Genomic DNA, 70,875 nt, shown 5'->3' on the forward strand with positions numbered 1-70,875 from the left:
AATAAATCTGTCCCCCAGTAGATCGTTTTATGCTTCCATTTCTCCACATTTCAAAAAGGGAATATTGCCGAGAGCTGTAATATAATGGTGATAAAATAATGATAGAACATAAAATAATTATATGACAATACTCCACTCTTAAAAGGGATGTTCTGCATAATGGAGTTAGAGTATATTCTAATTTTAATAGCTAGTTTTGACCCAGTTAGCTTTGTGAAATTTCAAATGCAAGAGTTTTACTTGTAACAGAACATTTTACTGTTACTTGAGTAAAGGATCTGTCTTCTCCCACTTGCTTTCATCCATGTATATGCTATTTAAACGCTGTTTTGAGTTTATTGTGAGAGCCAGTCATTGTAATTATTGTGTCTTTGTAAATAGTTAACTTATATGTCCTGTCTCTGATATGGCTCTATAAACACATATAACATTATTTAAAAGTATATGATTGCTGTCTTTAAAAAAATGGAAATGTTACTGCTTGTTGTAATTTGACAGAATTGTAGGTTATGTACATAGAAATAAAGTCTTTTTTTTTTGGAAGTTTTTCAAAAGCTCACAATAAAGTAAATTTAACTTCTACGCTTCCATGGCTGGAAAACTCCACTAGCTGAGGAAAACTATGCGCGATGGTCGAAAGCTCCGTTGGTCATTCTGGTGAGAGTTTCAGTTTCACACAGTCATGAATGAACTTTCAACTTCCAGTGTAGTTTTGTTTTCAGATGGTGTCAAAAGTTTGTTAATGAGTATCTGACAGTTGCACATTAATGTGAAATTCTTATTAACATCTAAAACATGACTTCATTCCCTTCTGACACATCCCAGTCCCAATTTTCACAGCCTGGAGTCCAATTCTTTGTGTGTGTGTGTGTTTTTTTTTTTACACCTTTGAAAGGAAGTACATGCTCTGAAACTGCAGTGGTCAAAACGTGGTTGACAGGAGTTTCCTGGCCTTTGTCTGCCTTCACCACATGCTCATCAGAGAATGGAACTTACCATCACTCTTTAAGTGCAGCATACACTCAGACATATGGCTAAAAAATGTGATCATTACCAAACATTTACAGTCATTTCAAATCATCTCTGTACAATTTTATAGCTTCACCATCTACCACAAGCGGCCAATTTGTCTTAAATTTAAAGATCATGAGTCAGTTTTTCATGTCAAAGAAAAATTCCTTAAAGGGGTTGTCCAAAATGAATATTGAGTCCCTTTAAGAGCAGCAAACCAATGTCACTGGGAGAGTGTGAGACAAACAAAAGTGTCGTGGTGAGGCAAGACCGAAACAGAGGCCGTTGAGTCATACTACGTGTAATGTGGTGATGTTTTATATTCTCACCTGACCAGTCATTGCACCTCCTGCGTTCAGTAGAAAGAGGAAGCTCACAGTGCATCCAGCCGCCATGCAGCAGCAGGCGCATTTGTCCAAATCCAAAATACTGCACAACAAAACCAACGTATATGAAACAAAGTTTATTCTTTATTTTACATATCTGTACATAAACATTTCTTCCCTCAAATAAAGTATCTGAATACAATAGGATGAAAACGATATTAACACACTTATTCATTTAAAATGACTCGTGTCAGAAAATCAACATTCACAAAATGTTGAAGAGCAATTAGAGTGAACTTATTACCAAAATCTACAACTCCACTACAAGGCAGGCATGTTTCCTTTACACTCTTTTAGCACCTTCAAATGAACATTTCTCAGTTGAAAACTACCATTTGTGCAGAATAAAAACGGGTCGACTTTGAAATACTTTAAAATTACTGTCCAACTTAAAATGGTCTGAAGAAGTTAGTTTTCCATCGTTTTTTTCTCTCTCGCTCTCTCTCTTTTTTTGTTTTTTTTTACACAATGTTGTTTCTTTTTTTTTCTCATGACTGACTTTCTACTAAATTTTTCACTATTATTTTACTTTTTTTTCCCACAATTGTTGCATTTGAACAGTTATAATTTAGTGGCGAATGTAGAAAGTTAAAAAGAAACAATAGCAAGGCAAGGCCGATCACTGCACAGGAAGCTGGGGACAGAATCCATGACAACACACAATCAGTTTCCTCCTCTCCCAGCGCTACTCCATCCTTAGCACTGAGAGAAAACCACAGAAGCGAATGAAAGAGGGGTGGCCTTCTTCTGTGCTGCTGCTGCTGCTGTTGCTGCTACCGCTGGAGTCAGTGAGTTGGACAGGAAGGTAGACAGGAGGGGAGACGGGGACGCGGCGAGGAGCAAAATACTTAGGACAAGCGGGGAAGGGTTTGGATCGACACGGGGGGGAGGCAGAGGTGGAATGGCCGGAAAGGGAGAAGTTTGTTCTGGAGCAAGGGGCTAAGCTTGGCAGAGGGAAGCAGAGAGTGGAGCGGGGACAGGCATCTTATTTGGATAGGGTCTTCTCAGCCAAATGTTTCTGCTGGCTCTCGGCATGCCTGGAAAAGAGGAAAGGGAAAATGTAGTCATTTAATGAAGTTAGCATGTTAACTGGAGCAGGGCTGCACCTCAAACACTCCTCTAATCACCTGGCGAGCCCACGTGTACCTGATTAACCCCCATCCTCACCCTGCCTATTCTTCTTCACACCATTTATTCCCTCCTTTTCTTCGCTCCTCTTTTAGGCCCCATCGGGGGTCAGTAGTCGGCTCGAGCAAGCAAGACTGAGCCTTGATTTCACTCCCTTGTGGATGCACAAACATATAGCTGTTGACACATAGTTGTTGTTAAGATAAGATAAGATAGAACTTCATTAATCCCAAGGGGGATAGTTAATTTGGAGTCCACTTAAAGGACCCTTTTGCATACCGTAGAGTAACATCTACATATTCAGTACATGAACACTATAGCCAAGCATGTGCACCACTGCTTTTGTAGCATAGCTGCTACGGGGACACAAAAGTATCCTTTTAAGGGTCTGCACAGATTCTAAATACCCTAAATTTACGTCACAAGCACCCTAGCAGAACCTTGTGTGCTCATGGGTACAAAAAGTATAGCAATGATCTTATATTTCCCTGTGGATACACATATAAACTTTCTAAGGCCAGTGTAATACTTTTTGAATCTGCGGATACAAGTTTGTCCACCAGGGCCATCGGGACATGAAGATTAAGATTAAGATTAAACCCTTATTGATCCCACAGCGGGGAAATTTTAATTGAGCAGATGACAAAATTTACGAAGGCTTTTGTTGCTTGCTCTGGGCTTTTAAGAAGACATTTAACTTGCAGCAAAAGTATATTTGCAGCTTGAATAATATTGAGCATCTAAACCAAATGTTATGGCTAGAAGGGAGCTGTCGTGAGCCAGACTGTTTTCATTTTCAAGTATCCTTGGAGTCTTTACGGAAAGGGTTCCAGTGAATAGAAAGACGGGAAGACTTTGGGAAGAAGACAGTTAGTCGCTGGATGAATCTCCATCACATCAGCCTTCATTTTATGATTCTAATCTTTCTGTGGTAATAAAGTCTGGGGAGCTCATTTTTCCCCTTTAATGTGGGGGCTGAACAGGGCTCCAGTAGTGGAGTAACTGGGTAACATTTTTTTTTTTCTGTCTCTAAGTGTAGCCCTGTGACAGACTGGTGAACTGTCCAGGGTGTGTCCTGCCCTCACCCTGAGTCAGCTGGGATAGACTCCAGCCCCCCTAGTGAGGATTAAGCGGTGTATAGATAATGGATGTATATTAACCCTTCTATTACCTTCACATTTGCTGACATCTTTTATCCTTGGGTTCAATTTGACCCCAACAATTTAAACCTACAGAAAATTACCATAGTTTAAATTGTTACCCAAGTTTATGTGTAAATAGTCCTTTAAATAAAACAGGAAAAAATTATCTCAATCACTTATTTAATGACGTTGAACATTAAATGGGGTCAAACTGGCCCCAAATATAATAGGAGGGTTAATACAAACATACAATAAAGGCCTAACACTGGCCTGAGTCTCCTCCCCAAAGCTTCTAAAAGTCAAGATATCTCAGATCAGCATAACCAGACACATCTGGTTCTTCTGCATCTCTACCTTCACTTTTATTGTTCCACTCCAACGCTTTATTCTTCCCCACTTCCCACTTCCCCATTTACGGTAAGTCTGATGGTCACTTTGTTGCGGTGTGGTCTTTTTTTGGTTAAAATGTTGATATTCTTTGTTTTCCTTACTGCCAACAAATCCCGAGAAAAGACCAACAAGAAACCACCCCAACAAAGACGCCGTGTTGAATGTGGCTCAACCCTCTCGGCCACAGACTCTCACCGTAGTCCAAACCCATCAGTGAGACACACAGATGTACTGGGTGATGTTCATATGTAGCACCATAAATATGAACACTGTAGTTTTGACTTCATCCTGAATATACCCTCTTGCTGCCTGAAGTGTCCAGTTGCACACTAAATCCACAGCAGAAAATAGTCCCTAACGAATACATTATTTTGTCCTGTTTGAGTAATGTTCGTGGATGGGAAACTCCGCTGATTGTATATGTCAAAGTGTTTACAAGTCTTCAGGAGAACTACTTCAGATGTAAAAAAAGAACACAAAAATACAAAACAGACAGAGGGAGCTTGGGTATTGTATGAACTGACAAAGATGAATAATGTGTGGGCATTACGCATTTAGAAACTGACGATACTTTCGTCAAAAAGGTGAGAGGTCGCTTACATGCGTAGGTCTTTAGTGGGAACTGAGCGAAAAAGCAGTGAGAGAGAGCGATTAATGTATTGGTCTTTTTCAATGAGAATTCCTGAAAATACCCAAAATATAGATTCAATCTATTAAACATGATTCTTGTTTTAGAGATATTTTTTCCTCTCTAGCACACCCCATGAATAAAAAAAAATGATGGTAAATGCAGCAAATAAGTTCTTCATTAAATGCTACGTCACCTGGTGAGGTCCTCTATGTCAACCAGCATGGCATCTTGCTCCATGTGTAGTTCATCTCGAATCAGTAGCAACTGTACAAGCTCCTCATTCAGACCTGGAGAGACAGATAACAAAAAGAAAATCATAAAAAAAAACAACAACAAATGTATCACTATGACGAAGAAGTTCAAAAACACATGAAACACCACAATTGCCACAGTAGACCGTAAAGCATATTTTATTGTGCACCTCAAAATAGACATTAAATACACATCGATACACATGGATGTGACCGCTGAAATTCTCCCGCTGTGGGTTCTAAAAATGACCTCACTGAAAACTTGATGAGCACCGACTATCAGACCACACATCAGCGGTTGTGGTTGTTTTCACATCACATGTTTCGCCTATTGTTCTCTCAGCTTTGCCAGAAAATATGAGGCAAGCACTAAAGAGATTTTTTTGAGGGGAAAGTCTTCTTTGTAATTAAAAACTAGCTCTTGTTTTTGGACTTGTGGGGAATTTTTTTTGTGTGTGTGTGTGGAGCTGTTTTGTGTAAGATGAGAGATTATTCATCTACCAGTACAAGGACCAGTTATGTGTACAGTGCAGTGACAGTAAATGCTCGGGGGGGAAGCTTTAACTGGTAAAGCTCTTTGAAGTGACTAACATATATAGAAGTACTTTCACATCCACTGAGAAGGGTCGGGGTCAGTATGCATGTGCATGTTTTTCCCCGTTTCTTGCTCTTGCTCATTTCTGCAATTGAAAGTAGAGGTCAGTGACTCTGTGTTTGCTTTCTGTGAGTGAGTGTGTGTGTGTGTGTGTGTGTGTGTGTGCGGTCAACTCACTTTCAATCTGGGAGTGCAGGTCATTGACTATAACCTGGAGCTGCCCCAGTGTCATGTCTCTCAAGTCGGTGGGCTTCAGGCTTCTTTTCATTAGACACTCGCTGATGTGAGGCATGTGTGGAAGCTGCCATTAAAAACACATAAAGAGATGTGAGTATTTGAAAAAAAAAGAAGAAAAAAAAGACACATTAGACATTGTGCTTTCTCTATTTGGAGACTGATACCTTATGATATGGATAAAAGCATAATTTGCATCATAAACGCCAAACTGTTGTAACCTGAAAGACTCTAGAATCACATGAAATTCACCGACATTAAATGATAAAGACCTGAAGTCAGAATGACCTCAGATTCAGTTTTTTACCACTTACAGAAAAGTTTATTCACTGGAAAAACATGACTATAACTCTGGTTAAACGCAACAATGGCACAAACGATCAGCAGGATGAGAGGAGTCAAATTGAATCGGATTGTTAGTTAAAAGAATCAGCTGTGAAAAACAACTTGTTTTTCCGTTTCTTGTTTCCCTGGCGAACCAAAAGGGAATATTAAGTCTTTCTTTTGGTTGTTCACCACATGCCGTAGGGAGACTGTAAAGTCAGGGGATTCCAAGCAGGCGTTGCTGTTTGGTCACAAACAGGTTTATGGTGTGGCAAGTAAACAGCAAATTAAATCAGTGGCTGTGTGGAGTTTAGTCTCTCCAGTAGAGGCCAACAGTGAGCCCACAGAGTCATTTTAACCTGGTTCGTTTTACACCGCAAACTTTTAAATTCTCTTGTTTTTTTTTTTTTAAGTTATTTTTTTGGCCTTTCTGCCTTTATTGGTTGGTTCCGTCAGAGAGAGACAGGAAAGTAGGGGAGAAGAATGGGGGAGGACGTGTGGAAAAGGGAATCGAACTCATGACCTCCACATTGGGACTACAGCCGTGCATATGGGACGCCAGCTCAATCAGGTGATCTATAGCGGCGCAACTTGTTTTTTGTTTTTTAATCATTTAGAACACAATTCTATTTGTGCAAAAACCTTCAAACAGCGTCTTTTCTTATTCAGCATGAACTTTAATATGAAGGCTTTCTGTTGTATTTTCCTTTTGTTGTGCATGAATGTGCTTTTCTTAAACTTTCCCCACTGTTTCTGCAGGCTTTGTGTATGTCTTAATGAGCTTTTGTCCCACTTCCACCAGCTGTTGTCTCATGTTTTCAGTTGACCTCAGAGCAAAGCCACGAAATCTAATAAAAACACAAGCATCACGCAGCATCGCATGTGCTTTTCCCAGGCACAGATGAGCGGATCATTTGGGTTTTTTTCACTCTCCCTCTGCAAAACTGTCTCACCCAACCAGTCTGACTTCTTTCTGTTTCCATCTTAGACCTATTGTCTCTCTATCATTCTTACTTTCACCTCCAAACTTGATAAACAGTAGTTGACAGATGGTGCACTCTCTCTCTCTCTCTCTCTCTCTCTCTCTCTTGGTCTGCGCCACACTGTTAGCAGGCGTGAGCGTCCGGCCGGCTCCTCACGCTAGTTTCTCACCACTCTTTCACTTTCACATTGGCACTGATGCAACTGTATTGGAGGCTACCACGTGTCAGTTTCAGTTTTGGGTAACTGGACTTGCACAAATAGGCAACTTAGAAGTGACATAGAGAGAAATGTGATGTCAAAGACAACGTGAGCTGGTGATGGGAAGGGTTGCAGATTTGTCTTAGTTTTGACTCAGCTGCTGACTGCAGTGTGAGTTTCTGTGGTTGATTGATCATCTTACTAATTACAAATTACCATGTGAGCATTCAATACCACCAAGCCGATCTCCAGCAATGACTCAATATCAGATTTGAGGAACTGCGCCGAATGAAGCTGAGAGAGAGAACTGAGGTTTTACAGTGGAAATAAATCTGTCTCCTCTCGCTGACTTGTTTGTCTTTCTCTCAGTGATTCTATTTGTAGATTTAGGAAAACCCAGCGCGCAGCCAGACAGTTGGTTGCAAGCTTACTGTGCTGGCTGAATTCCCATGCTTTGTCCTTGACAAGCGGGTAGGACAATCCAGTTTAGTTGGAACTGAATTAAAGTGAGTGGTAGCAGTGGAGCAGCAGGGTGAGTGAAGGCAGTGGCTCCTGATCTGTTTTACATGATGTAAACCCTCCAACCTATTTACCAGATGAGCTCAAGTAACCCTTCACTGACGCCACCAATGCACCACTGGCTACTTCCTTTTAAGTTAACTGTGTCAACAATGAATCATTTTTTAAACTTATTTTTCAACCTGTTTTAACTCATCACATTATATTAGATGTTTATCCTCTTTTAGTAGACTGTTTTAACCATTTTCCATGACTTTTAACTATTTCTGACTTCATCTTGTTGCCAACAGACAGGTTTTCTTTCCTATTTAAATATAGCTTTAAGGTTTTACAACTGACTAATGGAATTTGTGTAGCCATGCCATAACAATATAACCAAGAAAAGTATTACACCAATTTGCACTGCATTTTTTCAATCAAAATATAATTTCAATTTCAAATTAGTCAAGTCCCACAACTGTAGAAGTGCCTCTTGTGATACAAGCACTCCTGTTCTAGGGAAGCAATTTAGCATTCGTAATGACTGCAGTTTAATAGATCTCTGGTGTTGTGGACTTTGCAGGAGGCTGCAGCCGTAATACATCTTAGCATTCACTGTGTGTTCAGTCCGGATGTGACAGTGATGTCTTCTGACTGCTGAGCACTGCTACATCCCTAAACACCGAAGTCAATGCTTTCCGGCGTATGAATTATAGATGGAGCCGGTCGAGCTGCCCTTCTCTTCTCTGAATAAGTAAAACGGTTTCTGCCGGAGAGTCCGGGTGGAAATATAACGTGTGCAAGTCTGACACTGTGGATGTGTGAGTGTGTGCTCCTGAGGAGGCAGTGGGGCAGATAAAAATGGATGAAATAATGATGAGCGGGGTCGTCATCACCTTCCTCGTTCTAAATGGGACCAGTGGAGGAGAGGGAACAGGGGAGGGGAGGGTGGACTTTGACTATGATTGGTTTCCATAAGATGCTAATGCAAACTAAGTCTGAAAAATGAGAATTTAATGCATTGCTTTGTTGACGACAGTGTTGGCTAATTTAGTTGCATTCCATGGGGATACTTTCAAAACCTTTTCTCGAAATTATTAGTATGATCAATATTCCATTCCATCACTAATACAACACTAACAATATCACAGGCCTACACTTTGTGATAATTAAAATAATTAATGACAGGTATACACAACATTAAAAGAACACATCACACTAAAGAAGCTTTTGTTATAAGCAGATATAATGTGAACCGTCTCTCAGTCATCTCAAAGCTTTTCAGGAACTGAATTTGTTTACATGGCATTGAGAGTGTTGGGTGTTGATTTATTTATACTGACAGATCTTTTTACAAACAGTGTAGGCCTCACATACCATTGGTAAAACTGATGGAACTATATAAACAGCTGGCACAACTGATATATTGTTGAAAATGCTGTTTTAAAAACTGCAGTAGCTGTTTTTTGGCCACTTGGGGGAAACAAGGTGCAAACACAAGACTAACATCATCTTCTTTAGAAATAGAATTGATTTGGAGCTGTAGCTTGTTCTTTAACTAAACATATTTATATAAGGTCCAGGTAGTTCCATTTAAAATGTCAAATAATACGAGAGGGAATTTCACACTTTTGTCAAAGCATCAGCATCGCATTTGTGGTACTGACCAGGTCGGCCACTGGTGACTTTTTGCGATTCTGTTTCTCCACCTCCACCTGCATCTTGGCCATGGGCTTGGCCATAGCCAGGGCCAGCTTGGCCTCCGCCTGCAGCTTCTTCTGTCGACTTAAGAAGTCCATGTCCTCCAGAGACTCTGAGTCGTCCTCTGTGGTGTCCCTGTCCGAGTAGGAGGAACTCTGCTTGGACTGCAGGGAGAAGGACGAGGGAGAACAGACAAGAATGGTGAAAATACAAAGGAGAAATTAAAAGGAATAAGAAATCAGGGAGAAAAGAATGTGCGATTAAGATAAGAGAAAGTGGGTTGCAATGTGGTGAGGAAAGAGGAAAAGATAAGAGAGAAAAAGGGATTCATGTTCATGTATCCTTGGCATTTTGGTATGTACATTTTAAATACTGACAGGAACATCAGTGCACATCAGCTGGGACATGATGAGAACGAGGATGAACATGTAAAGAAATGATGATTTTTCTCTTTCTCCCTCTTGTTCTGTTAAACGTGTCTCAGGCTGACAGGAGGTTAATGCAGCCAGTCATCCATGGCCATGGCGAGCATATACCAATTCACCTCTCATTTGATGCCCATGAACTGGCTAACAGGCCAGAAAACGTGTACAGAGACATTCATAAAGCAAATGCCAGCTATCGTTGTGATTCATAATGAATGTGTCTCCAATTTTACTGTTTTCATTCTTGTTCTGTCTCAATTTTGCTTTCACACAGTCCTATCTTCCTACTTTCACACCATCAATAATACAGATTTTGTAGTGAATATATTAGAATATGTGTCATATAATTGTGGAGAAGGCCTCTATGTGGACACGTGGGCGTCGTACCATGGGGGACAGAGGTGTGTCCAGGCTGGTCTCTGTCTTGCTGTCATCTGCATCGCTGTCCTTGTCGCTGCCACTATCATTGACAAAACAGATCTGTAAGTTCATGCCGCTCTGCAGCCTGCAGGGAGACACAGAAAGAGACAGAGAGGTTTTGAAACACACTGAAAAGTAATATTAGCATAAATGCAGATAACATGTCAAGTCAGTTCAATTGTCAGCTGCTTCTACGGTGATTGACTCGGACCAGAGCCAAAACAGACGGCAATGTCAACAGCACTGCTGCTAACACAAACGACCTTTGATGAGTTCAACAAAGTGCTTCAATAGAGCATTTAGAGTGCTGCGAATACGCACTCGGCACTTTAATGTGTTGAAAGACAGGAATAAGGACAGAAAAAGAGAATAGAAGAAAAGAAAGTCCGAACAGACGCTCGCTGCTTTCATCACCACAGCAAAGTGCAGGTTGAAGATAAAATTAAGGAGGGCTTGTGTTTTTAATCATCCCCCCTCTCGTCTCCAATGTGAATCGATCCAGGAGGCTTCCGGTAGGTCTGATGCAATCTGTCTAGGACCAGAGGGGGAGTGTTTGTGCCATGAAAGCGCAGAATATCACTAGGTGTAGATCCATCCCACTGCGGATCAATAATCTGCTTATTCAATGCAGTAATTACAAACAGGGCTGATTGATTACACAGCATAGATCCAATCAGTCCCAATTAAAACAGGACCTGAGTGGTCGATTGTTTGTTTCTAGAGGGGGAGCATCAAAACTCTCCCTGTAACTCGAATTTAATAGATCGCAGGAGCCGCTAAAGTGTCCACTGACTTTTTGACAACCAGAAGATGATAAACTGTTGTTCAATAAGGAACAGTGCGGAGCCTCGCTGACAATAACTTGGCTCAGATATATTAGTGCGGGTGAACAGGTCAGCAGACAAATGGCGAGAAATTGCAAGAAGGATTAGCAACAAAATGTCTGGTAGCAAAACACATAGTCTATCAACTGTAAAATCTCTTGTTCAGAACATATCTTGGCCACATTTCTTTAAATAATAAATTGAATGTATCTTCATTTAAAAATGTATTTGTAATTATAACATTGTGTATTGTGATTTATTTTAAGAAAGTATTACCATTGTGTGTTGTGTAATGTGCTTAAAAAGACACCGTGAAAGGGTCAATATTTAAGTTATTATTGACATTAGAGGTTTAAAGTGTTCAACTTCTTCCAAAACCCTTTTCGAACTTTGAAACTTTGACTTTGTGTATCAAATGTTGACATTTGTTTTAAATTTTTGGTTAGAAATAAATACATAAATAAATAATAAATAAAAAAAAAAAATCAGATTCTACTATTTTACCCAATAAAATCTGAACAGATCAGCCTTATATTTCAAGCTGATTCTGGCTCTAAGACGGCATGTTCATAATTCAGTACCCCAGACGAGTGCCTTTTTGCATAGTGCTGCCATCTGACTATTTCACTGTATTCTGTCACTATTAATCAGCGGTATTGAGAAATCTCTGTGATTTGAATCACAAGAACACAATGAGCATTGGAGCGTTTACAGAACATCTAGTTCCAGTAAGGTATCGTGTAGGAGGCAGCAGCACTGTGTGTAACCACAAGTAGGTGTCTTTTAGGAAGTGAGAGCCTAAAAACGCTGATTTCATGTGATTCCCTAACACTGCTCTGCTGCTCTTCTTCCTGTCATTCTCATTCCCCCTTTTGTTATTTATATACAATACAGGTACCTTTGACGGTAAATCAGAACTTTTACATGTATGGACTTGTGTTTTTACTTTTTGACTTTTATTTCCATGAAAGTTTTTGGTGTTGGATCCCTTTTCAGAGCATACTCATTTTTAGAATCACAAGACCACACACACACACACAAAAAAATAGAAAACCAAAATCTTGTGCTTTCCAAGTATCAATCACATGGTTTATTGGTTCAGAAAGACGTAATATGTCAGAGATCAGAGGTCTCACCGTGAGGACAGGCTGGGCTTGCCGCTCTTGCTGCAGCTGGTGTAGATGCCCGGCCCATCATCGAAGAAACTGCCCAGGGCCAACTTCTGCCTGATAGACTCCCTCTCATTCTTCTGGGCCTGCAACAGGAGATTAAACAAGATTAGGTCATTTTTTTATGGATCTTTTTGATAATCGATGTTGTCATTTCAAAACGAGGCCAGGTCGTTGCCATACACGTTACATTGCCATCACCCTAACTCTCTTCTCCCACAGGACGAGCCGGAAATAGAAAGCGCTGTTACCCGGGAGCACTTTCTGACAGTACAAATCACTGGGGCAAGCATATTAATAGCAGCAGCCTCTTCTTAATTTGCAATAAGAGGTTCAGTGTCATCTTAGCAAGCTCTGATACAAAGTGTGGAGTCAGCTGATGTACTGAAAAAAAAAGAGAAGTGTGTGAAGTATCTCAGTGATCATTACAAGTTGACATTACTAGTATTCACCAGCAGGCGGTGCTGTTGTCTCAGAGAACAACCAGTAAACAGTCACAGACAGACTGTGGTACACCTTCTCATGCAAGACTTGGTTTACATTTGACAGACTCCAGATGCAAAACTGCAATATTCAGTTCGTACGCGCTTAAAACTGAAGGAATCCCAGCATTACAAAATTGTAGAGTTGCTTTCCATTGGCTTCGTCCCAAACCCAAATTTCTAACTCTGGACAGCTTCAGGTTTGGCAGCACTTCACTCACACTCGTGCACACCAGTCTCCTTCCTTATCTGTGCTGATAACAGGTTTAAACATCCAACTGGGATGGAAGCAAGCAATGACAGATGAGATTTTCCACGGCCAAGACGTAAGACCATAGACTGTAGAAGAAAGACAGCAAGTCTATAGGATACAATAACTGCTTCCTGAAATATTCGGCGTGTGAATCTTCAATTAGCAAAGCAATGTATAATGAGGTCATTTTAATGTGATTATGGGGTCGACTGTTGAGAAAAAGTGTCATTAAGGCTCCCACATTTCTCGTTTGTGCCTTCAAAATAAAAGAAAAACGAAAGTAGAATCAAGGCGAAAACGTGTTGAGCAGAGGAGAGACGGTGTTAGCCGCTATCCCTCCCTTTATGGGTTTTCCTTTTTCTTTTCTTTGCCCCTTTCCACTTATTCCTCCATAAATCTTTCACCTTCTTCATCTCACATCCCCATCCTTTCTTCATTCACTGGATTCAGTCATTTGTCTTCCCTTCTCTTTCCTCATTATTCCAAATTCCACTCATCTCCACTTTCTCTCCTTTGAGCCTCGGGCTTCTCCTATTCCTTCCATCACGCTATCTCTCTGCGGTTCACTCTGTTCTTCCCTCACCAAATCACTCATCATACCTTCACCTCTCTCCCACTCATTTTCTCAACTCCTTCGCTCTCGCACTGTCTATCTCTCTCTTGACAATTGTGTGCAGGCGGTGGTGAGAGTGCCTTCACCAAGGACAAATTAACATAATCCCACTCCACACAAGAGCCCGCAAGACGCTCTTGGCACTGCCAGCGCACACACTGGCATGTAGAGGAGTGGACCTGGCACTGCTCCTTCTGTGTGTCTGTTTGAAAGATTGCCTGGGGAATCAAGATGAACATACTTGAAAGTTTCAATTCGTTGCTTCAAAGGCGCAGCAGCAGCATGTGTGGTACAGCGCAGGTCAAACACATTTTTGTACACATACATCACACCTACTGACTACAACAAAGCTGTCAGTCAAGTTACTCGGCTGAACAGTTGCTCCGAGCAAAGATGAAACCAGAAGCAGCAGGTTCACTGAGCATTGTTAACTGAACGTTCCCCTCATGTGGCGAGGGCTGAGAAAAGATAAAAAATGAGGGCTGGCCGGGATGGAGGTTTAACACATTGAGGAGGGCTCAGGGGAGCTATTGCACGAAGCATCAGCATCACCTTAAACTTCATAGCAGTTTGCAAATGCAAGACCTCACTCTGTCTCTGCTAGCTTGGCTGCGTGTTGGCATAAAGGCGTACAGCAGTTTAACTCCCTACAAATAAAAAAGTCAGTTCTTCCACTGTGAGATAATCATAACTTCTGAATGAACTATCACAATAGGTGGTTAGTTTCATTAGGTCAAGCTGAAAGGAAGGAAATCTTACCATTGTTTAAGTAGTTAAAACTAGAACATATGAGCATGAGACAGTTGTTTTAATTGCTTGTTGCTTTTTTGGGGGGATTTTGCATTTTATGTCATGTTAAACTCTCATAGACAAAATCAGACCATTATTTAGTGCTGGATGGTCTGACTGCACCTCATGATCATTCCGCTATAGTAGGAAAGAAAAAACAGTCACAATCGTATTGATTGGTGTCCCCCCATATAGGGACAGGTGGAACATTTGAATGTAGGGAGGCAGAAATCTGATGATTTTACGTGGAATGATCCCACAGTGTGTTGTTTCACTTGAAAACATATGAAACATAGACGTAAGGCTACAGTGTTTCATGTTATCTTTACACCCGGAAAAAGACAAAGTGGAGCGTGACAGTGCTGGTGGAACGAATACTGAAGAAATGGACATTATACTCATATGTCAGTATTCAAATATGGAGGAAGTTTTGCAGGAACTTTGGAACAAGAGAAATCAGAAACAAAGACCTGGTTCTCTCTGAGGTAAATGAAGGCCCTGGACACAGAATTAACAGCATGAATTCTAAGAAGAGAGAGCTTTATGGTCACGCGTTTGTTTTTTGTTTGATTTGATTGCTTTAGGAACTCCCTACCTGTCATTAAAATGGCTAAATTACAGAAAAAAGAAGGTTGTTGTTGCTGTTTCCTATAATGAAGGGGATTTTGAAAATAGTAACATGAAGATATTGGAAGAAAACCACATGAAATACCAATGACAGGCCTATACTCGCAGTCTACTTCTCGTGAGTCAGACTAGTCCCACGACAAAAAAACATTTAATACAAAGCAGTGCAATGGTCAGCACTGTAGCCTAACAACAAGAAGATTCAAACCTCCTGGTCGCCTGGAGCTTTTCTGTGTGGAGCTTGCATGTGCTCCTTTGCCTGCGTAGGTTTTCTTCAGGTTCGGGTAATTGGTGGTTTTAAAATAGCTGTAGGTGTGAGCGTGATGGTGCCTGGTTGCCTGTTTTTTCATGTTAGCCCTGTGATGAATTGGCGACCTGTACTGGGTATAACCGCCTATCGCCCAGTGTCAGCTGGGACAGGCTCCAGCTTCTCACAGATTCCTACAGGAGAAGTAGGTATAGCTAGTGAAAGGATGGATGGACCTTTAGCACACATGCCGCATGAACAAGAAAGCACAGCAGTTAATATGATGTTCATACTTCTTCCACATCTTTACATACAGGTGAGCAATGAGAATATCAGGGTTGAATGCAATGTGTTGCACTGGTAATTGTCAATTAATCATCTGATTAATTAGTTACATCTTTATCTTATTTTCCGTGTGGCCAACAGTCCAAAACACAAAGATAATTCAACTGACAACTATACAAAACAGAGAAAAACAGCATAAGCTATAATAAAGTGAAACCAACACTGCAACACAACATTACATTCCCATAATAACTATGTTTTTTCCGAAAACCTCTGAAAATAAAACATCCGCAGTTGGTTTAACAAGTGGCGGCTACGTCAGCACCTGACACCTGCCTGACATCACGACCCTCTTACAGCTTGTTTGTGTTGTGTGCTTGTTTGTGTGTCACGGTGGGCTGTGTGTGGTAAAACGGCAATCATGGCAGCCCCGTAAACCATTTACAAAGGTGTGGAATATGGCACTGAGACGTGGAGGTGTGAAATGGGCAGCAAATACGCTCCCATTGCTCCCTTGTCTTTTAACACATTACTTGTATCATTTACATCACAAGAGCTCACTTTTTGTTATTGACTTTTTAAACTTCACACTCAACTTCAACCTGATTCTTTAATACATTTTCAGAGTCTCCTATCATCTACTAAGCAATCAAATCCTGTCAGTTTCTACGCTGACTTCATACTGGTGTGACTTTTGGATGAAATGCAAACTTTGCCGCTGGAAACACACAAACTTTCTCTACTTTTGATTAGCTGAGTCACTCCAATCGTCATGAATAAAACATTATCATAACCTTTTGTGTGCTTTGCTGGGTAATTTTCCCACTCAAGCCACTTACAAAATGTAATAAAATCCCACGATGGGAAATGATCCGAATGGGTGTTTCCACACGCTGATGACATGGAAAATTGCTGGATCCATTACATTAACATTTTAAGATGCATGTGGGAAGTGAGCGGGAGAGACAGAATGAGTGACAACCCTAACCACCTCCTTCAGCTGCTGGCCCTGAGCACCACAGCCGTCACCGTCCAAATTAGATTGGGAGGAACACAATTGGGCTAATTTGTGTTTTTCCTCAAATTCACTGAGCAATTTCCTCTGCTGAAAAACCCTCATTGACAAAGACATTTTCTCCTCCACTCTGCACTACAACCATTCATCCGCAGGCCTAGAGGGTGATTTAGCCCTGGCAATGACCGACGGGGTGCTTGTTTAGAGCCTTCAAATCTTCCCTCAAAATCTATATTAGAGAAGGGAGATGAATTTAATTATCTGTGCAAACAAAGAGCATCCTCCCTCTGCCTCCCACAAAATTGCAGGCTCTTGTGGCCAGAAACTGTTTAATGGTTATGATGTGTGTAAATGTGGATGTGCGTGCGTATGTATGTAGAACTGCAGATTTCTGTCCATTGCTTTTCTCTTTTTAGCCTTCTTATGGTAACTTAACTGTAACAATATGCTAAAGGCAGAGGTCACACCTTTATTTATTCATATTACATTCCCCTTTCTTCTTTGTCACACCATTCCTCACTAAGAAGTCTACATTTTTCTGCACAATGGGGTCTTTTCACTGACCCAGACCTCACTCCCTGGTTGGAGACAAGAACCCACTGTTAACACATAAGCACACACACGCAAGCCTCCACACAAATACCAGTCCTGGCGAGCCCAGACTACCTGCCTTTTTAGGTAAATCAAGAGTAAAAGCATGACATTACAGCGCACCTGGATATGTCTGTGAGAGCTTTTTGTAAAGCCGTGGTGCCACAAAGCTTGCATGTGTGTGTTGCTGTGTGGTGTGGCGTAGAGAATCCAAACGGGGACGGCTTCACTCACATATTTTTTCCAGCGCTGACAGTGAGCTGCTGCTGAGCTCTCAGCTTTACAAACAGATACAAGGTCACTGTGTCTTCTGTGAGTGTGTTATGACTGTGCTGCATAGCTTCGCAGTTCACACAGATGTTCTTGCAGGCTTAGATTCGACTAAAACTAGATCTGCTTGTACACATTTCTGAACACATAGTGTAATTCAATGCATATTCCATTCAAGGGAGTATTTTGATGCTTGGAAAATGCTTATATTCTCTGTCTTGCTGAGAGTAAAACAAGAACGCTGATACTACTATAACACTTGTGTGCTAAAATATGAAGCAACAACCAAGAGCAGGTCAGTTTAGCTTAGCTTAAGAACTGAAAACAAGATAAACAGCTAATTTGGCCCTGTGCAACAGTAACAAATCCACTTATTAGAGTCAGATATATTGGCTGGCCAATATTATTGGCAGATATTTGCCTAACACAGATATATCGGCAAGTATCCTGTCCGATATGCCCCAAACTGAAAACACTGTTTTTACAGAACATAATGCCAAAAATCCAAGGATGCTTGGGATAATTTTGAAACGGTGTCATCACATAGTTTGTCCTGCAGTGTGACATCAGCTCCATTGATCCTTTAAACACTGTCTGCAGCACATGTAGCAGGGTTTGTACGTACAGCTGAGAAGAGGCATGGAGTCAAGTTGTGTCATCACTATAAGCTGCTAACTAGTTTATGAACTATATTGCTGGAAAGTAAATAAACAATGACCCCATCATTTTCCCTTCAATACTCTAGCATAATGTGTGTGTGTCTGTGTGTGTGTGTGTGTGTGTGTGTGTATCTCCAGCACTGGTTGGCCTCTAGCATTCACCAACATCTGCAGAACTCTTTCTCGGTTGGGTGCAATGATGATTTGTGGACTATTTCAGCAGCTGCCTCTAAATGATGACAAGAAGGATCCAGGAAGGTGCTTGTAGTCAGAATTTTGTTACCTTTAGACATTGACAAGCTAGTTGTTACCCCTGTTTCCACTCTGTAAGCTAAGCTAAGTCACTGCTGGTAGTTGCTTCTCATCTACATGGCTATGTGGGAGTGGTATCAGTCTTCTCGTCTAGCGTAACTCTGGACAAGAGAGCAAATTTCTCCAAATGTCCAACAAAGTATGCCTACTTAAAATGTCCACGCTCTCTTTGGACACCGAACATGCATGTGTGCGCGACTGTCTCGTCTCCTCGTGCTATCTGAGACCCGTCTGTCCAGGCAGTGCAACATTCCATCCCAGATAAGAGACCCGACCTCTGACCTCTCCAACAGTTCAGCTTCAGGTCAGTGCAAGACTGTTCCTGTCACTCAGACTGGGAGAGAACAACTCAGCGAGTGGTACGAGGCCATACATGAATGTGTATGTGGGGGGTGAGAGAAGTGGGGGAGGGTTACGGTGGGAATGCGGAGGGAAAAATAAGAGAAAAGGGGAGGGAGTGGGGTCGGGTGAGTGGGGGATTACAAAGGGAAGGAGGGGAGATGAGGAGCATGAAGTGGGTTTGGACAGGACAATGGCCCCTCCAAGTGACGTTTGAGCTTCTCTCTGCGGGAAGGCCAGACTGTTTGTGGGAACAGATTTAGTGGAGGAATCTGCTTTTTCTCCCAAAAGAATGAAACGGATTTAAGATTAAAAGCGCGGTTACTCACAGCATTATGTCATAGCACTGCTCCAAATATCTCAGCGCTGTAATGCCTTCAGACTTCAACCATCGCTGACATCAGCCTCAGTTTTTGGCTGCATCTTACAGCTTCACTCAACACACAGAGCTCTATTGCAGGGATAGTTCAGCATTTTGAGAAACATAATTATCAACCCGTCTTGCAGGGCGGTGGTTGGTTAAAATTTATCTGTTCAAGATGAAGCAGGAACAAACAGTCCGTTAGTTAGCTTAGCATAAAGCTGGAAAATGGGCCACACAACTCATCTACACACTGTCCAAGAAAGACAAAAACTACATCTGTCCACCAGTCCTCCTAAAACTGGACTTCTAGTGCTTTTATACTACAATTTTTGAATACATACATTAAATAATCAAACTACATCTGCTTCATGTGGCTGTTTTATGAAAGTCTACAATCAAATTAGCAGCATTCAAAGACTTTAGGAGTCCTACAGCTGGCATAGTTCATCCTAATAACATGTTATATTTGGTTTGGTACATCTATAAAACAGATTTACAGTAATTATACATTGTGGTATCAAGGTGGCCAGAAGATTCTGGGCTATTTCTTGGCTGAAACCAGCCACTTCCTAAAGGCCTGTGGTCCCTGTGAGGTTACTAGTTATGGCTTCGAACCAAAAAGTAGGAAAGAAGACAGAACATGTCAGTTTTTACAATAGCATGAATTAAACAAACAAGAAATAGTGTAAAATGGTAGATTATTATAATTTAGACATGTTGGGAGATGAATTTTGTCTCCTTTGGATGGTGCCATGAGAAGAAACTGTATTTCCTACAATGCTGAACTACTCCTTTAGCAAAAACACAGCACATACTTGGCAGACACACACAAGCAACCACATGCATTACGTTAAATATTCCACGTCTGTTGACCACGCAGATTTTTCCAGCGAGCATTCATTCCAGCTAGTTATTGAATGAAATTTGATTCATATTCCTGGAATGAGACACTGCAAACATTACACGGTCTTTTACCTCTTTGTAGTCGTCACTGAGGTAGAGGCCGGACGCTTGCCTGATGACATCATCTACTCCACCACACCCATCCATATTATCCAGCGCCTCCCTCATCCCTCTCTCTGATGTCCTGTCTTTTCCTTTCTACTCCCCAGTCAGTAGGTTAGTCCAGACCGACTCCTGAGGTCGAGCCCAGTCGGTTTGCATTATGGCTATGCTGACACAGAAATAAAAATAAAAAAAACCTACTCCTCTACTGGTGGCTTCTCCTCGTCCTTCTCTAACATGTTGTGACACTGTTTCTCTTTCTCTGCTCTTTCTGACGTCTCCGCTCAGATCCCTCTATAGGTTTTCCTCTGCCTCTCCCACAGGACTGGAAAAAGCACAATGGTCAGAGGTAAGGCCCCTTTAGGACCTCCCTACCTTCCACCCTCTTGGTCAGGGCAGCCTCTCACAGCACAGGGAGAGCAGGAGAGAGGAGGGAGAAACTCACGCTGGTGTTTTTTCCATTTTCACGCCCTGACGCGAGGACAGCAGCTGCTCCACAACAGTTTAAAAAGAGACACCTCCGCGACAGGATGGGGATTGCCACAGTGTGTGTGCGCATTTGCGACCGTGCATGTGTGTTTAAACAGCTCCTCCTGGATGATTCTCAACCCTGGTATCTAGATTGAATTACAATTCTGTGTATGTTAGTGAATAAGAGAACTTATTTTTTTTAAAAAGTCTACATATTTGAGGTGAAATGAATCTGAAAGTGTGTGTGTATATACGTAACAGAAGAGGCCGTGTTCACCCTTCCTGCTAAGGTAAAAATAGTGCCTCGTCTGGACTCCAAAGCCAACAGGCCCACAGCCCCGGCCAGCTAAATAAACCCTGACAGAGCACAATGGACCATTAGTCTGGCACACACACACACACACACACACACACACACACACACACACACACACAGTCACTCATTCACTCACATACACAGAGATTGCTTGTGCCTTGTATCAGTGACTTACATTTTCAATCTGAGCTCTCCACGGTGTGTAATGATCTCATCTTTGTGAGACGTTATCGACCCGTGACTCATATATTTGTCATAGCCGCCCAGACAGAAAATTATATCCACATATGGCTGCGGCTTCACACTGCAGGGGAGCATGACTTCACACACACAAACACACGCCATCAACTGGTTACACAGAAAATGATATGACAATGTATTGGAAAACCATTACCATGTTCAAGTGAAAATAAACTCATAATTCAAATCTACCAGAACAGGAGATCAAATACTTTTTTTTTACTGTGTAATGATGAAATGGATTTCACATTTGGAATGGATTGTAACTAACGCTTTTTCCAACACTTTCCTGATTGAAATCCGAGCTAATTTTTGGTGATACTTTATCTAGGAAGTTCTCTATGTTGACCCCCTGAACCCCAAGCAGTTTCCAGGCATTTTGTTTTTGCTCCTGTCACATTTTTACTTACTGTGGGATAATTTTTCACTGCAATACAAAGTCTTGTAAGTGTATTAAAGCAGCACAACTATCGTTAGAAGTAGAGAGAACCAGGGCTGAGCTCAGAGTTATAATGACAGAAATCAGATAAAAAGAAAAGAATGAAATAAATTTAATTAACACTGAAAATTTGACAAAGGAAAAAGAAAAAAAGGGAATGGGAAAGTGCACAGCAACCATCAATACTGGAAAATGGTGGCTCTGTGTACAATGGATATTTTACTGCTTAGATTTGTTTGCATGCTTGCCTCCTGTCTGCTCTGTGTAAACACAGCCTGCAGTTCAACCCAACAGTGCCAATTTTTGTCACTTGACTGTTGGTCACAGCTGAGTCACTAACTGCCTCACAGTTATACCAAAAAGCACAATGTTTTTTAGATTTTCTTTTACAACATTTGGTTAAAGCAAACATTTTATATGCAGCAAGTGAGAGCAGCACATCACAGATGAGTAGTTCGAGCAACATTTGAAGTTGAAAATCTGAAGATTTTTCCTGTTTTTACACTTTCTAACTTTGATAAATCATGTAATTTACTAGATTTTCCCTAAGATAGGACACATTTAAAACCCAGCTGGCAGCTTTTGGGTTCAGACAGTTAAGACAAAAATTCAACAATGATGCATTTGAGAAGCTTGGTTTATTTTGTTAAATGGAAAATGTTTTAGATTTCTTAAAATAAGGTATTTGGAAATGGCATTGCTTGTGTATTTTTGGGATTACTCAGAAAAAAATACATTGGCAGAAAATGTCTAATCCACTCACTGGATACACAACTATACTAAACTGAAAACTAGCACCCTAATAAGACTTGAAAAATGGCACAAGCTAACCCTGACCTTAAGGGGAGCAAAGCTTGTTTAAAGTCACACATCATATTTTTCTTTCTTTGAAGCATCAACTCACCACCTGCAGACAGATTCACATGATGAATCACACTAAATAGTCTGGGATCTAACAGGAAGACAGGGATATCAGATAAGAAATAAAATAGCCAGTCAAGGACAAAGGGGTACAAGATGGATGAGAGGAGAAAGACGAAAGGCAAGACAACGGCAAGTGATACTGATGAACATGAGTCACATTCATCTGCGGCTCTGCTCGGAGAAAGAGAGACGGCGTAGACGAGAGTAACTCGAGAAAAAGGAATCAGAGATGAAGACAGTTGGGGAATAATGCATTTACATGATAACATCAAAGAGCATTTGAACACACGCCCATGCACACGCGCACACACACACACACCTACACACACACGCACACACACACACGCACACACACAAGGGTTAAGTGAAAAAATAGGAAGTGGATTTGATTCAGCGTTGATCCCTAAGGATTATGGGTAGAGTACAGCGAATTGTCTGGCTGTCTCCTGAATGCACCCACACTGGACTGCTGCTGGGGACAATACAGATACACACACATGCGCGCACACAAACACACATAGCCAATAAAACCAGCGTTAGCAGTGAGCGAGAGCGGCCTGTTTGGGGATGGAGGGTGGGGCAGAGTCTGCCCCGCTGGATCCCTGCTTCATTACCGAGGCTGATTTCATGGTGAAGGTGAAGTCACCCCTGATTCAAATGGAACAGGAGGCTGGGATAAAAGGGTTACCTGGATTACCTATGCACCAGAAGCACACAGCATACAAAGCAAACCTACAAAGACACGCATGCGTTTCCGAAATGTCACACTAAAAGTCGCCTGAATCACAGTTCAAGGGCAAAGACTGCCACGGACTCGCAGGTTAATTCTTCTGGTGTTGATGATGGCTTGACTGTCGGGTCAGCTGATGGAGCGAGTATGAAAGAGAGAGAGAGACATGCACACACAGAACGGCTTATTGTTCCAAGTGAACAGAGGGTGACTGTGGGAGAGGGTTCCTGGCACCTCCTGTAAGCCTGCGATCCAAGGCCAATGGCGCTATGTGTGTGTGTGTCTGCGTTTACTTCTATCTTTGTGAGGACAATTTTCAGCTTCATACCTTGGGAGCAAAGTGTGACATTTTAGCAAGTGCTCATTTTCTCACACCACTTTAAAAGACTTTTAGGGTTGAGATTAAAATTAGGTTTAGATGTCTTTACAAAAATATCCCAATCAGCGTTCATATCTGGTATGACTGCACCAACATTGTTTACCAGCCCTGCTACATTTCTGCGTGTCTGTAAATATCAGCAAACAGGCTCCTTTTTATCTACGCGCATGCTGGTGTGACATTATAATATCACAGATCACATTTACTGACACATATGAAAGGCACGCTGGAGACTCGTCTGATCTTATTTTGGAAAGAGGAGGAAAAGAACGGGGGCTGCTACCATGGCAACGTGGCGAGAATTTCTCCATGGCGATGCTCTGTGTTCCAAACAAATTGGGCAGCGATGGGAGCGCGGGGCAGCCCGTCGGGAAGTCCGCTCACTCACAGAGAGGCCAGCATTTCGGGAGAGATGAAGTTATGCTACATTGTGTAATGCTCGTATGAAAAAGGTGTTTTTGCACAGCAAAGGTGTGAGATCACTATGCAGCAAAAATTTCTTAGCTGCTCTTATCGTATATACTGCATGTTAGGGAAAGAGTTGCATCGATGTATCTACATCAGTTAGATTCGACAACGTGACTTGTAATGTATGTAAAAAAAAGTCACATTCACCCTGGTAAAATGTTTTAGTTTTTACATACATTAGTAGAATCCGATACTGGAGTTTTGGGAGCGACACTGATTTTAGGGGGTAAGAACTTCTGATATTGATATATTGACCGATATCAGAAAGGCAAAAATAATAACTTTCAAGGAAGGTTTTTCACAAACTAGCCAGCAGTTTATCATGAAGACAAAGTTTGATCTTCAGCCATCCGCTTGGCTTTGATTTGACTCTGCTACATGCGCTGCAGACAGTATATGGAGTCAAGAGAATAATGTATTGCCAACGTTTTTCATTCATCCAAAGCGTTTCTTTTTGTAACATGTTCTTTAAAAGTAAGTTTTCATATCAACGTACATTGGATGCAAATACTGATACATCTGTGACAGGCAAATATTGGATGATGCTGTCGACCGACTTATATATTGGTCGTTCTGCTCAGATTCCTTTGTCCTGTTGTATTTACTACTGTGTAACCAGTTTAGGGAACAGCTTTTGAACATTTTTCAGAACTGTGTACACTTGCTAAAGACAAACACGAGATAAATAGTTTGATATCAATCTGTGTGTTCAGTTTGGGGCTGGAGATGCTGCAGCTTAGCTTTGATTAATGAGACACAGAAACAGCTAGAATGGCTCTGCACAAAGTCAAAAAATATGTCTAAGGTGTTTTGAACATCTTAACAATCTGTACATTTTACAGGAATGTTAAAAAAATGTAAGAATCTATTGTTTTAGGGGGATGTTTCAGGCTATAACTACTTCCTGGTAAACTCATTTGTTATGTCAGCACTTCCATGAATTTGTCTGTTGTCCAGGCGTATTGATCGATCCTATCATCCGAGCATGACCCATCAGTGCAATCTACTGTACAGCCATTCCTAATTTATAATTCATCAGGCCACACCTCGTATACAGTTACACTGCAGCTCTGTTTCACCCGTCTCCAGTCAAGCCGCACGAGTGTGTGGACACATAACACAAACACACAGAAACGCTCACGCACACAAATACTACGTGTGACAGGATTCAGGACTCAGTCAGAGCTCCCGAGGCCTTGGCAAGCTGACAGTATTCCTCCGGCCCGGGATGACACACTGCGGCCAAGCTGATAAATCTCACCATCACCCTTCACCCTGCTGGTATTGCTGCTGCTGCTGACAGCAATATGGCACTGCGAGATTTATAGATGTACATGAGAATTTGAAAACAGGATGACATATTGAGACCTCAGAGTCGGGTAAACACCCTGCTGAACAGCGTGCTTTTAGCTCGCTTAAGCACTTAACGAAATGAAGTGCAGCATCGAGATGAAGGAGTCCGAGCAGAAGATTGGTTATTATCTAATGATGAATATTTATTTGCTTTTTTTTGGGGGGGGACTCATAGTTTCTGAGCAAAATGGACAGGCTTTAAATCAATAGATGGTTTTGGTTGACTTTAGGTCAAATGGTGGTTTTACTGCTTCTCCCATTGACCGCTCGCCATTTCATTTAATGGTTTCTGACATTAACTTGCCTCAAATGTCAAGGGATGAACAAACAGGGAACAAAAGAGGGTTTCTATGTTTCCAGAAAAACAGGGACCACACCTTAAATAAAGGGGAAAACAAAACAACGATGCTCACAACCGAAACAGAGACTTCCTAGGCTGCCCCAGGAGACGTGCAGACACAAACAACAAAAAGCTCTCGACCTCCCTCTTTTTTCACTTTATCTATTTACTCTTTGACTGTTTTATTTCTTCATTAAACCCCTCCACTCATCCCCCCCTCTCTATTCTGTCCCCCTGTTGCCCTTTGCTTCTTGCCGTCCCTCGTGGGTGCGTGTTATACGAGCGTGAGGGGCGCTGTCTGCCGGCCGGTTGCCAGGTTACCGGCTCTAATTGAGGGGCCTCTAGAGAGTAGCTGTTATCAGAGGCTGAACCCTCCGCTCCGCTCGCTGCTTTCGTTCTTTCTCTTATTTGCTCAATCTCTCTTTAATACATCCGTGGCATTAAAGTCATCTCAGCCTTCAATGCAGCAACTTCATAAATATCCCATTCCCCCCCTCCTCCTCCCAGAGGTTGATTATTTTTCCATTCTTCTTATCATCTGTCATCGCCTCAGAAAGCTGTACGTCGTTCTCATTTTGCTACTTCGTTCTTCGCTTCGCGCCGCCTGTGTTGTCAATGCGTCTCCTGTTACTGTTTCATCTCTTGCCTTTCATCTGCCGTGTCCACTGGCCCGCTTTGGTGTCACTCCTCTCCGGTTATCTGGCTGCTCTTTCCTTCGATCCTGCCATTTTTCCGTCGCCCCATCTAGACTTTATCTACCGCAAAACATGGCAGGAAATCCTTATCCCATTACACAACTGCTCCCTAACCCACACAAGCACAAATCCACCCTCCTGACACGCATGTTCAAATATGCGGAGGACACAACATGTTTCGCTGGATGTTTTGAGCCGTTTTTAGGGCAGTTTATTAATTCCAGTCTGAAGCTTTGAGAGGATGTGCATGCCACGGACTGGAGATCAGTCTTTAGTAAAGGTTGACAATGAAGGAGAGGTGAGCACTTCGAATTGGTGCAATTGTCACACCCATGTAAAAAAAAAGAAGTCACAGACAACAGCTCAACGTACAGATGAATCACATGTTTCCATTTCATACACTAAAAAAATTCCACTTGATTTACACCCAATGGAACATTTAATAGTTAGATAACAGAATCTGGACCTCTCATGTTGAAGCTTCACGTTGCATGTTGATGAAACACTTTAAGTACACCCACAAGGCCCATCCAGTTCTCTGGGACTCTCCACACTTGTTCCTCCCCATCAAAGAAGCTCCATCTTTCTTTCTCCCCCGGCATATTCGGCTTATCTCTTCTGCCTTTCATCTACCTCTCTGCTTGTTCGCTCTCCATCTCCACTGCATTGCAGATTTTTTTTTTTCTTTCCCCCTAGCAGAGCTGGTAACAGAAAAAGCAGGATGCACAGCTGTGATGCACTGCTTTCCTTTAATCACGGCTGCTTCATTCCTCCCAATTCATCGTTAGATAAAATGGGACACTGCTGTCACATGTCCCACCACAATCACACACACACATAAACATGAACGAGCACACCCCTCCCAGCTACCATTCACATTTAAGCTCTATTTATCACTATGCTGTTTGCAACATACACTACATTACAATATATGCATCCTCTACATTAAACTCTCTCTCTCACACACACACAGTTTAATTTGAACACCATAAACTTGCAGTTACACGCACACCTCATGCCTCCTTGACAGGGATTGATGAGGCTGGATGAGGAGGAGGTGGACGGGAGGTAGGACATTATTCCCTTGAGTCAAGTGCTCTCTTAGCAACCAGCCAGCCATTAGATTCACAACACAATCACGTAATCACACAGGACAGAGCAACACTCCTACACAAGTCTGAGTCTCCGCTATGACACACACACATGAGTCCTACACATGTGCAACAGTGTCCTAGTTTCTAACGTGGCATTTCAAGGTTTATGATACACAAAGCTGAAAAGATAAAACTTGATATTTATACAAGCAGCAACAACAAAACCAGCAGAAGAAACAATTAAACTGCAGTGTGTGTTGTGTCATTTTTGCTCTGAGAACTACCTGGTAAGAACAGTTTTCCTGGTGGACCATCCTTCACAGCATCCTAGAGCGGAGCTGGCTGAGCTGGGGGAACAAGCGCAGGACTGGGATAAGATTCCCAGCCCTGCAGTGGTATTCCAGCGGAGGGGAGAGCACCCAATCCTGGATCCAAACTAACACAAAAAATCAGCCACTACCACTGCCTGCCTCTCCTTGTCAGTTAGTTCACTCTGCCTCGTCTCTCACTGCCTCTACCTCTCTTTTTTTACTGCTTGTTTTCTGGTCTGGTCTGTTTGTTAACAGAAAAGGGCAGGGTCTGATCGCTGCTTCCCCAAAGCTGAAAGAGGGAGGGGAGTGAGAGACTGGAGGAGGGGTGTGAGAATGGGAGAGAGAGAGAGAGAAGCAGAGAGGGAGGGGAGAGCAGTGGAAAGCAGAGTACACTCCCGGTCGCCTTTCTCTGTCTGGTTTGGACTGAAAAGGGGGAGGAGCTGCTGGGATAAGTTGGCCAGTGGGGAGAGGGGACGGAGGCGGGTGACGGCGTGGGTCAGGGATGTCATTCTGCTTTTTCACATGGAGTCGTGCCAAGGGGAAGAGGGAGAAGGGCAGAGGAGTGACTTTCATTCCTTAACATTTATCTTAATCCCTGTGTGCACTGCACAAATTGCTATCAAAAGTGAACGATAGCAGGGCTGGATGTTTAACCTCAAATGTGCTTTTATCAGCAAGATTCTAAAAAAATGTCACGTACCCAGAGTTACCCGCTGGACAGATTCACAAACTTTCATTTATCATTGCATCGAATGGTTGCTGATTTAAATATAAAAGAACAGTAAGTTTAAGCAGTTTGTGAGGTCCACAAAAGCCATCTTTAAAAAAAAAAAAAAATCACCAAAATTACACTGTTTATCAGAGCCAGAAGCTGTAAAAACAGAAAGAATTACTAGATTTTCAACTTTCTCATGTGTGATGTATGATACCGTCACGAAAACAAACCAGATCTAAGCTTACAATCCTAATACTTGCATCAAAATCCCTTTATTTTCTGTGTGTCTCAGTTAAAAATTTGCCAAAACAAACTGTTTGCAGTAACCAGATTCTGTTAAAAACAAAGAATTCTGCACTCCCTGGTGCAACTGTGAAACTATGACTGACTCAGCTGAGACCAACCGTCATGTTTCAGAAATTCATAGACAATTTGGTTGAACAGCAGGCACCGACAAAAAAAAAAGAGACAAGTATGGAAACAAAAGGCAAGTAGGAAAGAATCTATAGTATGTAGAGCCCCGATTCTTTTCCAGTTTTAGGCACATGGAAAAACGCTGATCGCAGGTTGTTTTTTTTTTTTACATTTTTGTAAAATAAATAAGGAAATTCAGCTTTCGTTTTTCTTTCTTTCTTTCTTTTTCATGATTTAAAGCATTATAACGTTGCTAAACTGCATAAAAGACATCTCTACTGCTAGCCATAGTTGTGCTGTTTCCATAGAGGTGCAGGAGTTTATATTGCAGTGAAAATGAGGCTTCGGTGAGTAAAAATGTTGGCGAGAGCAAATAAACATACCTAGAAACTGCTTGGGATTCAGAGAGTTAACTCACTGATTGTACGTGTGCATTTGTGTCATCTTCGCCTCACTGTGTGAAGGTGTACATAGAACGTGGGCTGTGCGTGGTGTGTTCAGGTCCTCCTCATTGTCTGCCTCTCTCTCTTTGTAGGATTATAATCCCACAGTGGCAGATGGCCGCTCTATAATCCACGCACAGGCCAACCTACTCAGATAATCTCCTCCTTCACCAACTCTCCACCCATCGCTCCATCCTGACATCGACCCATTACGGTTATAAATCCATCCTTTTGGTTTTTTTTTTTGTCCATTAACCCCAACTATTTAGTATTTATAGGCACCACATAAACCTTTATTAAATGCTTTCACTCTATAATGTAGTTGTATCAAGAAATAAGCGTTTATTATGATAAAGTACTTATCAATAATTCTGAGTTCTCCAGCAAGGACATTTATTTTATTATAATGAAACAGTTTTACTATATTGCTGTTCACTATTGCTTACAAATCACCATGAAGGACTTCTGGGCATTTTATAGGATGATAAAAGTGTTAAATAAATTAACAAAGATGTTTCTGCTTGAAATTACATTAGCGTGTATTACTGTATTTATAAAACTTGTCTTAAGGTTTCTATCGTTGAACAAAATCGACCAATCATTTAACAACAAGCACTCTGCACAGAGCTGTAAGCAATGTGTTCAGACACCTCTCTTTATTGTTCCAATATTAACGCTCCCATTTGCACAACAATGCGGAGAATGTGACATCCTGATGAATTTTAATCATACATCTGCTTCAGCTTTCATTTTTTTTCTTTTTTCTGTGGCAAGGTAGCTACAACTACACACCCTCCCTGTTATCTCATCCTTCCTCTCAGGCAAAATCTCTCTATCCGATATTGATCTCAGCCGGGTGACGCTGCTTTTCCCGATAAGACCACTCTTGGGTTTAATGACCTGGAAGTGGATCGATGAGCTCCCTGCTCTGATCTCTCCGCTGCAGCCTGCACATCACTGGCTCGGTTTTAACCTTCTGCATGGTGTCCAGCTGGGGCAGGTTGGAGCAGTGCCCATGCTGTGACTCTAACCCTGTAGCTTTCTGTGTTTGTGATAAACCTGTTTTTCTTACAGTGAAAGATACCAAACGGGGCATACGGAAGCACTCTTAAGCTTTTTTAAGGTTAAATGTAAGCTTCTTTAGGCTTACAAGCTCTTAACAAATGGAGAAAAGTGGCCGGTGGCATATGTTGCTGCTGTTGTTATGCTTGTTAATACATAAGCCATTACACATTTTGTTAAACTGAGTTAGTAAAATATGGGCTTTTATTGTGAATTTTCTTTGGTTTGAATGTTTTGCCTTCTAGTGATGACAAAGATTTCAGGACAAAATCGTGGCTACACAGCGTAATCACACGTGAATCACGAGAACAGCAACCTAATATGGAGACGCTTCGGTCGGCTGCCAAGCGTATTCCAAAGTCGTGTTTCTCTTAAGGTGTTTTGTTTGTTTCTAAGTGGTTGCGGCGTTGTCCAACAGAATCTGAAACTTCGTCCACCCACGTCTTTCTTGTAACTTTCTCAAACTAACAATCTGGCATGATTTGGCAGGTGTGCAGGACTGAGAAAGTCATCTAGGTTTGAATTTTTCGTTTAAGCCACCACTTTGTACAAAGCAGAACCATGGTGTTTAAGATCCTCCAGTAAAAATTACGTTTTTCGTATCTTGTTAACACGTCAATATGGCGTTTTTTAATATGCTAGAAGCCACATCAAGAGCAAAATACGCAGTCAGTGCAACAACTATGCATTTCTGTCTTGGAACTGCTGTGTGCTGATGACCGTATGAAAAACATAGATGCAGACAACCGAGGTTTAACGTGTAACAAACCTAAGGAACCGATCCTGCAAGTCGTAGGATGTGGCTTTCCTTATTGTTATTCTCCTTAAGAATCAGCTTCCAGCTCAAACAAGTATGTCTGAATGACTCCAATATTACATTTTGTCATTGTATAGTGTCGTTTTGCAGCGCTTGAGCTGCAGAATGCAGTGAAACAGTGGGTGGAGAAGGAGACAGGGGCTTCACAGATCTGACAGTTCCACAGGAAGCAATGGCGTAGAGACATCTAAGCCATTTTAATGCAGGAAGGGATTTTTTTTTTTATCATGGAAAAACTTTTAAATATATCATTTTGATACATGGAGATGAATTTTTTAGGGGTTTAATCAACGGCCAACAAGGGATTTTAAGTCAATCTTCTGGCTTCATGAATAAAAACCTAAAATTTAAGCTTTATACCCAGCAGACACTTTCTCCAATATTTACATCTTTAGAGTTTCAGACTCACTAAAGCCTGATGATTTTCCTTTGAATACACATGCACCATGCTGATTTCACTTTCTGACACGCACACACACACACACACACAGGAGTGCAACAACTTTGATGTCCAACATCAAGAGCGACGCTTTTGATAAGGGAATCCGCAGCAACCCCCTTTCTCTCCTGCTTCACCATGGCAGCAGTCAATCCAAAGGCAACCCCCCCCCCCGCTGACCTTCACACGGTTGTCAAGGTTACAATCCGAGTCACGGCACAGGTGGAGACCGAGACAGCACGTCTTTATTCACACCAGAATAGAAAACAGTGTCTGACTCTGCCCAGACTGTACAGTGTGTAGCCACTGATTCTCAAATTATACAGTCACCTGAACCAGCATAAAATAGGTTTTAAAAAACAAACTCCAAAAAAACAGTGATTATATAAGCAGCCTAAATGAGCAGAGAGAAAAGATACAGAACAAAGATTATTAACTGGAGACAGACAAACAGGCAGACTGCAGTTTAGCCTCCCACTCACTGGCCACATAATGAGATGTCCGTCTGGCTGGTGAAAACCGAAAAACTAAAGTACAAGTGGATTGCTGCAAACAGTCTCCTTCTGCTACAATCCCAAAGCTGCTGATTCTAACGCTGAAATCCAACAGTAATTTATGCCACCACAGAGCAGGATGAATTACTGTTATGTGTGCTGCTTTCTTTTTTTTTTTTTTTTGCTGTGAGGGTGTGTTGTAGTGTACACTGAGCACTCTTCTCATCCTCGTTTTCCTCATCTCATCCCGCACATCAAAACAACACTCATGTGGGGCTGCGCGTATTTAGCCCTGCTATGTGGGCATATTTATAGATGCAAGCAGAAATAATGAATACTTAATCACAAGTCACTGATCACTGAGTGAAAAACACAGTGCTTCATTCCACTCTAACTAGTGGGATGCAGAGAGAGCTGGAACGATGCTGTAGGTGGTAAATAATGCCCCGTAACACTCTGTACAGCTCATGGAAAATACATGAATCTCTGTCATGCTGTGACAACCTCCTCCCTTTCTCTGACAAACAGCTTGCCCTCTCTCTTTTTTAGCCTCCGTGCCATCCACCCGTCCTTCCTCGTTTTCTGGCCTTTTCAGCGCAAACCGCATTTTTCTTTTCACCGCTCCTTTTCTCCGTCTTCCCTCTTTCTCTGTCCTCGCTTTTCTGTCTCAGCAGGCAAGACAGGAGCACAGATGCTTTTAGCGAGCTGACATTTTGTGCCAGTGTAAAAACACTGCATAGCAAAGCAGGTTGGCTCAGTGTGAGGGCCAGATTCTTGGCGGTAATGAGCTCGCTCTGACAGGGAGGAACTGATGTGGAGGGCCAGGGAGTGCATGAGTGTGTATGTGTGCTCGCTCTTCTGATCAGCCACCGGAGGTTGTTCTAATGAGGCCTGTGTGTCTACAGTCGGTGGTGGAGTGACTGCGCACGCTGTGATCACCAGTATTAATATTTGTTTCGCATTTCTGAAGGTATCACAGCACATTAACATTTGTACACCAGCCGGGTAAATGACTAACTGACCACCAGTTACACTTGCGCGACGACAAAGTCCATTAGGCTATGGAGCAGGAGTTGTGAGTCACAGTGAATAATAAGCAGCTGAGACAGAACGATGGCATGAAAAGAGTTCTTTATGCGCTTCTTGTTGTCTTGACAACAGATTTAAAAAAAAAAAAAAAAAAAAGGTGAAAAGCAAAAAAAAAAGAAGAAGAAGGCACTAAAACGTGGAGAAAAACTGACTTTAGAGCTGAAATGACTTGTCAATTATTCCACAGCTTAAGTGACTGCTTGATTAATCAGTTTGCTGAACAAAACATTTATCTTTTTTTTTTTTAACAATCTTTGGTTCCAAGCTCTCAAATGTGAGAATTAAATACAGTTTTGTGTTTTGTATAATTGCATAATTGTGGGTTTTGGACGAAACTGCTTGTTTAATTAATATGAAAATAAGTGACAGATTAACTGATAATAAAAAAAAACAAAACACATAGCTGCAACCCTACATTAGCAATTTAGTTGATTATCAGAACATTAGTTAGATAAAAGAACATAATCATTTTTTTGTGTGCAAAAATGCCAAACATGTCTTTGGTGACAGCGTTGGACTGTTAGGACATTTTTCGCAATTTTCTGACACTCCCCACCTTACACTCATTGATTCATCGGTGAAATCAGCAGCAGGTGAATCAATAATGAAAAAAAATTATCAGCTGCATCTCTACTTGTGATGAAATGATTATTCTTGTGTGGTGGGTATGTGAGGAGATGAAAGTGTTCTGTGCTGACTTCTCTCCAGCAACAGATGAAGCTCTCTGCATGACCTGGCACAGTGTCTCCTCCATCTCACACACACACACACACACACACACACACACACACACACACACACACACACACACTCGGTCACATGAACGGGCTAACAGCTTAGGTAACACACAATCAGTAACACGGAGACCAAAATACCCATTTTTACCCTTTAAAGTCTCTGTCTCGCGCTCTCTCTGCGTAGACGTGATTAAACATGCTTTGTATTTTTAGCCTGATATAAACAGACTTAGCTTTCAACCCACTTCTCTACCTCTCTCTCTCTCACACACACCCAAACACACACTCTATAATTAGGAGCAGAGACGACCAGTGTTTCATGTTTCAGCTCCACCCAAATGAGTACCCATGTAAACCCAAGCACACAAACACAGGCCACTGGATCTCAAGCCTTTATAGCTCTGACAGAGACAGCAGAGGTGATGGATAGGAGTTTAAAGTCCTTCGCTGGTGAAAAAACACAAATCATCTCCCTCACTTTCTCAATTTCCAGTTCTCACTGTCCTTTCTCTTGAAATAAACCTTTTTTTTCTATCTCCCTCTGCCCTGATTTACTTATACAGCCAACCTGTGTGCAATTCTGCTTGGCTCTGCTCTGCGGTGACTGTGTCGAAGCTATAACATCGGAGGCCGTCTCCTCGCTGCAACATAAATCCCTATTTCCTCCACAGCACGCTCTGCCACTCACAGCCTGCGCCCCTCTTTGATAGTTTTCATAGGGTGGAAAAGGGGAGCCAGGCGGAGTGGGGAAAATGGTCTCCTGCTGTATTTTGGCTGTGTGAGAACACAAGGCTATAATGCCTCCTGACAGCTAGAGGAAGAAAACAATTAGCTGAGAGCAGGAGTGGGAACGGCAGCGAAGGACAGGGGGGTGTCTGGAAGGAGAGGGAATAAACAGAGAAGAAAAGAAGGAGACCGAGGTGAAGATTTACAGCAGTGTAGTAAAATGAGTTTGAGCCCAAGCTGACTTCCACGCCAGGTAGGATGTAACACAAGCTGAAGAAGGGCTTCGACTTTTGTGCGTTTCTATCCACCTCTCTCACCGTGCTGACTCATGACTGAATGAATCAGAGGAAGGGTGTGTGAGCTTTTGTGTATCTATCCAGATGATCAACCAGACAAAAAGTTGTGGCATGTGTAGCTGCAGGCTATGGCTTCTCCACCTAAAACTGTTATTTATCTCCAAACACAGCACTGCCTCAGCCTGCTTTTTTGCTGGCTTGGCATTACTTCTACCTTACATGCCCCAGTGGGAAGCTTCTTAGTGCCGGTTCATCTACACCTATAGGCTCACTATGGCTCATCAATACAAATAGGTTGTATTTTCGTGTTTGTTTACTGATTCAGAAGAAGAGGTTATGAGGTAGCTGTTTAAACTGTACTTTGACACCAGATAAGAACAGTTTAGACAGAAACACTCCCTTTGAGGCTGTCTGAGACTCGAACTTAATAACCTTTCTTGGACACGTGTGTTTCAACTAGTTTGTATGCAGAGTTGCAGCACTAACTTGCAGGTACACGTGGAGGTGCATAACATCTCCGGACAAAACGTGGTACAGTTGACCCCTTTATCTGACAAACTGACCTCAATTTTTCAATCAAAGCTAGAATTTGGGGTCAACACTTGACTCCTCGACTACAAGCATGACCATCTTTGGGTCCTGACACAGGAAGCAGAGGTTGGCTGTCAGGCACATTTGGCTGATTGTACATGTTATATTGTCAACAGTGAGAAGGCTTACAGTCAATGGCTGCTCACTCTTGTGAATCGCTGATTTTACCCATTTAAGGCAGCTCGTTCTAATGCTTTGTTTCTGCTTTTTCCTTCCTTTCTCCACAAGTAAAAAAAAAAACACAGGATGACAATGCAGGTGCAGTGCAAAGCTTTACAGTGCACCTTATCTGACTTGCTGTGTGCAGGAGCAGATTTTAACGGAAGACGTGATTATCCAGAGGCAACATAAAGCTGATGATCAGGCTGGTTCTCTGAGCTCGGCTTAGTGTTTCATACAAACTCTCTCCGTTCCTCAAGGTGAAGAGAACATTCAAAACAGCTGTACAGCACAAAGATTTGCTTATTTAAAGCAGGATTCAAATACATGTGTGCAGCATATTTGATAGACTTCTTCTTTTACCAGAAATGGGGAAAAAAAAACAAAAAACAGAGGGCAACTAAGCAGCAACCCACATATGACCAGAGTTCTGCCAGCATGAACCTGCTCTTTGTTAAAGGGTCACACAGAACACAGTTCAGAGGAAACTGGGATGCACACAGATGTACACCTGGTTCTACTTTTTGCTCCATTCACAGCATATTCAGCATTTGCGTTACATACAAAGTCCAAAGACAGCATGTCACATCAGAAGAATGTAGTGCCCCGAGCTATAATTACATTTTGAGCCTCTTGGCAAACAACTTTGAGCATGAACTTTCTGAAATTTGCCTAAGAGGCTGCACTCAAAGCGCTTAAAAAAAAAAAAACAAAGAACAAATTGGTCATATTCTGCTTTACCTGAGTTAAATGCCCGACTTGCTGTGAGGAATCCAAGGTTAAGCTGAGATGAAAAATACTCCACAGACAAAAAGAGAGAAAAGGAAAAAAAAAACATCTACCAACACTGGCAGACAGTCAGGATACCACGAGGAGAAAAAAGATACCCTTTGATTTGATTTAGTGAAGTGAGTTTGTGCATGTGTGTGTGTGTCTGTGTGTGTCTGTGTGTGTGTGTGTGGACTAACAGGAGACAGAAGACTGCTTGACTGTGAAGCTGAGACAGTGCAGTGAGTTTGTGTTAGGAGAGTGTGTGTGTTTGAGCTTTGTGCGCGGAGGGCCGGGCGTGTTGCAGCTGGTATCAGCACATACATGGACACACACACAGAGTTTTTAAGCCTCGAGGGGCTGAACCAGACACCAGAGGCCCAGCAGGAGTTCTCCACACCTGGTTAAAGCCCTGCCCCCCCTCAATCTCCGAAGCTCCCTCCCACTTCCCACTAATTTCTATGTTGATGATTTAGTCTCCCTCTTTGTATCCCCACCATCTTTACCGAGACAGTCTCACCTCCCATGTTCTTCCACAGGTTCATCCCCGATATCTCTCTCGTCAGGCCTCTCTGCTTTGTTTTCAAGGACCTTACCCGAGTGTGACCTCTTTACCGACTCTTTGTACTTACTTATATCCACTACAACTGCGCTCAAGACTTCTTAAACCCCACAATTTCTTCCCTCTCCTACTCACGCCCTCGCTCCCTCTACGTGGCACAGCCTGAGCCTGGGGTGAAGGTAGTAGTTTGGCTGTTAGCGGAGGGTGGCGTGCACAGTTCAACTGCTGAACTCGAACATAAACACAGAGCGCAGAGTGGAGGGAGAAAATAGAGAAACCTCTCTCCGCCTTTGCTCTTTTTCTCTAACCTCTCTCTGCTTTCTTTCTCATCCTCTTTGATTTTTTTTCACAGTCCTTGAGTGCTTTTCTGGGGCAGAGTGCAGCACACTTGTACAATTTGATTTGGCTCTTGTCCTTTTTACTGTTTATATGGTGCAGGCTGAGCAACATTTTCCTATTAAGTAGTTCTTCTTCTTCGACCTATTACTCCCTTTGATGACTGGAAAAGAACAAATATGAATGGCCACATCTGTCCCAGGGGAAAATCTTCACATTTTTACAAGGCAGAAAACAGTTTTGTCATTTATAATCTCACATCTAACATTGGGTATGTGGTAACTGTATGGAATTTCTGATATATTATCTCCCATTGAGGAGACAACTCTGCATTTACATGAGGCTGGGACATTTAAATTGATACAGTAGAAGCTGGTATCCCTAAAGTTAGTCAAACTTCCCCTATGCAGTTTGATAGAGTTGTTTTATGTTACGCTTTTACAAACTCTATCCAGTTTTTAACACTGGATTTTAAAAGATTATATTATGGGGAGTCATTTTCTAAGACTTGACAAAGCTCTGTCTGTTTTTGTTGGATTTGCTCTGTGCTTTATACGAAGCTGTGCACTAACATCTGAAGTAAATGCTCTGTAGATGTGTGTGTGTGTGTGTGACAGTGAAAGCTCTTCTCTGTACTTTTAAAGTAGGAGTGGTGCTGCAGGTCTGAGCACAGGTCCTATCTTTATAACCGCAGTTTGCCCATGGGGTGTTTTTAAATTGTATGAGTAAGTCTGGGTGTGTGCACTCTGAGATTGAAAAAGAAGTAGCCTGTAGGCATAGATTTAATACTTCTCAAGAATGTACCTCAGAAAACACACCGGGAAATTTGTGAGTATGGATAACCGTACGTGCAGCCTGACCCCATCTCTGCCTTTTTAGCCTCATGACTGGATAGGAAGAATAATATTATTGTTCACCTTTTAGTGGTGCGCAGCTAAATGGAGGGTCAGAGGTAGCGTTGCTGCTGGTGTATCTGAGCTCCCCGTGGGCCCCTCTCCGCCACGCGCCTCCAGAGTTCATTAGAAACAAATTACGAACAGGTCACCATGCCTCCTCATCACCATGAATCTTCCTGACCCCATACCTGGTTCCTGCAGGCGGATGCTGAGATTACAGCAATGAGGAGCCACACCCTAACTAAACACACCTGCAACAATATGAGCACTTCATGAATACAGAACTGAGACTGAAATGAAACAACATGCAGGCTTTTCGAGACACTGCAGTCTGCCAGTTCTCCATCCAGGCCAGGCCTTAATAGTAGGTAATAAAGCTTTATAAAGATCTGCAAACTGTACTGTAAATTAACCCTGTATTCCACCAGATTGTGCAAAGGGACATGGAGATGTGAAGAGGATGACCAGAAAGATTGCCTGTGTATGTGTTTCTGGTGAACCATTTACTTTACTTTTGCATCTCTCATACACAGTCTATTGTAGCCTCCGGCCACTGAGCGACTGCTTCAGATTATTAGCTCTGAGTTTCGCTGTGTTCCGTCCTTCTGAAAGCACAGATGCTTTTGAAGCTCTACTGAAGCGTGAATATCTCTGTCCCATTGGACCCCAGCAGCATCCCAGACAGACACACCCCTCCATACACGAACACACGCAACCGTCTCGCTGGTGGATCCTGCCTGAGTGGATGCCTAAATATTTAACAACATTTTAAAAGCACCGACCCCGCCTTTTTTTCCCCCTCCCGAGTGTCTGCTAAGTCCAGCAAATTTGAAAATTAAGACATCCAGATAACCCCTTACAGAGAAAGTAACTGTGAATGTCTTGTGGGAATGTCTCCTGAATTGCCACTTGACTGGTTTTTGTGCTCTTGTTAGCAGGTTAGCAGAGGGTCAATACCAGCCACTTTTACCATTTCTGGAAGCTCAGAGATACGACAACGAAATGAACAGCAATGCCAAATTATGTTCAGTAATGGACTGAGCTGATACAATCAAATATGATGGGAATGGCTCTGCAGAAGTAGCAACAGCACCTAAATGATTATAAGAGTGGGATTGTCCTGGATATGATCTTGTGTCTCCTGTCGTTTCTGGTAAATCTCTTCTGCTCAGGTGGGATTACACGACAGATTCCAATTTCTTATCTAGACCATCGAAATCTGAGGCTTTTTTTTCTGAAACTTGGTTCCTCCTGTTGGATGCTGTGGCTCTGTCATCATAAAAACTGCTCTATCTGTATCTGCCACACCAGGCCTCATCTACCTTGATGTACACACATGTAAGACGCATGCAGAGAGCAAGAACACGTCAATAATGAGGAGTATATGTGTGACTTCATGTGTGTGTGTGCATGAGGAAGATAGTGGCTGCATGTGGAGACAGAGACTCTCTTTCAAGAGATTTTCTTCCACCCAGGTCAATTATATCACAGCCCACTGCCTGAGGGGTGGAGAGAGGAAGAGAATGAATAAGAGAGGAAGAGAGAGAGAGCTGACTTTTCTCGGACTAAAGCGTACCAGGAGGTGATCTTCTCATTTAAGATGGACAGCAGGTAATGAACGTTGACACGAACACACGAGCCGAGTGGCCCTGAGCCGCTCGGTCCTCTTCCTGTCCTTTCCTCCCTCTTTCCTTCCTCTCATCCCCCCACTTCTCCCACTGCATTCCTGACATGCCTCAGGGAGACAGAGGGGGCCTCCAGGACAGACAAACAAAGACACACAACACACACAACATGCTCACAATAGCATTGGCTGCAGCCATTGTGCACCGAGGAAAAGGTCTTGGAGCTCGCATATCAATAGAGAGCACCAATCCAGCTTTTCTTTTTTTCTTTTTTTTTCCAAGCACACACTCGCCCTCGCTGGGTTTTACTCAGCGACAGAGCTGAGTGCTGGCAATGAAACTCCAGCTGCTGTAAACAATTTTATTCCAGCTCCTTCCAAATATTTTAAAAGCTACACCCTTTTGGACCCACAGACTGACAATAAACCGCAAAAACTCTAGCTCAGATTGCGATTTAAACTGAGTGATGTAATAAATTTGCAAGTGAATCATAACAGCTTTTAATGCTAGAGCTGCTGGTGAGGCATGAAAGGCCTGTAGCAGCCCTTCTGCAGAATGTCAATGCAACACTGACCTCTTCTGGTGGAAACCTCACATGGCCACAACAAGGAACATGTCGATTTTTTTCGAAATTAGGTTACACAGACACAATTCTCTCAGGTTAGCAGCAAATATTCAGCGTCAGACTGTTTATAGTCATCAACTGATGACAATTATGTGCTGAGATGACTCTGATGTGACGTTTCTGCATTTCAGAGAATTACTTGGTCTAGTTTTCAATTTGCTTCAGCTGCTGGAGCGTCTTTGAATCTTCCCGGTGATATTTATGTGAATCTGCAGTAAGCTGTGTTGAATCCCTGTTTCCTTGCTCCCCCCCCTACAGCCTCCTCTTCCCTCCAGCTGTGCAGACTTCCGTGATGGTCAGGTTAATAGCTGGGCCACATAGCTTAGCGCCACATTAGCCGACTAATCCCTCTTCCTTACTCCAGCTAACCTGACCTCATGTTTCCAGGGTCCATCTGACATGGATAACTGCTGGATTACAGCAGCCCATCAGTGCATTATGTGCGAGATGACCTTTGACAAACAGCAGCAGAAAAGCTCAAAATCTTCAAAAAATAAATAAAATAAAAAATCAAAACAACAACAACAACACAGGAACAAAATTCTTGCACACTTACTGAGGTGTAGTTGGTCTTGCCCATGTTGTGGTTCTGGTTGTGGTTGAGGTTATGGTTCTCCTGCTCTCTGCACTGCAGCCCGGCCAGGTGTCTTTCCAGGGCTGCCCAGTCCATGGTGGGCAGAGGCTCTTCCTCTGCACCCTCCTCCTCTCTGTATCCTCGCATCAGTCCCCCAGTCCCTCCACTTCCTCCTCCTCCTCCGCCTCCTCCTCCACCACCACTACCACCCCCGCCGCCGCTGCTGCTGCTGCGGCTCCCCCTGCCCTGACTGGAGCTGCGGTGGCTGAGTTTGGGAGTCCCTGTGCCCCCCTGTGGTGTGCCGGGGGAGTGGAGCTGGTTGCTCCTGGGCAAAATCAGATTTCCATTCTGTTTCAGTTCCTCAGGGACGGCTGCGACTGAGGTGGCAGTGCGTCCGCCGGGGGCCGGTAGGGGCGGGACGGTCTTCACATCCTGGAATTCTTCGGCAAGGCTGCGACTGTTCACTGTCTTCCTGTAGCCTTCGCCGGTGCCGTCAGCGCTCACAATGCCATCTCTGCCTTCCCCCTCACTAGAAGGCTGTGGAGAGGTATAGTCCTCTCCATACTCACTCTCCCATTCTTCTATCACCTTCTTCTTATACTCTTGGTAGTCCTCATCCTCCTCATAGTCCTCTAAAGTGACCAGGTCCAGAGAGGGGGAGGATTTGTAGTCCTCCAAAGTGGCCAAGTCAAGAGAAGGGGAGCAAGGTGTGACCTTGTTGGAGTTGGACTCAGAGCTGGAGCGACTGGATGCATCGCTCCCCAGGTCCATGCCATCCTCCCGATAATCCTGCAAGAAAATAAGAACAGAGAGAAAGAATGAGATTGCGGACAGGAGAGAGGAACACAACAATGTTACATGGAACAAGAGACATACTGTAAAGTTGGAAAGAGTAGATAAAGACAGAGGTAAGGAAAAGAGGAAAACTAAAAGAGAATTTAGGGAAGTGTGCAGACTTCGATTCATCACATTAGTGTTGTGGTTTGCAACCACAAAGCACTTCCCGTCCCACAGGAACTTCCTTTCCGCACAGAATTTTGTAGTCACGGTCTCATTTGGAGCTGGTTTTGCAGATTTCTGCCCCCCCCTCCAGTCTTGCTAAACAATGCCAACAGATAATCTCATTCCTTTTACATTCCTCTGTATTACTGTATGTGTGGAAGGGGCTTGTGCAACACTCAACACACAGAGTGAAGGCGGAGTCCGTGTGGCTCGATGTGTCAGAATCATATCCCACCGCCCACTGCTACATCTGCACAGCACCACAGGAACAAAACAGGGTGTTTCGAGGGCCGAGAGTGAGTGGCAGCGACGCGTTGATGCACAACAACACCAAACTCTGACTGGAGTCCAGAGCCATTCTCTAACCTTGACTCTGATGCTCCTGCAGAGCTCCAGTTTCTCACCTGACTTGATTAGTTCACAGCTAATGAAAATGTCCCTGTTGTTTACAACCCTCCCACAAATCGGCACCTGACCTGAGCCGTCTCCTGCAGAGTTATCAATCTTATCTCCAAAGGCTCACGTTGCCATCGTGCCTCGCCACTTTTAAAAGCAAGAAACATCAACATGTCTCTCTGAGCAAAGAGAAATTAACAACACTTTCCTATGTGACCACAATATGAGCTGCCCTGGAAAATAAATTAATTGCCGGTTCAGACCACAAGGACTACTCTCGCCTCTTTCACAAGCGAGGGAAACTGCAATGTCTAGCTACAGCATTATCCTAGTGATCAAAAGCTTTCTTGCCACTAGATTACACCTGTGCAGACGCTGGTTAGTGACGTCAAAGGGCAATGCAGAAAATATCTATGTTGGGGAAAGCAACGTGACTCAGCATCTTCAGAGACTAGATACAAAAAGTGCTGATGTGCTGTGGAAACAGAAAGCCACTGGGCGCTGAGGAACTTGCATTTCTAGCAGGTCAAAGAGAGTGGAAGTGAAGCTGCTGCAGGGGTGAGGTTGGGGCACAAGGAGGCCCACAGAGAGCCACATTTGGAATCCATAATAGAAAGTTGTCATTCACTGTTAAAAAACAAAACAACCTTGGTGAGGTGTTGGACCCTCCAGGGTTTCAGGAGAGAGTAAACATCAGTGCCAAACCAGTGTATGCCTAATTTCTGTTTTGCTTGTTCTCAAGAGAAAGAGTAAATATCAGTGCCAGACTAGTGCCATGCGTAATTTCTGTTTTGCTCGTCGAGGTAGGAACAATAAATCAGTTTCTTGGAATTATTTCCAATAAGAAGTGGGTTCTTGAGAAAAAAAAGAACTCCAGGATCCTCTCTGGGTTTAATAGCTAAAGGAGGGGAAGACTTAAGGCATATATCACCACCAGCAGCCTACTTATGGCCTAATAGCCTGGGATCGCTTAGATCCGTTTTGTAAACAGCAACCCAGAGTGCGCAATAAAGGTAACATTTACGCTCCAAAAATCTAGCAGAGCTGCTCATATTTCATATCACCACCAACAAGGAGAACAACCTTACCGACGTGCTCATCAAACGCGCTGGAGCAGTGCACGGTCACCAGTCTCTGTGGTGCGAGAACCAGCCTGTCATGTTGGCTTTGTCACCCTTTTAAGTGCTATAAAAAAAAGACAGCCCCGTATTCAGGAACCGGGTGGGTTTTCCTCTCCAAACGCAGGAGAAGAGCTAAGTAGAGTATCCAAGCTGCGATCGCGTTTCAAATCTCGGTCAGCGATCCTTTTTTTCCTCTCTCTCTCTCTCCTTCTTCAAGCGTTATTATCCCGATTTGAGCAGCCTCCAAACGGCGCCTGGTTTTTCCACAGATCGTCGCGTCAGTACCGGCTACATGATGGTCACATGATTAAAATAATGTAATCGTTTAAAGTGAGTGTGTGACAGGCAGAAACAGAGAGAGAGAGAGAGAGAAAGAGAGAGAGAGAGAGGGAGAGGAAGGCGCTACAAGACGGCAGGCTTGGAGCGGTAAAGCTGATCCGCTGTGGGATTAACCGAGGCGCAGGCAGACCAATACAGGCTGGATTTGGCCAACAACAGAAAAAAAAAATGCATGCAAATTGACAGCTGCACCGATCTCCACCCCGCAGCCGGCTGGTGTTGGTGGGTGGGTGTGTGTGGAGGGGGGTGCGCGTTTAATTTATGTCAAAGACTCACAACTCCTGCCTGGAGATGGTTTGCAAAAAGAGGGGCATCATCGCATACGCCCAGTCTTTGCGTGCATGTCCAAGTGGCATTTGTGCACGCATGACAGTTGCGCGATTACATCTGGTTGCGCACAGTTTAGCCAAAGATTGAACCAAAAAAAAAAGAAAAAAAAAGCCACACAATTCTGCTTATAAACACTGCATGTGCTTCTCCAATTTGCACAGTCATTCATAGGCTACTCAAATGATGTAATGTTCCCAAAAAAAAAAAAAAAAAAAAAGTCCCAGGAGGAACCTGATCTCGGCAACAGCGGTGACAGAAACGCCCAATATCACACTGATCACAACAGCTGTGACCCCCTCAACTCAAGACAGCATTATCGGTCAAAATGTAAAAGTCACCGCCTGCGTGGATTAAAAAAAAAAAGAAAAAGAAAAAAAAAGCCGGAGCTACAACAACATCAACTGCCATTTAAACGAACCGATACTCACTGTCATCATCTTTGCAGCTTCTCTTTCCGCGTCTCAAGACATTTTAAAGTATAAATCCCGGCTGTTAGACAACGGAGACGGTGCTTGGACTTGTTTCCCGGCAGCTTTATTCTAAGGGCGGGCGGCGGTGGTGGGGATGTTGGTGAGGCTGGCTGCGCCGGAGAAATCACAGAGAGCCGGTGGATGATTCAGTACAGTCATCGCTGTGAGTGTGTCCACAGAGGAGCCACAGCCAGGAGTCCAGATAGGAAAGAAAGAAAAAAAAAATAACGTGGATGTCTTGGGAGAAAAAAAAAAAGAAGAATCCCCCCCCCAAGCAGGTCAACGCTGCTTCTCCTCTCCCGGCGCACACGGAGAGAAAGATGCCCAGCCAAACAGTTCAGCCTTTCTCTCTGGCTCCCACGTCAGCTGGGAAATAAATAGCCTCTGAGTAAAGTGCGTCCCCTTCTACCGTGGGCTTTCAGAGATTTCGCACAACCAGGGCGGCCCGGATCACTCAGTTATTACCCACAAACTAAGACTTCAAAACTGAAAAGCACAGTGCGCTGCTCCCCGGCTTGGCACAGGTCTTGTGTATGTGTGTGTGTGTGAGAGAGTGTGTGTGTTTTTGTGTGGCGCCTCTGTCTCTCTCTCTCTCTCTCCATATATAAAGTCTTCTCTCTGTCGCAGCCTGCCGCTCTGAGGAGTGACGACGACAAAACACAACTCAAGCCCAACCTTCTGCACCCACTGACCTTGCAAATGGTACAGAGGAAAAGCCGGGCAATAGAGAGAGAGAGATGGGGAGATAAAGAGAGTGGGAAACTATCTGGGTGAATTATTAAACATATACTTCTGGTGTCCTGAATTTAGAACAGTCCAGACCTGTATTTTTTTTTTTGGTTTCTATCACAAGAATGGGCTTCACACATTTACCACAATCATTTTCATCTTACACCGAATTACCAGTTTATTGGTACACCTGTACAACCTATAGTGCAATCCAGTGCAACAGCCCTGCAATCAATCCAGCCTTCGTTTTTCTTTTTTTGGGGGGAGGCTGAAAGATTCAGTCTGAGTTGAGATCATACCACACAGAGGGTAGATTCAGGCGCTGGAAGTTGTGCAGCCCTCACAAGCAGACAGACACTGTTAAAGGTAAACACAATCAAGATTTTCTTTTGTAAAACCATCTAATAATATACAAGTGTTCAGCTACAGCACAAAGGGCAAGTTGACCATCGCTCACAAATATCACATGCTGCTGGGCAACTTTCACATTAGATAAACAGAACCACAGGAATCCCCAAGGTTAGCACACTGTCAGTGACACTCGCAACTACCTTTCTGAGCACTTTCCAGAGTTTTCCAGTGTTTGGCATTGGGGGGTGGGGGCACCATCAATCCTTCAACGAACACTTAACATCACAAGCGTCTACAAGTACAATAATATTCAAATCATTCTCCAACTGATGTATCAACTTTTAGAAACTTTAGGAGTATTCTGATGATCTATTGATCATTTCGGTCCTCTTTCCAGCTTCTAAGCTTTGAAGATCGATTGCTTTTCTTCGTCGACCATGTTTGGATTTTGTGCTCTTTTGCTTGGACTAAAGAGCAATTCGAAGACAGCACTTTGGGCTCGGAGAGTTTGATGTTTCATAAATGACTGAATATTCAAGAAAACAAACGGCATGTTGATCAGCAAAGGAAATAACTGTTAGTTGCAGCCTGAAGTTCCAGCACATCATTCACGTGGATGTAATAAAGTCTGTTTATTCCAGTATGATTGCACCAGATGACAGTTTCTTTCAGTGTTTCATAATCTGTACTGGTTACTACATAGCGTACTGCACGGTTGGTCTCAAATCTGCTGGAACCTTTCTGTGCTTTTCTGTCCAGCTTTCTTCCACAGTCCAAAGACATGTAGGTTAATTGGTTATTTTAAATTCGCCGTGAGCATGCATCTGTCTCTTTGTGTTAGCCTGGTGAACTGTCCAGGGTGTATTCCTGGTTTATTCCGCCTCTCGCCCCATGTCAGCTGGGACAGACTCCAGGCCTCCACAATCCTCCGCAGGAGTGCTGCTCTTTCTGGATTAACTCGCTGTCGTAGACATACGAGCAGACGCACACAATTGGCAGCTGCCGTGTCGGAGCTGAAGACGGGTTAACGCCGACATGTGCATGATATCTTCATGTTGCATTCTGTTCCGTCTTGCAGCAGCTGGTAATTTACATTCTCCAAACTGGAGATCAACATAAACGTCAGTGACAAACTAATCTCATCCCCAGCAGGAGCAAAAGGTAGTCCTTTAGTGTAACAAGTGTTTTGATGATGAACCGGATCTTTCCAAACATTTGGAAACACAAAAAGCTCTGTGTTCTACTGGGGCGATGTTGTTGACTCACAACTTTCTCCGCTCGGCAGGACCGGCTGGTGTGCTGCCTAGATTTGTAGTTGTTTGAGGGATGGGAGCTGTCTTCAGATATGTTACGTCAAATGTATAATAGCAGCACAAAGGACTTCATCCATGTAATGACAGAGAAGTACTTCAAAGACCCCTGGCTGAGCTTCTCCGTACACTGCAGTAGGGACAGCACTAGTGGGGATCTCCCCAAAGAGGAGACAGCAGGAGTCCCGCCTGTTGTTACCACTCCATTCCCCACCGCCGCTTTCAACTCGCTTATCAGCCCTTCCACTCCTCCCCCTCTGCTTTTCCTCCCCAATTCCCCAAATATTAATAGGTCATAGTCAAGTAAAGCGAGGCGTTGTAAAGTTAACTGAATGCCTTTAAGGAGGATAAGCTACTTTTGTGTTGTTTTTTTTTTTTATCTGGGAGAGAATGTGAAGACTGTAAGTTCATATGCTCACCAAGCAATTAACTCATCATTAATTTGTCAACAGGAGGCCAATGCAGTTTAGACCACTCTTGCACTGATGCAGGCTTACACACACAAACACAGTTTGCTGTCTTTGAAGCTTCCATTTCTCTTTGGCGTCACAGACTCTAAAAACAGTTCTGACATGGCTTCCTTCCCCCTCAGTGAATTGTTGCACAGAACAATAAAAGCAGAAACAAGCTTAGAGTCGGGAGGGCCAGATGAAGATGTCCATGATCTGTCACATCAAAGCTCCCTGATGCATGTCTTCATCAACACCTTGGACTTTTACTGTACTTTTGATTGAGGCGGTGGTCAAAGAAAGTTCACCGTGCAACACTTGCAGCGCCTCGGATCAATCACGCCTTCCGTTTTTCTTTTTTTTCCCCCCGTACTTTAAGCAGAGGTGCAGTGTCTGTCAAGCTGCCATTCAGTGGGATTTACCAATCACCAAGGGGCAGAAACATGTGGAAAAACAGCCCGTTCTAGATCTACAGTATCTGGGAAAGCTTCGCTCTATCTGCCTGCCTAACAGTCCATCCGCAGCGGATATCTGGCAGGAATCACTGAAGGCCCATTACTGACAGAGAGATAAGGCTGGAGAAAAGAATGCCCCTCAGATAATACTGAAAAGTCGGGGAACATCTTCCTCTGGTTATATCTGTCTCACAGGCGTTTAAAAAACAGGGAGCTCCTGACAGTCGGTGAGAAATTGAACCTGTCTCTGCCTTGTCAGGAACTCACCAACTCCAACGGAGAGACACCAAAAGTGACCTTGGAGGATTCTCTCTCTCTCTCTCTCTCTCTCCCTCTTACTTTCTGCTCTCCCTCTCTCTCTTTTCAGGGACTGAGGAAAGGAGTTCACCTTGAAATGAGACGCGAGGCCGAAGCAGATGACAGAAAATGAAGCGTCAGAAACATGACGGTGGTACAAGGCCAGACCTGCAGATGGGAAATGTCCTGCCTGGTTATGAGAGAGGCCGGGCCAAAGAGGCCACACAATAGACTCAACACACAGTTCTTTTGCATTGTCGTGTCTGATAAAGAAGACCCAATCCTGGCTGTCATGAAAGAAATCTTTATACTTCATTGAACTTGTTCCCCTTAAATGCCCTCTTATAGCTTCTGCATATACAGCATATGCTATAGCCTGGGCTCTAGGATGCCAAGATGTAAGGCTAAATGGAAAAATGTAAACATTTTCCCAAACCACGACTGTCAGCAAAAGATTGGGGCTTTCTCTTTGTCGCTCTTGTTTAGTCTTGTGTACGTACAGGATTTTGATAACAGGATTATGTGAACTTTTTGCTGGCAGTCATTTTCAGACATAAATTAATCTTCTGAGCATCACGAGGTTTAACGTGTCCCAGAACCCAATTTGTAAAGGTAATTTAGCCCCAGTGTACCACAAAACTCAATATGCTTGTGTATCAGGACGTTGTGCTCTTAACTGTGGTAAATACAGTCTTTGGGTTAGTGCTCATACTTTAGACTATGTTGTTAAAAAATCTGTCTTTTTACAAAATGCTCTCTTTTTGTTTTATGTTTACGTTACTTTTTTCTTTAGTTTAAATTACCTGGAAATATTATTAAAATTGCAAAAAAAGTTTTGTGTATTTGCATGTCCAATGTAAATAACATGAAAAACCAATGAAAAACTAGTGTCAGTTTTTTAGGTAACAAAATGTACATTTTGTGATTTAAAATATCTATCTATCTATCTATCTATCTATCTATCTATCTATCTATCTATCTATCTATCTATCTATCTATCTATCTATCTATCTATGTATCTATCTATGTATCTATCTATCTATCTATCTATCTATCTATCTATCTATCTATCTATGTAAATAGATACATATAAATAGTGATACAGTACATGTTCTCGAAAATCATCTGAGATCATATTAACCCTCTGACCTGCACCTGTCTTTTGTCTTTTGTGCAGTGTGACAGTTATAATGCCATAAATCATAAAACACAGGACAAAACAAAAGTTTCTGTTTTTTAATTATTCATTTTAGTCAGTCATGACTTCTTTGTTGTAGCGAAGATTTCAAAATTTGGTACTATAATGTAACTGTATTTGGTACAGCAAATTGTTTATTTGTGGAAAATCTTTGTATAATAAAGTGTTTTTGACAAAATATCACAATTTTAAGGTCAGATTTCTTAATTTTTCTCAACTGAATTGTACCTCAAACTATTCACTGATGGAACACAATCCAATGATTCTCTGTTTTTACAGTGTTTTGCTCTGATAAATGGTATCATTTGGTCAAACTTTTGAAACCTGCTGTTGAGTTTTGGGGTTCAAAGTGTTAAAGAGATAAAATAATCAGACAGGAACATAATCTTTTTTGCTAACCCAAGAAATTAAATATGTAATGGACCAAGGCTCATTATCACATTAATTTAAAAATCATAAAAAAAATCCAGTATTGCTATGAAACATAAAATGTTCCCACACTGACTTAACAAAGCGGAAGATATCACAGTATAAACAGTATGATGCAACCTCTGATGTCTGACAAATTTCTATCATCATGTCATCATATTGTCAGTCTTTTCCCCACAATTTCTGTAACATGTACACAAAGTGCCACTCCAAGCAGTTTGTGCCTCGAGACGGCAGCGGCAGGATGCAGACGGTGTGATGATGAATAGAGATGTCAGATGGCCACAATAGAGGTCGGATCCTTAACTGGCCGACTGACCTGCTGTTCTAAATAGAATGGGTGGCCAAACCATTGAGACTGGCCATCAATCTCCTTCCCAAACACAATGATGATTTACTCCATTCAGATCGCCGGGTGAGTGAACACCGCAGGAACAAAGAGGAGTGTGTGTGTGTGTGTGTGTGTGTGTGTGTGGATTTCTGGGTGTTCTTTATTTCCCAGGAAACTATATGCATGTGTGTGTGCGCATTTGTGTCATGCACGTGTTCCTGCGCTGTGACGCATAACCGCGCACCTTCATGTTTTTGTAATTGTGTTTACACAATCTGTCGAACCCCAGTGCCTGTATCGGATTGCACCACTAATACCTGCCTGTAATATATTGATCCTCCCTTCCATACTGTATATCCAACCGACAATTTCATTTGCTAACGAAGTGTGAAATGAATTGTGAGAGCAACATCTTGTCCAATGTATATACAAGCACTCACAGCTATTAGATTCATTTAAATGGGAAGCACGTCAGGTTCCAGTCTGCAGTATAGTGTGTGCAGCGTACAGCTTGTCGCCCAACGAGGACAGACAGAGACTTGTGAAATTTGTTTGCTTTATAGAGGCTAAATGAATCGTTCAGCGGTAGACAGCGTCTCACACAACTTAACATTCATCAAGAAGCTTTAAATCCAAACTAGCAATTACAGAAAAAGACCAGAATATGTACATATGGCCATAACCATAAAGAAAGTGAGGGTGAGAAAACAAACAGCAATAAATGTGATGAAGGAGGAGGCAACAGTATTACAGAGGGGGAGGAGGAAGGAAATTACAGCCGTGAAGAAGTTGAGAAAGACGAAAATGCTGCTAATGATAATGTTGATTATCACTACAGAAATCAGAATGATTGTGGCCATGCTTGTGCTGATGAAAATGATAGTTTCTGAGACTCAAGTTAGGAGTGAGAGGATGACGAGCATGATTAAACAAAACCAATACAGTCTGGGTGCTAAAATTGGACAAAATACCATAGAGAGCCAGAGGGATTCTTTGTGAGGAACTGAGAAATCCTTAAGAAAAATGTTAAATCCAGTCTAAAACCTTTATGCTGCAGGGTAGCTAAATTAAGACCTAACCTCTCTGGGCAAGTTGGGGGGTGGGGGGACAGCGACTAGCAGAGTTAGAAAAAGTCAGCCAAGTCATTAATGAAGTTATGACCACAGTCGCCGCTGTGGCAGGAGATCTTAATCGCCTGCAAGAGTGGAGGGCCGAGACCTGCTCCAGACCCATTTAGTCTACGGCACACTAATGCTAATTAGAAGGAAAGAAGGAAAGGTTTGTAATCTGTTCAATTAGCTCAGTCTGGGGAGGCATCCTGTGGGGCTGACGAAAGATTCAGGCTCAGGACTGTGTGCCTTCGCTGAAGAACATTTTCATGAATCACAGGGAAGACGGTCATACTAATCTCACTCCTCTTTCCCTTCAACATATTAACCTCCCCTCCTGTGTTTCTGCAACGTGGCAGAAAACATCCTTGGCAAATGAAGACTCAGATATAGAGATGGAGACTTTGCGAGTGCGTTAAGGTCCCAGTCGTCCCCCCTCTCTCTCTCTCTTTGCTGCGTGCCTGGCAACCCCTCCTCGGCTCGTTTCTGTGCCCTGTCAGCAATACAGCCAGGCAGAGATATGCATCCATTCTGCCCTGTGCTCATCCCCACGCCGTGCAGTGCGCAGATGTCCATACAATTTACTGCCCACACCAAATTGGATCACTTCTCTGGTGTTTTGTGCAGGCCTCGCACCTGCTGTTCCTCCACCTCCTCTCATAAACGACCAAACATCCAGCAATTGGGGAGGAAGAGAGAAGAGAGGCAGCGGGAGTTGATTTAAGGAGCAAATTAAACTGGGGAGGACTGAATGGGACAGACAGGAAATAGGTTGATGGGCGATATGACAAAAGGAGACTATTCTCTACTTTTTGCAGCAAATCTCTTCATATCTGCACACATCTGGGATTGTTAGAGGAAAAAAAGCGCATATTAGACTATAGTCTGCAGGCTTCAGTGGCACTCCGGCATCAACCACTGATGATTTTCAGATTGAACAGTTTGACCTCAGAGGCAGGAATGTTGTCGACCAGGTCACAGGAGTGTTGTTAAGGTTAAACTCCAGCTGAAATCTGATCGGCTTTCACGTGACTGAGCGACAAGTCCATTTCATACCTGAGACGACGAGGTATAGATCATAACGACAGAAAAACAACGTTTGTTTTCGAATAATACGTGTGCGCACGTGAACCCTGTGAGACCCTGGCAGGTGGTGGCGCGCTGTCTGAATCAATTATTGATCTCTCCTGGACTGTCAGGTGTGACATACTACTGCATGGGGAGTCACATGTGGCCTCATCATTGCAGAGACGGCACAGAGAGACGGAATAAGCAGCAACAACGGGACTGCGCCTTCGCTCCAGTGGAAACCTTGTTATGTTTTGTCCTGAGGTTGTAGAGCAGCTGGCTCATGTGGCCAAAGCACATGGCAACCCTACATCACAAGACAGAATGCTGACTACTCTGTAAAACCCTGGATTAAAAACAAAAAAACAACTTTCTGCAAGTGCTATTAAGATTCAAATAAATAGTTTAGTTTACGGTACGACTGTGATTACATTTGTGCAGTCGGTGTGTGATGGAATGCAAATTCTGGTATCTCGCATTCACCATCCCTGACCTTCACACCTTCAGTTTAAGTCTCACTACATAAAGAGAACACTATTTTCTGCAGTGACGCTGTCTGCTGGCATTATGTCTTGGAGAACTATTCCATATGAAAACGATTTCCAGGGACACTGCAACAATACTTGCTTTCCCTTGTGGGCATCCGTGTCCATAATGTATATTTGGTTCAAACTACTGCATAAATACATACAGATATACATATTTATACACACTTATGTAAAAAAAATATATGCGCATACACATTTCAAGGTTCTTTATGGTAATTGAAGAAGGTAATTTAGTCTTTTGTTTAACCTCTAAGTGCACAAATTAAATGAAAGGCTGTGAAAGGATATCAAAGGCTTTCTTAGTATTTGAGATAAAAATCTTTGTTTAAGTGTTAATTGTCTCGTGCGGTCTAATAAACGGCACAGACTCTCCATATCTGTTATGCGTTTGGTGTGAGTGAGTTATATCTGGTATTACAATGAGCAGTCTTTACATTAAATGTACTTATCAGGCTCTTCAGCAGACAAGCTGCAATCTTTGCCCTCTTTGTTTATCACAGTAATTAGAATAAGCATATGTTTCCCACTGACAGTTAAATGTTCATTTAACATCAGGTAATGGTTGCTAAGCATAGTTTTCATACGCAAAGTCACTGCTGCATGAGCATCTTGCCTTTAATACCTTACTTTTTGCTGCATATTATTAGCTTGAATCATTAAAAGTCTTGCTCAAGTTCTACTATATGTTATGGGAAGACATTGACATTTGGGTGATGTGACTCCTGAAATTATTTTTCAGTATTATTCCTGACTGAACTTTTCATTATTATTGTTGTGTAACTGGAACAATATCTGTCTTTGATGAAGGATAGATTGAATTTTTTTCTTTATCGTTTCCGCTTGCAGGAACCAAACTGCTTTTCCCCCCAAACATCATATTATTCCTGTTTGCTGAGCATTGGTGCTGTTCCTTTTCCTTTCAGCTAATAGCCTATCTAATTATTTCCTTAGTTCCTGAAAACCATGCAAATCAAAATAATTACCACTAGCCTAATTGTGTGCACAAACTCATTTAGTGCCTTCCTGGCTCTTTTTGCCCTGAATGCAGCGTTAGATATATAGTAATGTCCAAACTAATGGCTGTTTTTCCCTCCTGTGAAGGATAATGGGGTCAAATTTTGTCTTCAACATATTAATCTAAAAATCTTCCACTGGCACTAAGTTGCTTAGGAAGTCCCTCCCTACAGGGAAGTTGCAGCATTTTGTTTTTTGTGCTTGGAAATTATCATCATTTGTGCATTCTTGCGTCCTTAATATATTTTTCATATAATCCGAAAAGTCCAGTTGTCTCTCTCTCTCTTGTTTTCTAAACCACCAGCTGTCAAATCAAAGTAAAAACTATCATGTTACTGGGTGATTCATCATTCAGTATCTGTAACTGGAAGAATTATGTTTGTTTGTTTTTTTTAAAACTATGATTATCATCAGACTTTCTAGATTAAAGACTTTAACAACCCATTTTCTCCTCAGGTGTCACAGAAACAACTGCCGTACTGCATGCTTTCATAGTTATGTCTCTATGTACTTTATAATTGGTTAAATTTCTTGAAGGATTTGCTATGTCCATTTGCATTTGTCTTGTCTTGTCTAACCAAAATGGTTTACATAAGTGATGAAAAAGCTAACTGATAATTTCATTGCAACTTATTCACACCCAATTTTGGTGTGGATAGAAGTCACATTAGGAGATTAACTAAACGATGAAGTAATTGAGGAGACAGCGGAGGAAACGAGATCAGATTATAGCAGTTTAAGTCATAATGGCCTCCGTTTTCAAGTGGTTTATATCATACAACAGTGATGATTAGAGCTAATCCACGACCGCAGCGCGTGGATAATGGAGGAATCAGTGAATAGATTGCCAGAGTTTGTGTGAAACGGTGGTTTGGTTTCTGTAATTATATCTGTCATTTGGTAATAAAATTATTCTCAGGAGACGATCAGACTCACCAACACTGGCTTGGTCATCTTGGCTCTGCTGTGTTAACTGACGTCACATGGATTGGCAGGGCAGATATTCACAGAGCTGCTTTGAATAAGCAGAATTGAGATATCTGTGATGACAGTAAACCTGCGCCAGAGTGGCATACAGGTTTTTTTTAAAAATCTTTTTAAATAAGATAAATTCATTCAATGCACCTGCTGTAAAACTAACTGTGGAGGTTTGAACATTTTCACCACTGAAAAGTCATTATATACAGAGAGCAATCCAACCTGAACCTCTCAGAGAGCCATAACGGTAACCAGCCACTCCAGCAGAGATGCATGCCCTGTCAGAGACGCTGCCAAAAGCAGGACCTCAGCCATTTTGGCACAAAATACAGCACGAGGGGGGCTTATCACCTCTAAAATGATGAGCAGTCCTCCCTCTCTTACATCTACTCATGCGCTTCCTTTCATTTGTCACATTCCTCCTTCATCAGAACCTCTCAATGAAACACTTGTGTCTTTTTTTTTTTTTTTTTATCTCCCATGGACCATTCTTTGCTCGTTCTACTTTCCTTTTTTTGTATTCTACATTCACTGTCTCTCTTCATCTCTCTCCTCCAGGCTCTTTGTGCCATCACTGATGCTCTATGCACCATCAGAGATGCTGCTGAAGAGGCTGGGAGGGTAAATAGGCATGAGGGCATCAAGCCCATAGCTCTCTGGCAAAGAGAGAGAAAGACAGAGAGAGGAGGGTGTCATCAGCAGAATATTGAGAAAACCACCCTGACAAAAGAAATCAGACAGCAAATGGACCTTGCGATAGAGTGTGTTGAATCATTCAGAAGCTAAACAACAGGATAGCACATCAATATGGTAGCTGATAGGTGAATAGTTTGCATGCCTGTGTGTTTGTTTGTGTGTGTGTGAGTGTGTGCATGACTTTGCAACTCACTCTACATTTAACACAACAGCCAGCTCAGGAAAATAACAATAAGTAATGTAGAGGAGCATCCCATTTGAGGCACTTAAATAGAATCCCGACTGTTCTAATTTACAGAAAAAGGCAGGTCACTGAGAGTTTATGAGAGGCAGGTCTGTACAATGTCACTTGAATAGAGGATAAAGGCTTTAAACTGTATGTTAATTTACATTTGAAAGCATTGGCTGCTCATCAGTAAATAAACAGAATTATGGTTTGGATGTGTGTGTGCGTGTGTGTGTGTGTGTGTGTGTGTTATGTAGGAGGGTGAGATGAGGTGGGAGGTAAAGACAGCACAGGACTGTGTTCGTTTTATGTAAACATGATGCAATTTTAATGGACGCTAACATTCTTAGCAGGCCCCCCCTGCGAGGAACGAAGAAGGGGATGAGGGTGGGGGAGGGAGGATGCGGGAGGCTTTCAGACCACTTTGCTCCTTTGAATCTGTCAATTTTGCCCTGCTTTTCCCATCCTTCCCCTCTCCTCATCTTCCCATCTTCTTTCACCTAAGGTCTACTCATGCATGTTATCACTAAGCTGGCAGCAGTGGGAGGCTACAGAGGACTTCTTATGCCCAAAACGCTCCCCTGGTGCCATCCAACCCTCCACCACTCCATCTCCATTTTTACTGCCATCGCTCCACAGCTGTCCTCCTCTCTCACTACTGTAACCATTATACCATTATCCCTTCCCAGGATCCAATATGTGCACGCCATAACTAATGATCTCCTCTCCTCTCCTCTCCTCTCCTCTCCTCTCCTGCATAGCGACAGGCTGGCTGTGCTCTCTGAGCTGGAAAAACTCTCTGATAAGCAGAGTGGACTTCAAACAGGTGTGACAGGTTTGCATTTCTCCCACCACCGACCGAATCCCTCCCCTCCAGCGGAACCAAAACGCTGCGACTAAATCCACAATCCTGCACCCTCACCTGCTGCTGGCGCTCCATTATACCCCCCCGTCCCCACACTTACTGTGCCCCTCTGGGCCATTTCCAAGATATGTATGCCAGTCGTCCAGTGATTCTGCAGCGGCGATGATGCAACCTTCAACTGCCATTCCAAAGCTATATGTAGCTCTCGGACACAGTTCATTAGGAGTGGACTTATCATTACGAAAAAAGAAGTACTATAGCTTATACAAACAAGCCCCAGTGTATAAAAAAATATACTGAGAGTGGTCCATGTTTATGCATGAGAAGTTGGGAAACCCCTTGCTTAGTTCTTATGCGAAGATTTGGGCAGAACAGAATACAAATTTGAGAAGATTTTCTTGGCCACTTGAAATATTTGTTCAGAATTGTTTAAAGCAGTTGTAAAATCAAACTCTGTGTTTTCTTTATCCACTTCTTGTTATGTGCATTGCCTATTTGCAAGACAAAAATAAACTTAAATAGAAATGCATTGCATCCATAAGATGACCATTTGGGCCTTTAAAAGTGCTTGCAAATGACAAATACTCCACTTGAACGAACCACCCATCAATCTTACACTCATAGTACACTGCATTAGTGTCCATTTTGGTATCGTTCTCCCACATTACATAAACACATACTTCACCTTTGTGCTATCCAACCATTCAGACGCTTTTGCTTTTATTTGCCAGACTAGATATTCACCTCCGATGTTGTCGCGACTATGCAATACTGGAATTTGGTTTGTGGTCATAAAAATGTGAGAAGAACTCAACAGCAATGTGTTGGCTACTGAATAATCCACAGATTTTTATATATGGCTATGATGCTGTGCCTTCACCTTTTCCTGTAGCTATGAGGCTCCCTTTTAACTTTTTCTTTTAGCCTCAACCTGCTTCCGCAAGAATATCACGGTCTAAATGGTTCAAACTCTTAGAGAAAGAGGGAGCAACATGAAAAACAGGCGGGAAGAGTAAATGTAACACAAAATATACAGCAGTTTCTCCGAGAGTTTTTGTTTCATCTCTCTCTTTTTTCCCTCTTACACTTTTGCAGCTTACGTGGGATGCACACACACACAAACACACAAAAAAAAAGATGGAGGGAAAATTTTCTGTCTCTCTATGTGTTTGGAGATTACTAAAAAGTTAACAGAAACAGACTGTAAAAAAACAACATCATATTGGTTTGTTGAAAAAAGTATGTTTAAAAATCTCTCACAGATGCTGCTTTATGCCCTTTTGCTTTCCCAAGTATTTTGTGACTTAATGTACGTATGCACACACAAACAAGCACTTCTGCACAACCCCGCACACAAAAGCAAGAGAGCGGCGTAACGGGAGTTGCAAATTTTGTGACGAATAATCTTGAGATAACAGTGTAGCAAGAGTGGGAAATATAGAATCAACATATAAAGACGGATGTAGCAACAATTTAAAAGCAAGGAAAAGAAATACGGAGCAGAGGAGGTTTCAGAGGTGTACGGCAGAGGTGAGGACAAGGGGAGGGGGATGGAGGAAAAGGAATGAGTTTTGAACAACCTCCAGCATCCCGGCGCAGCGTGAACAAGGTGAGGTCATCTCTGGGGGGGAGCTGGGCCTGAATTCTAATCACAACAATAAGGTCAACAGAGTAATCCCTGTCCGTTGAAATGTCACTGTTCCCCTGCTCCGACACGGATCCCCATGCACAGCATCACAACAACCAGCTATCGATCACACACTAATTAGGAATGGATGAGGCCCGTTGTATGCCATATAGGATACAAGGGACACGCAGATGTGGACAAAACTGCACTCACGTACACAACGGAGTTAAATATATTGCTTTTGAACACACCCTCACGCCACACGCGTACTTATGTGACTAAGATGTTTGCCTTACATACAGTCTCCTGGGAGCAGGAGTCAGGTGAGTAATCTCAACATGAATTGAGCGCAGCCTGAGAAGAAAAGGAAATGGAACTGTCTAACACAACACACATGCACAAACAGATGGAAGATGGTAAGAAGGAACATATAGATGCATAACATTTTACTCGGATCCATTGTTCTCCAGGGAAAGGCTTAGTCTGTGAATCACTAATTTAAAACAGTGAGAAACTAGGATTATAGATTTTAAATAGACTGCGTTGAGACTGAGAACACGACAAGAGCGTGACCTTCTGACCTCAGAATGCGCTTGTTTTTGCATGCACTGTTTCTAGGGACTAGAACGTCGCTGATCCTGTATGTACTTACACACTGTTACAGTTAAGTAGAAGTGGGCTATGGGGATAAAAGTCTGTCACAGTATAGAAATTTAAATGAGGAGAATCTGCCGGAGCCTCATTTTGAATTCCCATTTCAAAATGTTCTTTTAATCATTTCGTCATGGTTCCTCAACATAGTCACACAGGAGTCTCCTGGAAATGAAATGTTCTCAGATGAAGTGTAAAAATGTTTATGATCTCATAACAATGGCACATGTCAAGGTCTGATTCATTGGATGTTAAGTAAATAGTTGGCTATTGCAGCCAATGTGTTGACTGCAGGAGAAATGCGCAGGCGTAAAGACCCGAGTGACTCTGAAAAAGCACCAAATCATGATGGTGAGATAACCTGTCAGAGCAGCTCTGATAAAGCAAGGCTTAAGATGATCCCAGTCAGTAAGGGGGAGCACATATCAACAGTGGTGCAATGAAGGACAAACCATGAACTGGTGATACGGTGTTGGTGGCTGAAACAAGTCTAGTCTGCTGTGGGTCAAACTTGCAACTTGCAACAGGACTTAAAGGATAAGTGGACACCTTCAGGGGTTTTGTAGAGTCCATAGCTCAGTGTATTAAAGCTGTTTTGGCAGTAGGCAAAAGGCCAACAGCCTATTAGGCAGGCCCTAATGTTTTCTTGAAATTCAATTGAGAAACCATTTATAAATAAATAACCAGATGGGAGTGCCTGATTTTGGCTGATCCAGCAATTTCATATCTAAACAACCAAGCTACTTCAATAAAATGATGCACATACACACACACACTACTGTGTTTCCGTCAACTTCGAGGACAAAACATTGACTTATATTCTTTTCGTAAAGATATTCTCCACCCACACTACTTGCCTAATCCCATACCCCTCACCTTAAACTAAGCCGAAACTTCTCCAAGCTAATCTTTCCTGTAAAAAGCAATGATCTGCCCCCAAAACAGATATTTATGCCCCCACAACATGAGTATTACATACACATACAATCTCACACTCTCACAATGTCACTCAAACCAACATAAAGAGGACCAGAGCGACGTGTTGCACTCTGCCATGTTGTTCAACCCACCTAAACTAACATCTACATGGGAATGACAGCACTGTCAGTGACAAAGACTGAGACTGCACCATCACCACTGGTATGTGTGTGTGTGTGTGTGCATGCTTGTGTGTACTGTAACGTGTGGAAAAACATGTGAAAAAGTCTGCGCAGGAGGGCTTGTCAGATAGACAAGAATTAAAGGAAGAAACGACAGCAAGTCGCAGCGCAAAACTGAGAAGGAAACGCCTGGAGAGAAGATGCACGTTGAAAAGAGACAGGTAGGAAAGCAGCGGTAGAAGTTGTCAGAGAAGGGAAGAAAAATAGTTTCCGAATGGAAAGAAAGAAAATGAATAAGTAGGAGTGATAGGAGAACGTTGTACTGTACATACAGAAATGAAACATGAAATAAAGACAGTATTTTTAAAGCTAGAGGTATAATGACTCAATTTACATTGAGTCTGCATTCACAGCAGCATTATAGTATTCCATATGAAGCCATGATTGATGACCCTCGCTATGGTGACATTATTAAACTGATCCAACTCATTAACATTTTAACTACCTAGGCACTTTGGTCAGAAGGGCAAAGGGAAGGGAAAGATGCTAATGTAATACAAAGGTATTATACAGTCATAAGTTTTATTGACTTGGGCGACACATTTGCATCCTACAAAATGTGTTAAAGTGTAAAATCGTATTCACACTGGATTGAGATATGACGTGCTAGATTTTGATGGTAGCATCAATGTATACATTATTCCCAATACAACTGTATCTTCCACCTATTCTTCTGTCTCCTTTCAGTCAATTACACCAATCATGGCTTTATAATATACAGCTACCAGTGTGCTGACTAAGACATGCATTATCTATGCATCCACAGAGGATCACACACAGCAGCTTATTGCTCATAAAATGCAGCCGGGCTTTAAACCCCACATACACACACACACACCTACCTACGCAAGACTTGTTTTTCATTCAATTATCAGCATGTCTGTGCAATCTAAAACTGCTTAGAGATAGACAGAGCACTGTAAAAATGGGCTGTGAAATCCGGCCTCCATAACCGTGAGAAGCAAAAAAAAAAAAAAGCGATGGCAATCCTTCTCGCACCGAGCACAATTATACCACCTCCGTCTGCCTCTGCTGCTCTCAGACAAATGGATAGGTAGATTAGTTTTGCACTTGACTGGTTTTGTCTGGCAGCTCCAGCCAGTCGCTGTGTCGCACGCTCAACGACAAGTCCACCTCTTCCCCAGGTCTGAGCACGGCGAGACAGACTCATTCGGTCTGCTGCCGGGTCTCTGTCATCGCCTCTCTGCCTCCCGCTCACTGCAAGCTGGAGATACAAGGGCAAGTAAATGGCTCTATGAGGGGAAACACGGATGGCACAAAGGCGCTATGAGGAATGAACAGAGAGTTAGTGTGAGAGTGGATGCAGTGATGGATGAAAAGAAGGATGTAAGGATGGATGGATGATGAGCTGAAAGATGCGGGGACAACTGCCTCGAGGCAACAGCATGCATGAACTGACAAGCTTGTCAGATGGTCGGACAGCATCAGAAACCCCTCTCTCTCCTCACCTCTGTTAGGTGTTGAGGTGGGATGTGTCTGATATTTTTTGTAAGTTTCTGAAAACTGTGATCCGGCATTCACACTCACATCAGACTGAATGACTGGCCAGCTGTGCGAATGTGAGAAAGTTGATAGGGTTTGAACTTCTCTTTCAGTCTCTCTTTTTACATTGTGACTTGTCAAAGCAGACCTTGATTTGTCACCATCTTGTCATTGTGATTACCAGTCCCACACTATACTGAATCTTATATCACGGTATCAACATTATATTGATTTATTGCTTAGCTCTAGGGTTGGGCGGGGATAATGATGATGGATAAATACAGAAATGCATGCTAGAGAAGATGCACAGATGTGTGGAAAGACAAATAAAGGAATTAGGGAAGAGTAATGGAGCTGAGGGCCACATTGAGAAAAACTGGGTGAAAAAATATGAACAGAACAGAGCCAGAAAAAAAGAATCATAATGAACCGCATGGCCTAAAAACTTTGCAATTTATAAGCCTACATGTCAAAGCTCCCTCTCTCTCTGTCTCTCTCTGTCTGCCTGAGTCCCAGAGCAGACAGGTGTAGCTGCAGCCCAATAAGCAGTGGGTAGTATTTCGGCATCTTGTCTCCATGCTAAGAATAGTCAACCATGTGTCTGAAGCAGCGACTCACTGAGAAAGCCTTTCAGCTTACACATATTGCATGACCTAAACTCATACCCAACAGGATCTCACTGCATTACACCATGTGCAAATCTGTTTACATGCATGCACACTTTTCATTCAGATACATCTGTGCCTGTACGACATGTGCCCTGTCTTGAACTCTATTTTGACCACAGCTGCAACCAGATCTCTTCCATTTCACTCGTAAAGCCCATATGTATCCCTTCTCTTTCTCCTGCAGCACCCTTGGCCCCCGGGGGACAACAGGCTGCTGGGTTGTCAGGCTGCAGAGCCCTCAGAGATGGGAGGGATGACAACGTACGTCCCCTCGGGGATCGACTGGGGACAGAGGGAGAGATAAGGAAGCAGAATGGAAGGACAGAGAATAAGAGAGAGAGACAAGAGAGCGCAGAAGTGAGAGGAGTTATAGTCTGTGATGTGATTTAACCCCACAAGGTAATACAGCATGTGAGCGAAGACAGAAAAGTCCTAAACCATCTTTCCCTCGCCCCACTTCCCTGTACCTCAAAGTGATGTATTCCCTGGCTGTCCCAGCGGATATGGAGCACATACAAGCGATATCGTTCACTTTAATGCTATCTCTACTACAATTCCCTGATGAGAAAAGGGACAATGAAACTTTATAGCACGAAGAGGAAAGAGTTTCTGCCTGCCACGCTGTCATAGGCCATGTTCTATAGGGCCTGGAGGCTCAGTTAAATATACAGAGACAGAGAGGATGAGGTGGCACACTTCAGAGAAAAAGCTTAAGTCAGACTCTTCGAAGAGCGCGATAGATTATTGCATACATAAACTCTCATTCAGGAACGGTGGTCAAACGGGGGTACACTTTTCACCAAACATGCAGCCATATACAGTGTGCGTCAGTCTATCAGCGTTACGTGTGTTTGTGTGTCACTTGCCTCCAGCCTCAGTGCTGGCCGGCCTCTCTCTGGGGCCCATCTGTGTAACCATAGTGATTGAGCAGTCTCCATCTCTGTGTGTTAATCTAGTCTTCCCCGTGGGTTCTTCATGTCTATGTGTGTGAGTTTCCGTAATCTTCCCATAGGCAACAGCACACAGGTTGGTTGATGCATTCATTATAAGAGCTCATTAATTTCCCTTAAACTGCCACCGGCTAACACCCACTGTCTGGAGGATACTTACGTTGGCTTGTGTTGCTGTGTGTGAGGGAGCACGGTTATTGGTGGATCTGCGTCACTTGTCAAGGGGTGTGTGGAGAGAGCGGGGTGACATGCACAGGGCAGCTGCTAGTTAAATTGAGCTTGAGCGATGTGACATGTGGCGAACACACAGATTTAAGTTTAGCCCAGGTTTGTTTTGGTACATGTGAGGTTTCAGTCTCAGACAGTCCATCTCTAAATGTTCCTGTGTAGGTAAAGAATTATTTGCAATTTCTTGGTGATGCAAATAGTTCACACTCAGATAAGGAGAGTGTGACTGTATATACATACGTGTGTGCTCTCAATCTCTGCCTTGTCTGCCAACAAGGCCCCCACTATCAGTCCAGTGTTATTCCAGCCTGACTCTCCCTCCGCAGATTTAACAATCTGATCTACTGCAGGACCATGAGGATTCAACACCAAGTATTTCCTCTGCGTTACAACCCGAGCAGGAGGCGGCATCGGTGCGAAGGCTGATGTTGTCGGCCTGTGGCAGCAGATTAGAGGACAAAATGAAGGGTGAAAAAGAGAAAGGCGAGAACTGGATGTGTGTGCCATCTTTAATGAGCAGGTCCAGCTCCGCTCTCTACCTCCTTCCCCGAAAGCTGTCTTGAACTCTAAGGATGAGAGACAACATTATTCTTGCTCAACCCACCACCAGTCTACTACTTAACTACGTCTCAGAAAGGGTTTTTTCCACCTGCAGAGCATCTTCAGAGCCCTCGACTACAGAGAATCTGTGCCGCGGTTTTCAATGAGGAAGACAATAAGCGTTGACTCTCCATGTTCCTGTTCTTCTCTTCTTTCTTCTTTGAACCTGCTGACCAGCTCCAAGTTTCCTCCTCTTTCCTTGTCCTTCACTCCATCTGTAGCTCTACTCAAATGCTTTGTTCTTTCATGCACCTTTTCCTGAGGCCCCCCCTCCCCTGCTCCCCAGAGGTCTGTATGTGGGGAATGATGGACAGATCTGGCAGTCTCGGGGTACTACGGTGTTGTATTGGTATGCCAGTGATACCAAGGCTGTCAGGCAAAACTCATTCTGCCCAGCCCCTCCTCATTTACATCCAATTACACATGCTCATGAATGTTTGTCCATCTACGTGCTGAAACACTTGCAAATGTGTGTGCACGCTCTGACACGCAGCCCAAGCGAGAATGGGATGTCTCTTCTTACACAAACACGCACAGATAAAGTATAAAAACCCCTTGTGTGTGTTAATGCGTTTTGATAAGTTTCTTCGACAAGTTGCCGCGCAAGCAACTCTGTCTGAAACAAATCGTAACTGCATGCCAGTTCCTTCAGTCAAAAACTAATATGAGATTCAGAGACTGTGATGGCTCAGGAGAGAAGAAGAAAGCGAGAGAAATCAAGACAATAAAAAAGGGAGCCAAAGACAAAGTTAGAAAAAAAAGAAGAAGAAGAGAGAAAACAGAGAGAATACATAGCATTTATCATCCTTATTGTGAAAGTTGACAGAAAGCCCTCCTCAAAGTCCATTCAACTGGTCACATGAGGACTTGCAGGGTGCAAAAATGCTGTCTGGAGGAACTGCTTGACAAATCAGTCATCCCTGGGCCGCGGGGATGTGCCTTCGGTGGCGTGCGGACCAGAGAGGTGGCCAGCAAACTGCCTGACATATCAATCATCTCGGCCCGGTGGGACGCCAGCTATATGGGAAGACACAGGTGGCTGAAAGGCATGGACTGGCAGGTTCAGTACACATGAAAAGACCGCCAAAAACTGCCTCAACCTTTTGCAGAACATGGAACGTAAAGATTCACGCATAGAAATGACAGACATCACCAAAAAATGCAGAAAGCAGAGACAGTTATGGCAAAAAACTCATCCCTCTGTTCATCCATAGAAATTTGCAGAAACACGCTCTAACACACATTCAAACATAAACAAATGCAAGTTGGTCTACATAAGCACACAGGCAGGCCGCCATATGCTTCTGGGCTCTTCAAAGACATTGGACTCCAGGGAAATTAAATAATATCAGTAATCTCTCTTCCTGTTCCCTTGGAATTCCCTTGACTTGTTGTAAGAACTTTAATATGGCTTCGCATTCAGAAGTGTAGAAAATAAAGACGGGGAAGAAACAGAGGAGGACAGAAAGAAAGCAAGCCTGCTGCATCTATGGATGCACATATATGAATATGTATTGTACTAACAGATGGGCTGGCTGCGGTGTCAGGAGGTGCATAACATGATCTGACATTGAGAAACACACATTTGATTAAATGAATAAGAATTTGCATACCACTTACGCATCCAGAGCAGTGCATTAGCGTGTCTGTCCCAAGCTCACAAGCAGAGCATCTGTTTGAAAAGTTAAAAGAGATAAAAAAAAGAAGCGTAACAGCTTCCCTTCAGTTCTTCCCTCAGTTTCTCTTCCGTTTTCTTCACGGGCCACAAACTTTCTACTATTCCAACAGTTGGGAGATGTGTTGGGTGTTTGCGCCAAAGTAGCTGGTTTCTGATGTTTTCTGATGAGTGGCTTGCCAAGAAATAAAACAGATGCTAATTAAAAGAAAGAAAACATGGAAAAATCCGATTTTAAGGCGCACCTGTTGAAATTATTTTCTTCTTACCAGCGCATGGCTTCATTAGTTTATGCGACTCTTTTAATGTGGAAAACGGAGGGAGGGATGTGAAGGATTACAGTTCAATAACAGGCTGGCTTTACGGTGCTCCGTCCTCCACCCACACGGGGATTAGCCAGGCGGGGACAACCCCACGTTAGCATTGTGGCCTAATGAAAAGGCCATCATATAGAGAGGCATTTAGGAGCAATGAATACCACTGAGTAACTACACAACGCATTCAGCAAACGGGTAAATGAAAGCCATGCATCACGGTGACGGAATATAATCCATCTGTTGGCTGACTGGAGCTCAGCTGGAGTCTTACTGAGCGGCTTGGGGAGGGAGGGGCGGGGGGCATTATATTTGGTTTGCAATGGAAAAAGGGGGAAGCTGAATGGTTTGAAAGATTAACAGACAACCTATTCCTGCTTCTGTCTGCAAATAACTGACATTTTTATTTGAAAAGCATGAACTGACTCAGCTGGTACGACTAAATATGTGTGTTTTTTTTAATCGATTAAAGATGATTAATCATATATCACAGCAAAGTAAAAGCAAAAGAGAAAATCGGTAGAGGTTGAAACACCAGAGAAGGACTAATACGGGGTGACCCAATAGCTGAGCAGTTAGGATGCATACCACATTAGCGCACTAAATAATGGATTCACGCTACATAGAATATTTGATACTCGTCACGTATTCTCAACGCAGAAAGTTACATCTTGGCTTTAATCTTCCAGGAGCAGAATTTGCTGCCGGTGTGAGACGGAGGAGGAAGACCTGAGGACAAAAACAGGGGGAGCGTCCGAGTGGGAGGGACAGAGAGGGAGAGGTGAGACAGAGAGAGGGACAATGATGAGTGTGGTTCAGCTGTGTTAATAGTTCTGCCCCGGCTGGCCATCTCTTCCCCGCCATGCCAAGCTTCAATGATTTATGGCCTATTTGGAGATAGCTGGGCTACTGAATGTACACAATCCCTCACACGCAGCTGAAAGAGAGAGAGAGAGAGAGAGAGAGAGGGAGGGAGGAAGGCTTGAGGTATATGGAGGAGAAACCATTCCTCAGATAGCCCATGAGACTGAAAGAGAGAAAACAGAGGAGGAGGGCGAGCAAAAGAAAGAAGCGACCAGAAGAAGAGGGAGAGGAGGAAAGGTGTTGCATGCAGGGAGATTAAAATGAAAGCAGATGAGACAGAGGGGTGGATAAGAGGAAAATTCAGTAAAAGAGTAGGAGGGGAGGACAGAGTGAGGGTGGAAAGGAATGAAGGCGAGCGAGGAGGGAAAGATGGAGATGAACAGAAGGATAAGAGCAGGCCAGCACTTTGATGTGGACCACAGAGCATTGGTATTCACCTTCAACGCTGCAGAAAGAATCCCCCCCCACCCGAGTCCCTTCCTCATGCTTCCCTTCTGTCGATCACTTTATTCTATCTTTTCAGTTTTCTATCACGACCTCCCACATCTTCTTCCATCCTAAAGCCTCGGTATTTACACGGCCACAGTCAGACAAGTGTTTTCTTGTTTCTCATCTATAGCCAACCTGCTTTAATTATTTATTCGAAGATCTGCATAAAAATAATGCATTTCATATTGTAGGTGCGTGTGAAAATGTATAGACTTGGAGAGAAAACTAAGCTTCATAATACTCACTTCTCAGCACCTACTGCGGGCGTTACATCGATTGCACAGGTGAAATCTTGAAATATGAACAGGTAAGTGTTTCCATGCCGTCTGAGATTGTTTTCAAGGTGACAAAGTGAAATTATATAATTATTCAAGCGCCAGCAACTCTGATGCACTAAGACGTTTCTGCCAGTTTCCACCTAAAATGTAATTTCTCTTTATAATGAGGTCATTTATAATTTGTCTTTCCTTATTCATGCCTGCCCTAGTAGCGCTGGTGAGAGACAGCGGGGTCACATTCAACAAGAGTCCCTGTCTGTACTCGAGCCAGGATCAGTGCAGATACATAACCATCTGCTCTATACGTTTTCTGAGCTTTCTGGCGCAGTGGAGGCAGGCAACAGTGCTGTGCAGCGGGACGTGAAAGATTTGTCTATAGCCCTCGAAGAAGAAGAAGAAGAAGCAAGATTTTTTTTTTGTTTGCAATATACCAACTATTTCCACATCAGCCAACAGTGTTTTAGAATATTGCTCTTTTTTTTTTTTAAACTCTGATATCACTGAGAGAAAGAAGATCCAAGAGTCGGACTTATGTAGCAGGTGTACAGGCACATCCACACAAAAACAAATAGATGCAGAGAGAGTTTCTTCCCCAGAGCAATCACTAATCTGAATTTAGTCATGCACTGATGCCCCCTCCTCCTTTTCCCTTCAACTTGTGCAATACCTCATAGATGGTGCAATATATATGCATATATTTATATTACTCTTGCAAATTCCCCCTTTGTGCAGTATTTATGAACGTTTTGGGGTATGAATGTTTGAATAAGTTAGAGCTACACTTTAAAGGAGCTGCTCCTCAAATCTCATTGTGCGTTGCATAATGATAATAAAGGCTTTTTATTCCATTGGATTGTGGCTCGCTTATGTATTGTAAGGTAACTATAATGTCCACAATGATGTGATTATTTGGCTTGAGGTTCACAGGGAGTCATTTTCGTGACTGTACCTTTCGGCAAACTGCCACTTGTCTGCCGTGCCTGTCTCATTCTTTTTCTTTCGCTGCCTTTGCGTGATTTGCTAGATGCAAAATAGCCAGACGCTGTATAGACTCGCAATTACACGAACAATGTCAGTTGCTGTGGTTTTCACTACACTTGTCTTTCATCCTCCATTTCCCTTTTAACTAACACTTTCATCTCAGCTCTGGCTCACCTAAACACACCTTCATGTCTTGTCACCTCATGACAGAGCAACATCTCCACAGCACCACCATCTTTCTACCACTTCTCTTTGTCCCCTGTCTTGCTTTGTGAAAGATCATATAACTGTTTTAATTCCTCTGTTTTCCCTTTATCTTTACTGTCTCTTTATGGATTTTTTATAGTTGCCGTATCGAAGTTTAGTTCACGCTAAATAAGTTTTTATATTGCCTGTAAACTCATGCTGATTTACTCAAATAATAAAATGTATTGAGAATGCAGGAGTTTCAACACACTGGGTATGTTTGTGAACTTCAAGGCAGGATTCAACTGTCTTTCACTTCAGTTAAACAATCAGTTGCAGTCTTCTTCCTCCTTCTGCTCCATCATCCTGCCCAGCTGCTCACAGTCAGTCCATCAAATGCACTGCATGAAGAGTCTCACTGAGCTGCCAAGAGTCTGACAAAAACAACAACATCAACAACAAGCTCCAGAACAAACAAAGAACACTGACCACAACAGTGGGCAGAAAGATTCTGGCCACCGCATATTCTGTACTAACTGAAGCAGGATTTCTTATTCACAGTCTCCTGGCTGACTTCTGTCAGCTGTCACTTCCTGGCTTTTTCCACCGCTGAGCTTTACTGCCAGACGTCCGTCCGCATGGCCAAACAGTAATGGCACATAATGAGAGAGCCACTAACCTGGTTCTAACCGTGCAAGGTGATCTGCCAAAGTGGGACACCTGTCATTTTATGTGAGCGGGCTCGCATTAGCATGAGACTGTAAGCAGGTCGAAAAGGGATTTAAGAGCTCACAGATACCGAAACGTCCTGCTCCTTTTTCAGTCATACTACAGTATATGGGCATATGCAGTGCATTATACACACACCAGACAGAAAAGGGAGTTTTACTTATCTAATTAGAGCTTTTTAAAGTCTGATTATGCTTTTTAAAAACATTTTCTTACACGCTGTGCAAGACTCGGGGTGTTTTCATGGTTTGTAACAAATCCAGCTTTCAAGTACAATAAAAGCAAATATAAAGTGGCCGAAGGGTGACAGAAGAATCAGTAATGTTTATCTTCCGTGCATTTATACTGCAGCTAATTTGACACTGGACCTCTGGCGTAAAATTTAGTTTGCGCGCACTTGTAAACACTTAAGACTTGATGCTAATGATCTCACCAAACAAATAACTGCAGGTCTTTCTTTCCTGCTGACATCCTGATATTCTGTTGGGACTTGGGCCTATTTCGTCCTGAACCAATATCTGTAACAGCTGTATCTATTCCCCCATTCAAAAGTCTGCTGCCATCAAGCAAAGCATCTCAGCTTTTGCTCCATCAAGGTGATTGAGAGAGGAACAACAATAAGACCTGAACACTTGCAACCTCAAGTACAAAATGGACCAAATGATGAATTCAACAATTTTATCAAATTCACTGGTGTGAAAAAAAAAATCCATTTTTTTTTCTAAAGAAATGCAGCCAACATGCAGCATTGCTCAGATTAGAAAACTCTTCAGTTTATAGCAGCCTTCTTTTTTAAATACTGCATTTGTCTCAGGGAAATGTTCCCAACCTTATTCTCATAGATGTTGACCGGTTTTCACCAAAAGCAGAGACAATTTAAATTGCTCAACAAAATTTGCAATGTGGGTGGTGAGTCAGAAGTGTGGAAGTAGCCCAGAGCTTTACACACACACACACACACACACACACAC

General features: G+C 42.8%; 1 protein-coding gene across 4 annotated transcripts; it reads right to left on the reverse strand.

Annotated features, from left to right (window-relative positions):
* Positions 1-1,459: 1,459 nt before the first annotated feature.
* Positions 1,460-45,432, reverse strand: LOC103369651 (schwannomin-interacting protein 1). 4 transcript variants are annotated; one of them, XM_008298420.1, is made up of 8 exons: positions 44,907-45,432; positions 41,273-42,079; positions 12,279-12,397; positions 10,286-10,403; positions 9,440-9,637; positions 5,712-5,835; positions 4,882-4,975; positions 1,460-2,434 (listed from the first exon to the last, which is right to left on the reverse strand). In XM_008298420.1, the coding sequence occupies exons 1-8, from the start codon at positions 44,913-44,915 to the stop codon at positions 2,383-2,385; spliced, it is 1,521 nt and encodes a 506-aa protein (XP_008296642.1). In that variant the 5' UTR covers positions 44,916-45,432; the 3' UTR covers positions 1,460-2,382. The 4 variants fall into 4 exon arrangements, with proteins under 4 accessions (XP_008296642.1, XP_008296641.1, XP_008296644.1 ...); XM_008298419.1 differs by lacking the exon at positions 44,907-45,432 and adding an exon at positions 43,777-43,975; XM_008298422.1 differs by lacking the exons at positions 41,273-42,079; positions 44,907-45,432 and adding an exon at positions 27,896-28,167.
* Between the last annotated feature and the right edge of the window lie 25,443 nt (positions 45,433-70,875).

Source organism: Stegastes partitus, unplaced genomic scaffold (assembly GCF_000690725.1).
Source record: "Stegastes partitus isolate 25-593 unplaced genomic scaffold, Stegastes_partitus-1.0.2 Scaffold1316, whole genome shotgun sequence".
Classification (NCBI taxonomy): domain Eukaryota; kingdom Metazoa; phylum Chordata; class Actinopteri; family Pomacentridae; genus Stegastes; species Stegastes partitus.

Excerpts from the sequence above, each read along its gene's own strand:
- LOC103369651 (XM_008298419.1), bottom strand. Across the intron at positions 9,638-10,285 it reads ACACACCTCTGTCCCCCATG|TCCAAGCAGAGTTCCTCCTA; the intron begins GTACGACGCCCA and ends TTCTCCCTGCAG. Across the intron at positions 5,836-9,439 it reads AGTCACCAGTGGCCGACCTG|CTTCCACACATGCCTCACAT; the intron begins GTCAGTACCACA and ends TTTTAATGGCAG.